This window comes from Chelon labrosus (assembly GCF_963514085.1).
Source record: "Chelon labrosus genome assembly, chromosome: 14".
NCBI classification, from domain to species: domain Eukaryota; kingdom Metazoa; phylum Chordata; class Actinopteri; order Mugiliformes; family Mugilidae; genus Chelon; species Chelon labrosus.
In genome coordinates this window covers 6,630,893-6,702,981 of record NC_140347.1, presented here as the reverse complement: position 1 = coordinate 6,702,981, position 72,089 = coordinate 6,630,893, and the positions used below count along the sequence as shown (strand labels likewise).

Genomic DNA, 72,089 nt, shown 5'->3' with positions numbered 1-72,089 from the left:
CAAGGAGGCAGGAGTAGGGGGAAAAAAAACGGTTTTAATTAACAAAAAAAAGAAACAAACTTACAAAAACCAAGGGCGCTGCTAACAGGGCAGGAAATCCAAAAAAAACACAACGTGGCATGAAACATGAAAATCTATGACATGAACTATGGCATGATACATGGACAACGTGAAACACAATGACGTGGAACCAAGCAGTATGACACAACAGAGACAAAGGGGAAGGCAGGGCTATATATACACATGAGGAACAGGGGTGACGAGACACAGGTGAAGCAAATCAAGGGACAAGGTGAAACCAATCAGCTAATCAAAAGAAAACATGGAAGTGACACAAACAGGAAATCAAGAACATAACAAAATAAAACAGGAAACAGAAAATTGAAAAACTAAACACTAAACCATGACTCTGAAAACCCCAAGAACTTAACAAAACACAATAAACAGAAAACCCAAGAAACTAAACCATGACAAGACTGACTTTGAAAAACCAGGAACTTAACAAAATACAATAAACAGAAACCATGACGGAAACTAAACCATGACTGTGAAAAGACATGACGAAAGACATGACGAAAGACATGACAGAAAACCAAGAACGGAAGACATGACAGAAAACATGACAGAAAACCAAGAACGGAAGACATGACAGAAAACATGACAGAAAATCAAGAACGGAGGACATGACAGAAAGCATGACAAAACATGACAGAAAACCAAGAACGGAAGACATGACAGAAAACATGACAGAACCTAGACTGAAACTTGACAGAACATGACAAAACCATGACACCTTCTTCCTGTCCTATCTCACCCTGAAAACCCTGACAGAATGACATGACCAAGCATGGACCCAGCGGACACTACTCTGTTTGATGAGGCAGAGAAAAGAGGCAAGTTATTTCTTATTATTGGGAGCAAATCATGGACTGTAGACTGTGGCTTAGGTCCAAGTTTCAGCTTTTTTTTTTTTGGGCACACGCTTAGCCATGAGCGCCTCGACAGGGAGGTTAGGCCCTCATGGACGCCATGGAGGCAGGCCTGCAGGCCGGCAGCCTCTGGCACCCCGGTCTGCAGGCCACCACCCACCCAACCTCCAGTGACCTGCTCCTGTTCCTGTCCCGAATCCCAGAATGGCCTTTACCCCTGCTCCTTGTACTCCTGTCCTGGCTCCCAGGTTGGCCTTCGCTTCTGCACCTTGTGCTCTTGTCCTGGCTCCCAGGTTGGCCTCTGCTCTTGCTCCTTGTGCTCCAGTTCTAGCTCCGAGGACTGCCTCGCATCTTGCTCCCGTACTGGCTCCGAGGGTTGCCTCACGTCTTGCTCCCACTCCTGCTCCGAGGGTCGCCTCATGTCCTGTTTCTGTACCGGCCCCGAGGGTCGGCTGTTGTCCTGCTCCTACCCCTGTACCCGGCCCAGAGGGTCGGTTCTTGTCCTGTTCCTACCCCTGTACCGGCCCCGAAGGTTGGCTCATGTCCTGCCTTCTCCCCTCAAAAGGTGTCTTAGTGACAGACATAATCCTACCAGATAGATGTGGAAAGGCTGCAAACACTGAGGATTCCTCATTGTCCCTCATTTGGATCCCTCCTCTTTCCTGCGCGGTGGAGGCTTTCACGTATGCAATATTCACATTAGTGGTGAGAGAACATTCATTCATTCATCTTCTGTAACCGCTTGTTCCTGTGAAGGGTCGCGGGGTCTGCTGGAGCCTATCCCAGCTGTCCTCGGGCAAGAGGCGGGGTACACCTTGGACAGGTCACCAGTCTATCGAAGGGCTAACACAGAGAGACATACAACCATTCACACTCACAATCACACCTACGGCCAATTTAGAATCACCAATTAACCTGACAAGCATGTCTTTGGACGGTGGAAGGAAGTACCCGGAGAGAACCCATGCAGACACAGGGAGAACATGCAAACTCCAGACAGAAAGGCTCAGTCGGCCCATGGATTCGAACCCAGGACCTTCTTGCTGTGAGGCATCAGTGCTAACCACCTCGACACTGTGCCGCCCGGTGAGAGAACAACATTTACAATGGAAACCGGCTATGTAATGACGAGCTAACATCTGACATATCCTGAAACTCTCTAGGACGAGACACTTGATTTGAGAGTTGTGCTGGTTTCAACCTTTTTTTGTCACTCAATGGACAATGATATGCGGTTGCTTCATCCCTTCCATACAACCCCGTCGATTATGTCCCCGGCAATGCTGACTGAGTTTTAGCTTTTGTCGCTCATAAAGTGAACGCACTATTAAAGGTATTGAGGAGAGAGGCAGGTCAGCGCTAAATCTCAAACATGGGACAGCTATCATAGAAGAGGCTTTGGCCTTATTAAACACCTCACCAAGAACCAATAACCAACAGGGACTTTGGGCTGAGTCAGAGAGAACCCAGAGGGTGCTTTCTCTGGAACCTCCACTGCTGGGAAAATTTCTTGAGACACTAAAGTGAGGCCAACTGTCTCTAGACCATTCATTATGGAGGTTATGTTGAACTAGCCATGGATACACCAAAATAACAGGATGCAGTGCAGAGAGGAAACATAACATTTCAGTATGAACACCATCTGTGATTAGCTGAAGAGGCTGAGTAGAATGGGTTGCCTTACAGTACAGTCGAGATGACCATCCAGGGCACTGGTTTCCAGTGGTTCACCAGGCAAGCAGAGTCAAAGAGATCAGTTGATGCACCATCACTCCTGAAGGCAGGGTCGTCGATCTTCAGCAGAGAGCTTTGTATTCCCAGTTGCATAGGTTTCTCTCCAGCAGCAGCAAGCTTAGGGAAGGATATGACTTGGCAAGAGGGGCGTCAGAAGTCAGAGGTGCTCGAGGTCGCCAGGGGCCATTTGGCCTTGTGGTAAAATTGTGATATCTCTTTTTTACTTTCAAACGGGCAAGTATTGATCTCTATAGTCAACTGGTTACTCCAGGTGATCAGAGAACTTGAGGTTTGGACAACTGGTGATTTAGTGGGTCAGAAAGTCCAAAGAGGGAGTGTTACAGCCATTGTTGGCGCAAAGTGTGCGGGACTCAATAGCATAGTCACCGAAATGATGCTGTCTGTGGCACAGCCCTCATGATACGACAGTCGAAAATCCTTTTCAGGGCTTTTGAGAAAGGTCTACAGAGGTTGGACCTCACCAAACCAAAAACAGCCGACAGTTGTTATGAAAAAGTGGACTGATGAGAGCAGCAGATGATCCAGAGTCTTAGAAGTGTGGCTGGAGAAACAACCTCTGCCTTTTTGTCGGGAGACCAGTTGTTGGTATTCTTCAACAACGTGGAAGAACAGGCGCTTGACAATCAATCCAAGAGCTCCTTAATGCAGGGGTGAATAGCCTCTGTTGAGATTAGACAGCTGCAATCACATCATTTAGGTTGGCTTAGTACATAATACTAGCGAGCTTGTATTGTGGTAACCAGCAGAGGTAAGACTCAACAGCACAACACTAACACAGTGGGTAAGATACAAAAGGTAGTCTTTACTAGACAAAATTGGTTTGGTACACTAGTCAGTATTCGATTAACAAATGTGACCATGAATAAACCAAAGGGTACATCCGAAAACTAAAACAAATTAAACAATAACTATAAAATAAAGGTTTGAAGATAGCAAGACTGGCAATGTCAAGTCTGGGGAACTCACAAGGGCTGAAAGTAGGGCACTAAAAACAGGAAATGACAAGGATAGACACAACAAAACATGACTTAGGTATCAGTTCAGTTTAATATCCAGTCAGTCAATGTGGAAAGAATGCATGTGTGTCCATAACACTTAGGTGTGAACAATCTCAAGTGATTGGAGTATTTCGGTGTGAACACTTAGGTGTGAACACTTAGGATGTGAACTGCAATCACTCGAGATTGGGCTGTATCTCACAGATACCTCAAAGTCATTTTCAAAAGAAAAATACTGGACATAATAATGAGTGTATTTTAGCAGGATCCGGCAGTTTTTTTATATGATTTAGCTGCTGATGAAAGGACAAAGTTTCATCTGTGATGAAAACAAAGACGTTCAAAGGTTTTCTCCAGTGTAATGTCAGTTTTCTACTCATGTAAAGTGTGATGAGACGACGTTTAACGGCAGTGGACTCATCTCTCTGGTGAGTTGATGCTGAAGCTTGCTCCGATCAGTGGAGTGTGACCGAAACAGAAGGTTCTTCGATGGTTTCATAAATCGCTGTATCTTCACATTCATCTTCATTTACGTCATTCTGCACCTGTGAAAACCAGCGAAACACATGTTCTGGGTTAACCCTCAGGTCATAGTATGGGACATTGTTATGTTGAACAGTCTGTCAGCTTCATCTCAAATTTGCATCATCTCCATGTGCAGGATTTGCTTTGTATAAACTCACAGTGTTTTCTTCCGTCTGCATCTTATTCCCTGAAATGACAAATGAGACAGTCGAGTTTAGCTCCAGCAGCCAAACTCCAGGTTCATCAAAAGCTTTTTCTGTCTAAAAGTTTCATCTGTGAATGTTCTCACCTTTAGTTTTCATCCACATGTTGACTGTAACAGCAGATATCAAGAGTGCTGCTAAACCCACAGACACAATGATGGATCTCAACAAATGGGAAGAATCTAGAAACAAGAAAAAACATTAATGCTCTTTGTTATGAACAGAAAAATGTGAGTAGTAAATTTTCACTTCAGTTAAAGGATGACTGTATATTAAGATTCTTCTGTCTTTAATGCTCATGAAATAGTATTATCAATATTAACTGATGTACAGTGATGTTGGTGAAGAGACATAACACTGACAAAACTGAGGTTACTAATGAAAGGTTACTGAATCAGAGAAAATCGCCACCCAGAGCCAAGAGTCAGTCTAACATTCAGACTTTAGACTTTAAAAGATGAGAGAGATTCAGTCACTACCTTGATGATTTGGTGGATTGTTGTTGGATGTAGATCAGGGGTGTCAAACTGATCCGTGAAAGGGCCACTGTGGCTGCAGGTTTTCATTCCAACCATGCAGCACCCATGCAGTGGGGGTGGCTGGCAAGTTTTTGTTCCAATCAAGCAAGAGGACACCTGAATTGACTGTGTGAAGGCAGTTCAGTTGATTGATTGATCCAAGTCAGGTGTGCTGCTGCATGGTTGGAATGAAAATCTGCAGCCACAGTGGCCCTTTCACGGATCAGTTTGACATCTGTGATGTAGATGCTGTTTCGTTTGTCCATTCTGATGAGCTTGTTGTCTTTGCTGATCTTTGATTCACTGTCCATTCTGATGAGTTTGTTGCATCAACACCTGAACAATACAACAGAATGGGGAAACATATAATACTCCATGTTAGTTTTACTTTATAGATGATGGAAACTGGTTTGATATTTAAACTTTCATTAGTCTGAGGTGATTTTAAACAGTTCATCATATTCTCACCTGTTTTCTCACTTGAGGACTGAGGACTGAAGGTAAACAGCTGAACTCTTGGTTACTAAAAAGAGTCTCAAACATCTTAATAAGTTCCTGTTTGAGAGAGCTGAAACTGCAACAGGTAATCTGTAATCATGATCCAAGCAAACATCCATCTATTTGTTTGAAAAAACTGGTGGTTGGCGTGAGGTTGTTGAAGGTCAGACAACAAGAGAATAGAGCCTATGATTTGGCTTGAGGACCTTGAAGGTCACATGCTGAGAGATGAGGGCCTTTGACTTCGACTGAGGAAGTCAAAGGCCAGAAGGATGACTAGTGAGAACTTATGATTGACCTGAGGCCGTGTGAAAGGCCAGAGAGAAAAGGACCCAAGCACGAAAAGAAAAAGAAATGCTCAGACAACTGTCGATATTGTCAGCCAGCTTTAATGATCAGAAAGCAAAAATTATTTAAAAAAAAAGACAAAATAGGTGACAGAGAATGTTTAACCAGTAAAACCAAAACAAACGAACATTTTTATCAAGACCTTCATTGTGTCCATGTGAGGACACAGTCTAAAGAGGACAGTATACAGTCTGCCTGACCTCCTTATGAACACTCTCCACCTCTCGAGGGAGTCTCTACTCTCTCAGTGAATTCATGTCTCATTGAACTGATCTGATGATCACTTTACGGAAAGATAAAGATAAATAGGACACGACAAGATGATGAAGAGAAAAGACCAGATGAGACAAGACAAGATCAGAAGTGATAAGACGGGATGAGGCAAGAGGGGTAGGACCAGAAGAGACAAGACACAACGAGACAAGAAGAGATTAGACCAGACAAGACCAGAAGAGATAAGACATGATAAGACAAGATAAGACATAAGACATAAGACCGGACAGGACCATAAAAGATAAGACAAGACATGATCAGATGAGATAAGACAAGACCAGAAGAGACAACACAAGACAAAATATGACAAGACAAGACAAGGCCAGAAGAGATATGACCAGACAAGACAAGATGAGATTATACTAGACAAGACCAGAAGAGATAAGACATGACAAGACGAAATAAGACATAAGACATAAGACCAGACAACACCAGAAGAGACAAGACAAGACAACACCAGAAGATATAAGACATAAGACAAAACAAGACCAGAAGAGATAAGACAAGACATGATCAGATGAGATAAGACAAGACAAGACCAGAAGAGATAAGACATAAGATATAAGAGATAAGACAAGACCAAAACAGATGAGACTAGAGATGAGATAAGACCAGACCAGAAGAAATAAGACAAGACAAGACTGGAAGAGACATGACAAGACGAGATAAGACATAAGACATCAGACCAGACAAGACCAGAAGAGATAAAAAAAGACGAGACAAGACCAGAAGATATAAGACATAAGACATAAGACAAAACAAGACCAGAAGAGATAAAACAAGACATGATCAGATGAGATAAGACAAGACCAGACCAGATAAAACATGACAAGTCCGGAGGAGATAAGACAAGAGATACGACATAAGATATAAGAGATAAGACAAGACCAAAACAGATGAGACGAGAGCAGGCAAGATGAGATAAGACCAGATTAGAAGAATTAAGACAAGACAAGACCAGAAGAGACAAGATAAGACAAGATAAGAAGGGATAAGACCAGAAGAGAAAAGACGAGACGAAACAAGGCAAGATGAGATAAGACCAGACCAGAAGAAATGAGACCAGAAGAGACAGAAGAGGATGAGACAAGACAATATTCATTCCTGCTTTTGTCAAATTTCTAAATCTATGTTCCAAACACTTCCAATCATCTTATAAATGTACCATTTAACAGGTAACCTCTTATCTTTTTGGTTTGTTGACGGTAGCATAGAGGTCTTTGGGGTCAGTGGAAAATCCAGGAGAAGAAGAAGAGCTGAAAGCTTTCACAGTGCTGTAGGTCACAGTGTCACCTTCATCATCCTCATCACCACGACTCTAGAGTGAAACATTAAGACACACACATTTCATACACTTCATCTTAACACAACATAACCTGACATGACTTCTTAAAGTCCTGATTGTTCTGCTAACATCTCCACTATAATCCATTAGAAAGCTTAACTGGCCTTTAGCTCTGCCCTCGGTCTTCTTGGTGTAGCTGATGGAGGCGTGGCAAACACCATCTTCAGGTTCAACCTACACAGTGAACACAACATAATAACTGCTCAGTTTTCATGTGGATCTACACCGATCAGGCATGACACTGACTCATCAATTGTGGTGACTCATCAGAGAATGGACATGGGTCTTCTGAGGGTATCCTGTGGTGACTGGCAACAGAGTGTTGTTAGTGGGGGGCTTTGAGGGAAGGGGCCTCTGTGGATCATCCCACAGATACTTGATCAGTTTGGGATCTAGTGAATTTGGAGGCCAGGGGCCTCATGTACGAAGACTTGCATGGATTTCCTTCTAAAACATGGCGCACTCTCGGATTTAGAAGCATTTAGAAGCACATTTCCTTTGTACATCCCAATCAAGGGTACCCGACCCCTCCCTGTCCAAGCCCCTTTTAAATATGCAACGCCATGTCCACGCCCCTTTTAAATATGCAAATTATATTTAAATTGACCCTGCACCTGAGATTCCCCTCTCTCTGCGCGATCAGAAAACAAAAACATAAGAATGAATAAGACGGGAAAAAAGAACTTCACAGAAAGCGAATTGGAGACACTACTCACTAGAGTGGAGATGCGCAATCACGTATTATCTGTACATTGATCAAATGAAAATGTTTCCTGTTGACATTTACAAGTCGATAACTCCGATTACATTCAGAAAACCGTCTCTTGCTGCAAATTGCGCTTTAATGTTGACCTGTTCAGATGCATTTTATGGGAATTTGATATACCTGGCTGACATGTGGATAATTCCGTCCCACACGGCTGGCATGGCTCTGCTCAGGGTCGACCGGCACAGTCCCGATCGGTCGGAGTAATAGTTTTCACATTTATGACAGTTTCCTGGCATCACCTCTAAGTGTCGCCAAAAGATTGACATCTGTAGAATCCAGCGTACGCCAGCCATGTCATTGGCGTTGGCACGTACAAAGTTCCCGGACATTTCACTCTTGATACATCTGAACTTTTCTGTGAGCGAGTAAGTACGGAACATTTTTCTACGCACGCAACTTTTGTACATGAGGCCCCTGGTCAACACCTTGTGCTATTTTTTTTTTAGTTGTTCCTACAGTGTTTTTGTGTGTGTGCCTGTGTCAGGCTGCATCCTGCTGGGGATGGCTGCTGCCATCAAGGAGTGTCATTGCTATGTGGTGGGGGTGCCTGGTCTGGTCTAGGTGGGTGCTACATGTCTAAATAACATCCACACCAATGAATGCCAGGTCTAAAAGCTTCCCAGTAGAATATGGAATTGTCACAAGATGGTCAATGTGATTCACTTCCACCTGTCAGTGGTCATAATGTTGTGGCTGATCGGTGTATGCTCACTCTCACTGTTTCTTATAAAGTCTAGAATTGCACAATTGTCAGTGAAAAATGACAACGATGACACCAACTTGATAAAATCTATATATTTAAGTGGCGCTGCGTCTGGATTCATCATTCAGTGTTTAAAACTCACAGTGTTGTCTTCCATCTGTGTTTGACGTGCTGCAATGACAAGAGAGTTGAGTTTAGCCCCAACAAAGAAAAATCCATATTTGACAAAATCAAACTTCACTTCAAACTTCTGTGAATGCCCTCACCTTTACGTTTCCTCCATGAAACAATCACAATTATCAATACCGCTGCTAAACCGACAGGAACAAGAACGTACCGCCACACCGACCAATCTGGAGAGAGGAGTTTAAATGATTCAACAGTCTCTGGTTCTGTGACGATGAGCTGGATGTTGTGAAGAACAACAAGGATGAAGACTGAGACTGAATCAGAGAAAATCTCCACCCAGAGCCAAGAGTCAGTCTGACATTCAGACTTTAGACTTTAAAAGATGAGAGAGATTCAGTCACTACCTTGATGATTTGGTTGAGATGTTGTCTGTTCGGATTCTTGTTTCCCTGATGATCCTGCTGTTCTTATTGATATTGGTGTTGCTGTTGATGCTGATGCTGATGTTGATGCTGATGCTGATGTTGATGTTGATGCTGATGCTGATGTTGATGTTGATGTTGATATTGGTGTTGGTGTTTCTGTTGGTGTTGATATTTCTGTCATTCCTGTTGTTGCAACTTCACCTGAACAACAGCAACAGCAACTTGCAACGATCATTACAGGACATACTCCGTGTTGCCTTTACAACACCAAACAACCAAAACGTATATTAAACTTCAAATATTTAGTGTAATTACAAACATCAGTTTGAGGTAACTCATAAGACTATGACTTTGATGTCAAAAAGGCCAAAAAAAACAAAAACCTTGCATGTGATGCCCCCAAATTATGACTGTCCATCCCTGAAGCCCTTTCAAATACTACTGAACGGCAGAACTGTCAATCTAACAATGACTCGCGCCATTGGATCAGAGTGCCATCAATCATAGCTTGATTTCCTATGTGGTGTGAGAGCACAATGTTTTTCCATCTCTGTTCACGGCACATTCATATCATTTTAAATAATTTTAAACATTTCTATATTCAACACAGGTTTGTTTCTCATCGTTGGTTTCCAAAAGTCAACTAAAGTCACCAAGTTCCAACCAAAACATGTCTGTCTCAGTTAAAGGAAGAACACTGAATGAAGTAACATTAGTAATATTAATGCAGTGATGGAACTGAATGTGTGTTCTATGTATCTTTACCTGGAAACTGAAGCATCAGGATCAGGAATAAAGACATTTGAATCCATCTGAACTCAACCATTGTGCTTCTCTGTCTCTATCGTCCTCTTCTCTTGTCCTCACGTTGACAAATGACACAGTCTCTAAATAGGTTTCTTCTTAAAGATGAACTGTGCTTGTGGTTTGTGAGACATCACTTCCTCATGACTTCAGTTTGCTTTTTCACACCTCTGTGTTCTGTTACTTGGAAACTACAACTCAACTTGACAACTCAACTTTGAGAACGAATCAAAAGGGGTGAATCGTTTAAAACATTTATGCTGCCGTTGTTGATCCTTTTGCTTCCACAAACCGGTGCTTTACCTTAAATCACCTTCTATGCCTTGTGTGAGTCTGCTTGTTTTGCTCATGTTGTGGGGACATACGCCTCATTACACTGTGACATTATGGGGACTCTACTTCCTTTGATAACAAAAGACAAGTCTATAAATATATACTGCATTAAAGAGGTCAGAGGTCACAGCAAACCAGAATCTTGTGCAGGTTTTGCATTTTACTAAACAATTAGAATTGTTTCAGAGTGAACAATGCAACTTCATACTAACATAGAACTGTGACCAAGATGAAAAGGGGGATTTTTTTCTACCACTTAAAGGAAGTTGAGGTGTGAACTAAAACTCAGTATTTATACTCCACCCAATGAAAACCACAACTCACTTCTGAAAATAGGTTGTTCCTGTTTAACGATCATGATCTCAACATTAAAGTTCAGTTTTTTTGTTTTGTTTATTTTAATTGTTTGTCATGATCTCATCCTCTACTGCTACTTCGAACATGAGAAACATAGATTTTCTCTCATTCGGTGCTCTGGGCTGTTTTAGCATGTCCTGAACTGCCTTACATAGCCACAGTTCAAGCTGCGCCTGGTTTTCAGGCCACCATCAAACGAGGTTGTCATGCACACACATGAAACACACAAAAAAAGTGCAGATGCACAAAACAGTACCGTCTGCGCATGCGTCCTTACCTCTTATTAACCAGCAAGGGGAGATGGGGTGCTGACTGTGGTTGAAACCGATTCTGACATCCTCCTATTTTAAGCGGCTTCTCAATGCAAACACTTGAAGTCACTGCCTACATGTGTCAGAGCACTCAGTTTATGGGAAAACAGATCAAGTGATGACTTTGGTTCCAAGGTAATTTAGAACAAGCTCGGGTTGCGGTAGCCTTAAGTTGCTCAAATTTCGGCCACTGCAACGTATCTGAAGTACCCCTGAATGCTCTGCACACACTCATTTGCAGCCGTGCCACTCACCAGGAAGCTGCAACAAGCCACTCGCACTGATCAGACAGATTGGGTGCGCTTTTGCACAGTCGCTAGAATAATGCAACAGAGGAAGTATGTCCTTTTTTGTGTATGTTCTGCTATGCAGGAAAGAAAAGCAATCGTAGTTCTTAGAACTCAGTTTTTCTTTCTGTTTTAGCTCTTAGATACTTTCCAGGAAAAAGATTAACCTTGAATCACGTAGCGTGTAAAGTGATCAGCTATCACTCATGCTGAGCCCAGCCAGTCAACATGTCTTCCTGTCACTACCTAAAGCCTATGACCGCAAGTGAAGAGTGGAACATGCACCAATCAACCAATACATTATGACCACACGCCTAACATTGTGTAGGCCCCCATTTTGCCACAAAAACAGGCCTGAACCATGAAGGCATGGATTCCTCTAGACCTCTGAAGCTGTGCTGTGGTATTTGGCACCAAGACGTTAGCAGCAGATCCTTGGCGTATTGCAAGTGCTGCCTCTATGGATTGGTCCAGTTTGTCCAGAACATCCCACAGATGCTTGATTGAAGGAAAATCTGAGGAATTTGGAGGCCAAGTCATCACCTCAAACTCGCTCTGTAACCGCTTGTCCTCTGGAGGGTCGAGGGGGGGGGCTGGAGCCTATCTCAGCTGTGCTTGGGTGAGAGGCGGGGTACACCCTGGACGCCGGTGTACCACAGGGCGAACTCATTGTTGCTTTCCTCAAATCACAAACCAGGAAATACCATTTCAATGAAAGGGTGCAATGGTCTGCAACAATGCTTAGGAAGCCAAAGTAATATCCACATCCACATAAATGGTAAGGCCAAGGGTTCACCAGCATCACACTAACTCCACCGAATTGCCTTCTTCCAATAATGCATCCTGGTGCCATGTGTTCAAAAAGTTAGAAACACATATGCAACCAGTCACCCATGTGATGTAAAAGAAAAAGGAGAACTTTATGCTCAGTCACGTGAACAAGGAAATGAATTGCAGAGCAATCTCATGGTCCGGTTACGGCATAGGGTCGTTGAGGCCGGGGCGACACCGTAGCTATGCCGTCAAATTGATGTGGTATTCATCAGTTGCACATTAGACCCTTTCAGCTGTTGATTTGGGGGTGGCGCTGACTGGTCAATGGCTACACAAAACCATAGAAAACAAACTGTGATGTACTATGTGTCCTGACTCCTTTCTATCAGAACTCCTCTGCAGTTTCAGCAACAGCAGCTCACCTGTTGAACGAACCACACGGAGTAGCCTTTCCCTCAAAATGTGATTTTACAGTCATGAACAAGATGCTGAGATGCTCCAAGTCTTTGCTTGGAGCAGGAACTGAATGCCCAACCCATGGAGAACAATTCAACGTTTTCTGGCAGAGTAACATGGCCTCAGACTGGGAGGTGCTGACACTCTTCCGGGCCACTCCACACTGCAAACAGCATTATAATATGTTGATATTAGGAAAACACCCACTAGCAGTCAGCCTGATTAGTGAAAGGCTTTTAGTCAGATATGAGACAGAAGCAGCTTGGGAGTCCAGCCTCTCCTAAACCCCTGACACCCAGCCACTGTTGATGTCTGTGCCAAAATTTATAGACATATTCTGGAGGAGTTTATTTTAAGATTAGTGCATTCCCAGGCCCTGGATGGCTGGAGGCCAAGCGCACTAGCCGTGGACAAAAAGAACTCCCTCAGTTTCCATCTTTGCCGAATCTGTTTATCTGTGTTTATCTGACTGAAAATACAGCATGCACTTGTTTGCCTTGGAGACGCAATATAAAGTTTTGTTGGCACAAATTTCTGCTTGAACATCAGCTGCTCAGTTTTTCCTTCATGCGTTTCAGAGACGTCTTTATGAGGATAAAAAAAAAAATAATAAAGAAGAATAACAACGCCCACTCAGTATTACCTCAGTGGTATTCATTGTGTTGCCAGTGGTGATCCCAGGCTTCTTGAGTCTGTCCTGACGGGGCACCCCTGAATGTTGCACACGTTCATTCATTCAGGAGCAGTCAAGCAGTGGGTATTCTGAATCAGACCTCCATCCAAATGCAGTGTTTTCAGATGAATACATGTGGTAAATGTTGATAATCAGTGGGTTAAAGGAGCATTTCTTTGGAGAGTGCATCTCACATGGGATTTGTTACTGTGTGGACACAGCCTCCTTCCTGTTGACATTCAGCTCGGTACATTCATTCATCTTCTGTAACCGCTCGTCCTGTGAAGGGTCGTGGGGACGCTGGAGCCTATCCCAGCTGTCATTGGGTGAGAGGCGGGGTACACCCTGGACAGGTCTCCAGTCTATCTCAGGCTAACACAAAGAGACAGACAACCATTCACACTTACACCTATGGCCAATTTAGAATCACCAATGAACCTAACAAGCATGTCTGCGGATGGTGGGAGGAAGCCGGAGTATCCGGAGAGAACCCACCCAGAACAAAATGACGCATGGCCAAAAGAAAAGCTGGCATTTCTCGGTGGAAGGAGGAACTCGACTTAGGGCCCGTCCACACAGAAACGCAAAAACGCCGAAACGCATAAGTTTTTCATCGTTTTGGCCTTTCGTCCACACGTATCCTGTAAACGCATTGCCCTAAAACGCACTTTTCTGAAAACGGGTCCCAGGGTGGAGAAATTCGAAAACGCAGCTCTTGCGTTTTCATGTGGACGGCGAATACGGGGAAAACGATGACGTCATCGCCACACTCCCGAGCAGCCTTCCACCTCCCGTGAGACGTCTCATAACAACATCAACAACAATGGCGGACTACATGCTAGTTTTCCTGCTGGAGAAGATATTGAGCCTATTAGGGTTACTAGGGCAAAATATCATGCTCCTGTGCCACCACGCTGAGCAAAAAAGGCGATTTGTAAACAGCGCTCAAGCTTTATGCGCATGCTCCGCCTCTTCCTCTCCATTTTTGGTGAATTTCTGAAACCGAAACAGCGCCACTTATAGACCTGCAATAGGAAGTAGCGTTTTCGGTCGTGCTGAAACGGACCTGTGTGGACGCGGATATTTCTTGAAACGATGATCGAAAATGGAGAGGGAAAAGATCGTTTTCGTACGTGTGGACGGGCCCTTAGACATCAACTGCTTATCAACGCAAATACAGCAAATACGTTGACCTTTTCAAGAGTGTTTGCTCAAGTCAAACAATCTGCAGCAACAAAACCATCTGAAAGTGTATATAATTGCTTTCATTAGACTTGTGAACATGTCTTTTTCACAATTAGAACACAAATTTTAATATTCTGTGCATGCAAACGTAGTAATTGGTGATGAGGAAATGGCTGGACGGGGAACAGATGGGCATGTGAGTCAGGTAAATGGAACTGTGGGGAAAGTCTCAGGGCTATATCTGGTGATGAATAGCAGACACTCAAAAAAATCCATTGGAGAAAGCAGAGGGAAAATGCTTCATTTTTATGAGGACCAGCAAATTAAAATTCTTTTCTTCTTTGACCTCTTTATAAACTCTGTACTCTTATAATTCATGCCAATTCAAGATGGCAGCCTCCTTGTCTTTGTTGGCACATTACTGTGATTGATTCTTTACTGCCACCTCTGGTCAATCTGCTGTGTTGCATATGTACCTTCATAAGCCTTATAGTGCCACTAGTGTTCAGACTGTGAAGTATTTCTTTTCATAAAGAAGACAACTGCATGCGCAGTGGGGGCATTGCACTTTTGTCTGCCTCACAAAAAGGTCAGTATTTAAATCTTCCTGAATTCTTACGCTGTAGACGGTCTATACGTCGGCTCTTCTGGTGTCTCTGTGCCAAGAATGTACAGAGTGATGTTCCTGGGAGCTGCAGAGCATCACTTAACATTCCCCGTGAAGAGCTGTGCCGTCAGGCCACGTAACCTAACAACCACACGGAGGAAACAAACACAGCTGAAGGGCGACGCTGATTAATGCTGGGCGGTCAACATTGCTACGATCTAGGATTAATCACATTTCCAAAATACAACAACCTGTAACGAGGCACATTTGGAAATGCAGGCCTCCGTGCTCATTACTCACTATTATTAGTCAAGTAAAAGTACAATAAAGAATAAACTGAAAATACAACACACTTTACACCGCGATGGCAACTGATTATTGGACGCAGCCAAACAAAGCTGAAACACGGCAACTGGACTTGTTGGGTTTCCTTCAAGACGTTTCATCCAAGTGCTGTCTTCGGGGGAGTTGTCACTTGGAACATTTTGGTTTTCATTTGGAACATCTGTTACCAGGGTCAGCGACCAGAGACTCACCTGCAGAATGGGAGAATTTACTTGAATGGGTGGTGAAGCATCTTCAAGAAAACCTAGAAAATTTCCCTTATTTTTTATTCATTTATTTATTTGGGGATACTATACCGTGACCTGGGTGACTGAGACCATTCACAGGCATCACAGGACATTCCCTAGGCAGGTTTGCTAATTAATTTGCCCAACTGATGTCTGTGTTTAGCGTATTTGTTTGCTTTTATTGTATATATTGTATATCACTGTGTATAGCCGCTATAGTTTCTTGTTTTATTGCTTCCGAACCCAAGAGCTGCCAAACTGTATTCTGTTCATTAATTCATCTTCTGTAACCGCTTGTCCTGTGAAGGGTCGTGGGGGGGCTGGAGCCTATCCCAGCTGTAATTGGGCGAGGGGGTGGGTACACCCTGGACAGGTGTCAGTCTATCACACACCTACAACCAATTTAGAATCGCCAATGAACCTAACCAGCGTGTCTTTGGACGGTGGGAGGAAGCTGGAGTACCTGGAGAGAACCCATGCAGACACACATGCAACCTCCACACAGAAAAGTCCCAGTCGGCCATGATGGATTAGAACCCAGAACCTTCTTGCTGTGAGGCATCAGAGCTAACCACCTCGGCACTGTGCCGCCCGGTTTGCTAATTAATTTGCCAAATTGATGTCCGTGTTCAGCGGGTTTGTTTGATTTTGTTGTATTTTATTGTGTATAGCTGCTATATTTTATTGTTTTATTGTGTCCGAACCAAAGAGCTGCCAAACTTCTTATATGCCAACTGTACTGCCCCCTAATGGCAAATAAAATATGAACGCATTCAATTAAACAATAAATATAAATATGTAGAAAAATGAATTATGCTGCTGGTTGAGTTGCACTTTAATTACTTTATATATTGTTAAATCTACAACATTTAAAAACTGGTTGCTACAGCTGTTAGATTAGGGTGGGGAAGAATAAGGAAGGTGCAGCTGATGTGAGAGGATTAAAACGGTATTTTCCAAAGAACTACAGCCTGGAGTGACAAACAAATCAAATGGAAACACAGAATTAGCATTTGATTGAGTGCTCCGAGGATGAAAGATATTTTTAACGTTGGCTTTGTGCGCTGGATTCATGGAGCTGCGTGATGTCACCACGAGGGCGGAGTGAAGGCAGCAGAAGAAGCAGAGGCTGGATGTGAGCCTCAGTCTCTGCCACCACCATCCTCATCATCACCACCACCATCACCATCACCAGCAGCAGCAGCAGCAGCATCCTGTGAGGCGTGTCCACTGCTCGCAGACAGAGAGGAGGACGCCGGGGGACTCGCAGAGACCCGACCTTTCTTTCTCTTCGCCCCGAACATGGCGTCAAAATGCCCCAAATGCGACAAGACGGTGTATTTCGGTGAGTGCGCGCCCGCTGCAGAGGCCGGTAGCAGAGGCTCGGATTGCTGGAGGGGGGGAGTGATATCATCCGACTCAGCGTCTCCTGAAAACGAACAGATAACGCGTTGTTATTTAAAATCTCCTTCCTATATTATGGATAACGTTTGTTTTTAGCGTTTAAACCAGATTTGTGCCAAAAAAAGGCTTTGATTTTATTTATACATATGGAATATCTTTATTTCTCTTCTAAGGAGGAGCAGTTCTCATTTTGCAAGAACAGCAAACGGTAGATTTAATATATTAATGCAAGAATATTCATTTTATTTTCATTTTATTTATTTATTTTTTTTGTCTTTGAACAGGCAAAACAGGTAGAGTGTTATGGACAAAAATGATCATTTCCACCACAATCAGAGTGGATTTTATGATTTTTATTTCTATTTTCTTGCTTAAATTAAGTATTTCTTGAAAAAAAAAGGTACATTTAAAGACATAGGGAGACATTTTACTGTTGGCTCAGGTGAATGTGGGCAAACGTCTTTAGAATTTCAGTAGTGCAACTTCTTTTTGAACCTTTGTTGATGTAATAACAGAAAGTCAGTCAGATTTCTCCACTTTAGGGACATTTATAGTCATAGCTACTCTGAAAACTGGGTGCAAATCCTTTAAAATGTACTGAAAAAATAGAAGAACCGCAGGTTATTCTTGAGTTATGGGTGCAACAGCGTCTTCTGCTCGTTTCTTGGATCGGAGTTCACTAACATGGCAACGGTTTGCGAGGCTGGAGCAGATGGTCAAAAGATACACATTTCTGGTTGGAAAGGAGGAACACTCCTAATTCTAAACATTTGAAAAAAAGGACATTAACAGATCTTTGGCTGAACGCAAATATGGCAACGCTGACCTTTTGCAGAAGGTGTTTGAAGAGATGATGCAGTGGGTTGTCACAGCGTCTTGGATCGGGGTTTTAACGTACGCGCACGAAATGATTTGCTCGCCTTCCTCTGAATCAAAAAAAAAAAACAGTGGATGCAGTTTATACAGGGCTGTCTCGGAACAACGTGCCGCACATAAACTCACCGCCGAGTGCCGCGGACAGTCAAAGTGACGGTTCGCCTCGGACGCAGCCCAGATCAGGCAGTAATGGCTTCCCTATCTTTGGATTAGATTACAGGGAGCCATTAACACACATGTCTGCTCATAGTAATCAGCTGGGTTGTCTGGTAGCTTCATGAAATATCCCATATCCTGTATGTCCACCTTTAGATGTTGCTAGAATAAGTTTATACAGGTTGATATTTGGATGCTGGACTCTTCTTTACCCTCCATTGAAGATGTATTGTTTTATATTCTGTTTTACATAAAGAAAAATGATGTACCACCTTGTTCTGGAGTGACTTTAGTGGCCATGTATCGGCGTCCCTGCAGCCACACCAGCATATGGCATGGTGCATAATTTATTGACTGCACATTTGTGGTGTGGATGGATCCTCTTTTCCTTTCGCCTTTGTTTCTCTGGAGAACAGCAGCCCAACCACACCCTGCAGCCTCAGCCGAACACGCTGCTCTCCCTTCTCATAACTCTGCGGTAAATCTGATACCCCTTATTAAAAAAAATTTAAAAAAAAGGATTTTAATAGAAATATGTTTCCCCTGAAAGCCTGCGTGGTTATAATGCAGCTCCACAGGGACTGTGTGCAGTAGAAATGCACATAATTTAGAAATGGCACAGTAATAGTGTGTACTTACCAGCTTTCTTACATAAATGTTTTCAGTATTTTTGAACATTGACGTTACATCCAGTATTTCATTCATGCAAAAATACAGAAAAAGAAAAATCTACTGAAATAAATGACCAAAATAAGCACGTTAAACCTCAATAGAAGTACAAGAAGAAGTAAAATACAGGACCAGCTAATGATCTAATGTGATTTACAGCACTGTACTACTCCACCAGTAACGGTGGAGGGTTGTTCCGTCACATATCACAGTGACAGGCCGGCCAGCCGGTGAGTCTAAACAGGAAGTGTCACGTTGTATCAGGCTCAGTGTATCTGCTGGGATATTTCGGGAGGAGGACAAACAGATAGTGAACTTTCTCTCCCTCCCTCTGTCCATCCGTCTGTCCCCTACACAAAAGTCCCTGCAGCTGAGCTTGAACCGAAGGCTTTTTCCTAGGGAGTGTACACAAAATATTTGGATGAGGACCAGACAAGTCGTTTGGCATCGTGTTGAAGGTGGTAGTAATTTTCTGTGCATGTTTTGGCCCAAATTTCTACCGACAATAAAGTTAGATAGATACATAGATACGTTATTAGTATGTTCACTTTGAGAACCATTCCAACATTGACTGCAGCCTTTGATTTGCGTGGGAGTTTCACATTTTCCATGAAAGGAATATTTTGCTGACATTTTGGGGGAATGTGCTCAACTGAGACGCTAATATAAACCCAAGCTCTCAGTGGCTTTATAAAGTTATTTATAAAGACTTAAGCTAGACTGACCCTGTCTTAAAGTGACTACATCCAACTATCAGCCAGTTAGGCTGGGACAAGTAATGGAGCAGTTGTCAATGGCGACTGTCATTCATCATGATGTCACATCCTGTTTTTATAGTGTCAAATAACTCAAACGAACTCTTGAACGTACATCAGCATTATATTAACTACCTAAAATGACAGAAACTATGTTTTAGTTTGACCCAAGTCCTATCCACTAACATAGAGAGGGGTGGGACTTAGAAGACCTATACCATAGCCAGCCACTAGGGGGAGCTCCACATGCTTTGGCTTCATTTTAAAAGGAGCTGTCATGGCGTCCACTTGTTTTACAGTCTATGGGTGGGACTAGTAACGCTGGCCTCAAATGGTCCATTGTTAATGGCGCCCTCTTGTGGTATTCACAGTCTCATGAGAACCGTAGTGGTTGTCAATGCTAACTGTCAATCTTCTTGTTACCCTGTTTTTTTCACAGCATCAAATAACTAAAAGGAAACTTTCCCAAAAAATGGACACTTGGACACACATCAGCATTATATTACTTACCTAAAATGACAGAAACTATCTTTTAGTTTGGGCCAAGTCTCATCCACTAACATGTAGGGGGCGGGGCCTTTACAACCTATATATACATGACCCTATATGTATGACCTATACTGCAGCCAGCCACCAGGGGGAGCTCCACATGTGTTGGCTTTACTTTAGAGGAGTTGTAATGGCATCCACTTTTTTGTTCAGTGCAGACAGAAAATGTCCACCTGCGTGGACATGGGTGTTTACATGGGTGGTGGACATTTTCTGGAAGGTTCAGGAGTTGTGACATATTTTCTCATGTTTTCAGAAATGGTGGAGGGCAAATTAATATATTGCAATTTAGTCACGTAGAGTTTTCTTCTATACAGCCTCATCTTTTCATTATACATTTCCATTTTCCACATTAAGCCCGTTGTTAGCCTTGGTGACTTGTAAACGTTGACAGTTTTAAGCAGTAGGGCTCACTAGTTCCATTTGAAGGCAGCTGCATAGGGTCTTTCACGGTTGTGTGACAACACAATCAAGAAATACTGCAGTACGTTAAACCCAGTAAGATGACAAATGTTCATTTATTTTAGTATAATCCATATAATTGCTGAGCTTGGGAGGTTGACTTTTGGAGCAGCTGACGTTGTAGTTACAGATTTACTTGACATGAACGAGGCATCAGTCTTCTCATTTTAGTGAAGTAATCCTTTAAGATTTGTTTTCAGAGTTAAGATTTAGATTGAATTCTGTGCAAGCTGTCTTGTTTCTGTGGTAGTTACAGCAACAGTTTCCATCTGTGAAGCTGCGGCGATGGAAGAGCAGACAGAAGCTGCACAAAAAAGGTTGAAATGATATGAAATCATCAGTGAGTCATCGCGCTGGCCTTCAGATCGCTGTGGAAAGAATGTGCTCCGGACTGATACCAGCTCTTAAGAGCCCATTAAGCGTCGCCCGTCACTCAGACAGTCGCCACTGTCGCACACCTACACTGTTGTATTTCAGAACGCGCTGGCTGGTATGACTCATATCCAGGTTTTGAAAAAATCAACAAAAAAAAAAAAAACGAATAGCTGCCAACACTAGATCTCTCCCACGCCAGAAAGAATTTTCTAACAGTGCTTTCATAATGATTGCCGGGCTTATATGTGAAGGTTGATTTTGTGGGTAAACTCACATTTTGCATTTGAGACCGGTTCATATAGAGAAAAACATGATTTCACTTGCACATAAAAAGGGTTGTGTCTGAAGGACAGCGTATTTCAAAAAGTTCTCCTTTTGTGCATATCCAAAAAATCTGAAACAAGGGCAGCTGGTGTATTCTGAAGACATTTCATCCAAATGTTGCTGGGGACTTGTGGTTTGGTAGGACACAAATGCAGAGATACACAGGATTAGGTGAAACAATGTTTAGTTAGGCAAGATAAGGTGCTGCAGAGCGAGGCAGGTTAATCAAACCAAAGCTCAGAAAACAAGGGACAATGTTCAGAGAAACATCTAAAATAAGAAAGGTGAGCAAAGGGAAAGGTAGGACTATGTATACACGCTGAGGCTAATGAGGCACAGGTGAGACTACTGAAGGCAGAGCACACAAGGAGAAACCAATCAAGCAATCAAGGAAGGGAAAACTCAGACAGGATGTAAAGCAAGACAAGAAACACCAAAGAAGAAACCTTCAAGCTAGAAACAGATTCAAAGAGTTTATTGTCACGTGCACAGAAACATGTTTCCCTGTACAAATTTTTCTTTTGCCATCCACCCAATGCCTAACAATATAAAAACTCTTAGAAGTAGAGTATGAAAAGATGCATTTAATACAAAATATAAAACAATTAGTGCAAATATCCATGTACAAATGAGAGTGTAAAGAATGAACTGAAATGTAAACAGAAACTACAGTATATGTCATGAAGTAGTCCATAATTCTAGACTCCCGTCAGATGTTTAGGAATCGGGGAAGAAGGACTTCTTCGGTCTTGAGGTCCTGCATGGAGGGTACCCTTGAGGGTAGGACTGTCCATGTTGGGGGTGGGATGGGCCCATAGTGATGGAGGCAGGTCTACTGTGGACTCTATGTTTATAGATACTCTGCAGAGAGGTTCAGTGGTGATCCTCCCAGCAGTCTTCATCACTCACTGCAGGCATTTGTGGTCCATGGCTGTAATACCGCTGTACCACACGGTGATGCAGGAAATGTAAGGAAAACCAAAGAGGATTATAAAAGAACATCTCAATGTTCTAAAGTCATTAAACAGATACTCCTTTAATTTATTCAACAGTGGGGGATATACATTTGAAGCCAGGTACTGGTCCTAGCCATAGACTGTAAAAAAAAGTGGATGCCATGACAGCTTCTCTACAGTGAAACCAAAGCATGTGGAGCTCCCCCTGGTGGCTGTCGGCTGTATAGATCACATAAGCCCCGCCTCCTCCATGTTAGTGGATGGAACTTGGGTCAAACGAAATATCTTTGGGTGTTGCTCATCAGAAACTCATGATGAGGGTCTGTTAAAGACCAGATACTCACCTGTAATTGGAGGAAAATGCTTTAATCCCCCACCACCAGTCTTTTAAAGCTGAAGACTTTTCGATATATCATGACCTGTGTCCTTCTCTGCATGAAATCTGACTCACAAGAACAAAAAAAAAACGCTTCTAATTGAAGATCATCTTTTAATATTTAACCATAATCATCTGGTTGCCCCGGGACTAGAGTCTAAATGTGAGCATGTAGTTCTTTAATTAATACAGATTAATTGAAATGATGATGATGATGGTTTCCGTCTCTTCCACAGCCGAGAAAGTGACCTCTTTAGGGAAAGACTGGCACAAGTTCTGCCTTAAATGTGAGCGCTGCAGCAAGACGCTGAATCCCGGGGGCCACGCTGAGGTAAGAGGACGTGAAGTAGTTTATATATTTTCTTTCCAAGATGACTGTCTGTTTATTAAGATTTATGAGGTACTTCTGCATATTTGTGCTGTAAATATCAAGTGAGGGATTAATGGTTCATGCTTTTTTCTTATCTCAATCTTCCCAACGTAAACTTGACGGGGGGGTCTGCTCAGTGTCCACTAATAGTGATTAATTGCTCATGTAAATAGTAACTTCTTTAGATCCAGAGGTTTTAAGCAAATTGTGTAAGATACTGAGCCGCGAGAGAACTTTCCGTTTTCACTTTTACTTCCACTTTTAGTCAAAGGCCTCAGCAGGAAGTTGTGGTTTTCCTGTGTGGTCGCACTTGTGCTTCCTTTAAAACCATGCATGAACTTTCACTGCAGTGTCTGTTGACCGCAGAGAAAGCTCGAAAACTTCCTCTTCGCGCTAAACTCCAAATTGAACGTTAAAGATAAAAGCTGTTTCTCTGCCTTAAATTAAGGCTCTTATCACTTCATTTGTCTTTGATCATTTCAAACGTTAGTCCAGTTGTCCCCGAGCACCAGGAACGATTATGAAAAATTAGATTTTAATATGTATTCATGCTATTAAGTCACTAATCTGAACATGCAGTGTTTTGATGTGTATTTTTAATTATGAGTCATTTCCACCTACGGCCCTTGAAGATGAGTTTTATGGAAATGTGCATGAAATGATATTGGACGTGTCCTTTCGAACACTTTCTGAGGAAATAAAACACAACTTGGAGCTTCAATTAAGTGTAACTGCTAAAATAAATGAATGTGGATGTCTGAGAACAAGCTGACTCTCTCCAGACATTTATCGACACACAGCTCGGCGCACGAAGTTTAGTGTTTAGTTGAGTTGTGTTTGCATCATTAACAGAGCGAGACTTCCTCCAGTTGAGTTGTACCGTCAGGCCTCCGGCTCATCCGTGTTGTCACGTTCAGTTCAGCGTTGTTGCTGTTATCGGGTTCTTTCTGTGGCTGACGATGTCTTTAAATAGGATATTAATGAGGAAGTAGCACGCTGTGAATCACTGCTGAACTGACAACGGTGCCTTCAGCCTTCTGAAGAGCTCCGCCGATTCAGTCAGTGGTGATGATGATGGTGATGATGCCGCATTCGGTCAGTTCAATGGGGAAATAAAACAGTTTGATAAACATGGTAGAAACACCTCCTCTAAACCTTCCTGACAAGACGGAGTTAATGACGACGTTAATCATCTTTATTTCTAAATCCTACTTGACAAAGACATAAACATTTGCAGAATTTTTAGGAGCAGGCACATGAAACAGAGATAATTAATCATCCTCTCAGTATATACACCGATCAGCCACAACATTAAAACCACTGACAGGAGCAGTAAATAACACTGACCATCTTGTGACTGTTCAATGTTCTGCTGGGAAACTTCTGGACCTGGCATTCATTGGTGTGGATGACATGTAGCACCCACCTAGACCAGACCAGGCACCCCCACCCCATAACAATGACACTTGATGGCAGCAGACACACACACTAAAACACTTTTGGAACAACTGAAAAACAAAAAAACATGAAGAACAGCACAAGGTGTTGACCTGGCCTCCAAATTCACTAGATCCCAAACTGATCAAGTGTCTGTGGGATGATCCACAGAGGCCCCTCCCCTCAAAGGCCCCCCACTAACAACATTCTGTTGCCAGACACCACAGGACACCCTCAGAAGGCCCATGTCTGTTCTCTGATGAGTCACCACAAGGGAGACCTGCACGATATTAGAAAAGTGGTCTTAATGTTACGCCTGATCGGTCTATGTCAGACACAGACTCACATAGTTGGCAAAAAACTTTACACAGAGAGTAATACGATGAAGTAAACAGAGCAGAGCACTTTAAACTGGTTAGAATTGAGAATGTGACAGAGGACGAGTGTTATAAACGGCTAAAACAAGCCCTGATTCATTTTTTATTATTTGGGATTACAGAAACTCCTAAACAGTGAAGACAGAACTATTTTTAATTGCATTTTTCAAGTTTAGTTTCACTTAGAGACTTAGAAATATACCCTCTGGTAACTGCCTCTCTCTCTCTCTCTTTCTCTTACATCGTGCAGCATGATGGGACTCCTTATTGCCACAAGCCCTGCTACGCCGCCCTCTTTGGACCAAAAGGTGCCGTTTCCTTCTGAACCCAAAACAGAACATTTGTAACAGCTGTTTTTTTTTTTTGGCGATCGTGTTCAGGTTTGCACCCGTTTGCTTTCAGGCGTGAACATCGGCGGCGCCGGCTCCTACGTGTACGACGCTCCGGCCAACGAGGCCCCCGCGTCCGTCTCCTTGGAAACAGACGCCAAACCGGAGGGGGAGGTGAAAAAGGCCTCCGCGCGGGGACCAGTGAAGGGTGAGAAATGAGTGGAGCATAAAAAAATTAACCGTCGACGTCCTCTCTGGAAGGATTCAGGTCTATTTCGGGCTCATTTAAATGCAGCGTTTTAATTCAGCCTCACTTTTCCCCAGCTGCAAGCTTCTCGTCCTTCTCCGGAGGACCCGACGTCTGCCCCAGGTGCAACAAGACCGTATACTTTGGTGAGCACCTGTGCACGGTTTTGCATGTCTTGTGAGTGTTGGACCGTGGCTAAGTCGACCGGTTGCCATGGTGACTGTCTCCATGGTGGTCTCTCTCTCTCTCTCCTCTCTCTCTGTGTGCAGCTGAGAAGGTGTCGTCTCTCGGGAAGAACTGGCACCGGCCTTGTCTCCGCTGCGAGAGATGCAGCAAGACTCTGACGGCGGGAGGTCACGCAGAGGTAAGAGGTGTGCAACACTACGGCAAACGGCTGGAATACCTGGAGTCAAGCGTTAAGGTGCAGAAACGTCCAGTCGTTTCATTTAGAAATGTGCGCTACTCATTGAAAGATGAGATGAGAGGTTGTCCTTGCGTAAACTCATTTGTCGCTCAATTTGATGGACAATAAGTGGTAGGGGCTGTTAGTTCAGTATAAGGTGGTAACAGGCGTTCAATCACCCATGTCTGTGAAAGTTCTCAGTCATCCAGGTCATGGTATAGCCAAAAAGTGTTTAAGAAAAAGTCAACTGGACTTGGGAGAGTCGAGAAGACGCTTCATCCGAGCAGCTTCTTCAGTTCAGAGGAGAAGAGATCGGAGATGAAACGTCTTCTCAAAACTCTTCAAGTCAAGTTGCCGTTCAATCACACACTTTAAAAGTGATCATTTAAAAAGCAGAAATTTGTGAATCACGTGTAAATGATGACTTTATGTTGCATGACGAACTGTTCTCTTTGTGTTGCAGCACGACGGACAACCTTACTGCCACAAACCGTGCTACGCCGTTCTGTTCGGACCCAAAGGTATTGAAGCAATGCATCAAACCACCATTTCTCCAAACAACAGTCGATAAAACATCATTTTAGAGCTATAACAACAGGAACAGAGTCTAGGACACTTATATTAGTTGAGTTAATTGCGGAGCTAAACAGCTTCTATTTTGTGAGCTAGAAAGAAACTATCTGAGGAAGTTGGATCCTCTCCTCAATAGCGTCACACAACGCATTTAGCTTGACGGCTCGTAACACCGAGGTCTTGATGTTTTCTATACACTCTAGTCAAGGGAAGCAGTAATGCCTTTCAGCGCTTTGACGACTGTAGCGAGCAAGAGAGCGAATCTTCATATGGAGTTCAGAGCAAAGATCGATGAACATCACATTATTATCGATCTACAGGTGTCTGCAGTTTTGTTTTCCATCGACTTTAAGTGGTCTTTCTTTATGTTGTCTTTAATTTATTCAACTATTAATCTAAAATGATTTTAGTTGCCGTTTAGTTGTGTATGGGCTTCTCCAGAATTTCGGTCGAAACCTTTGCAAAACTCTCAAAAACCTCATTAGATAAATACGGTGCAGGGATTTTGCACAGAGGTTTTGTTTTTATGTTTTTAAAGGGGGCTAGTTGGCATAACTGTTAGGATATCTTGTCCAATTTAAATGGTTTTCAAGAACTACAACATTTATTTCTACATTTGATTTTTGTAGTTTATAGTTTTGTTATGTTCATTTATCAAATCAGTCTCAGATATGTTTTTGGAACTGTATTTTGTGATAAAATCTTACAATATTGCATTTGCATATAACAATCAGAGTTCTAGCATTTTGGTGATTGGTCCCAATTTTTGTGGGAAATCAGAAAATAATCGAGCTGAAAAACTGAAGCGTTCTGTTGTTCAGTTTGATCGAGCTTCTTGGCTACAGGTAGAAAAAGTTTTAATGTAGGTGCTGAGAAGGCGCGCTGCTGCCGCCAGACAGCTCAGGAGCGGAGGATGCATTCTGGAAACATGCAACGACCTAATCACAAGTTTCTATCTAACCTTAACCCAAACAACATCTGGTGGATATGTAATTATAAGTTTATTAATAGCAGCTGCCCTCAGTTTTCCACCGCCTCCATCTGTGCTCTGAAATTGACCTGTTCTGGCACCAAGCTTTGGTCAGGTTTGCAACAGTGAAGGGTATTCGTATCAGTCTGTGGGTAACATTTGTTCAGAGCATAGACTGTATATAAATATGAACAATGCGATGCCACGTCCTTTCCCGCCATCTTGCGACTTTGAAGTCAGAATCTGATCAGTATGGTCCAAGAGTGGATCCACGATATCGATTCCCCGCCCACACTTCCTCTGGACTCACTTGGTTTTCATTGAATTAATACCACACTCTGCTCTACCTCCACAACTTACAAGGAAATGTTTATAAGGATTATACACTGTACTTATTTATTTATTTAGTTTTTCCAACTCTCACGGTTCTACGGGACCACTTCACGGAGCGGTTGGCATGGCAACTTGTAGTCTTCACAATGTCACATCCTGTTTCTATAACGTCAAATAACTAACTAAAACGAAATTTCTCTGGAAAAATGGACACTTGAACATTCATCAACATTATATTAACTATCTAAAATGACAGAAACCATCCTTGAAAAAAAAAATTGACGTGTATTTTAGTGTTTTAATTTGACCCAAGTCCCATCCACTAACATGGAGGGGGTGGAGCTTATGACCTATACTGCAGCCAGCCACTAGGGGGAGCTCTATTTGCTTTGGCTTCACTTTAGAGGAGCTGTTCAGCATCCATTTTTTTATACAGTCTATGGTTGAAACTATGATGAAACCTTTGCAAAAAGAACCAAAACCTTCTTGATAGCTAAATACCAAGCAAAGTATTTTGTTTTTATGCTTTTAAAGGGTGATAGCTGGCATACATTTATAGGATCTCTTGTCCGATTTAAATGCTTTACAAGAGGCATCATGTGAACTGACCCTTTAAAGTTGACGCTCCTCTCTCTCTCAGGTGTGAACACCGGAGGCGTCGGCAGCTACATCTACGACGACCCCGAGGCTGAGGCGCAGCCTTGAGCCAACACTCGGGACAGAGGACAGGGCCCTCTTTGATTCGCCTTCAGTGCTCATTGTGACTAACGACATGTACTGCGCTCACAGGGATGGATGCTTAGACGTTTCTGTTGTATTTGTATATTGTTTATATATCTATTTTTTTGTACGGAAACGAACCTTTAAAAAAAGTCCTCCCGCGTGAGTTTTCAGACTTGCCTTTAAGTTTCCCGGTTCTCTTTGCCAAATAATTATCAGCATCTAACTGTGGTGGATTGAAGCTCCTGTGTTGTTCTGTTTGTTTCACTCTTGATCAGTAGATTTTTGGACATTAGTGCACTTATAACATGTACTGTATGGAGACAAAAGTACCAGCTCACGGGTTTTTAATTTCAGTGTTACTTTGAACGAGTCCTGGTTCTAAAAGGAAGGATGATATCGTCTGTAGTGTAATAACGCACGGTGCATTTTACTGAATGTTAGGAAGGGGAGTTTAGAGTTCACGTTTTATACAATAAAACTGTGTGATAGCAAACCTGTCTTTGTCTTCTGCATACATACTGTGTTATAAAACAGCAAACAGATGCACATGTTAGAATTAGGCTTAGAGATTAGTTCATACATAAGAGGGAAAAAACATTTGTTTGTTTATAAAATAAAATGTTAAAAACAATTGCAAAAATTCAAAATGACCTAAAGTCGTCTAATTATCGTTTTTACCAAAATGCCCATAAATCTAAGTCATAATTATATAAACTGAAGAAAATCTTTGAGTAAGAGAAGCTGAGACCTGATTATTTTATTATTGTGTATTATATTTTTTTGTGATAAATTGCTTTAAACACATGTGACAGCTGGCACAGTCACTTATTAACTGACTAATCTTTGGAGCCACCGCTAAAAACAAAAACTGTGATTTATTATGTGGCATTAAAAGCAAAATGTATCTGCAACACTCCATAAAAGTCTTTGGGAGGGTTAATAATGATCTAATTATATGATCACACGTGCATAAAGTTGCTTTAAAGAATAATTTGGCGGACTTAAATCATAAAAGATGTAATGTTCTCCACCAGAACATTAAGAAGAACAGTGAGGTTAAAGCGTAAAGGAAATAACATTTGAAATAGTTAAAATAAATGAATAATAAAAGTGATTATGTTGATAATTTTACAGAGCAGGGTTGGCGGTCAGGCAAAGATTTCAGTTTCAGTGCAGAGTTGAAGTTAATGACATGACTCATCTGTTTCTTATCACCTGAAAAAACTCTCTAAAGGACATACAGCTGCGCAGTTCTCCAAAAAATCACCACAGAAACATAACAAGCGATAAACCTGCTCTCTGTCAACATAAACTGTCTTCTCTGGGGCTGCGGAACTGTTGTTATTGTTTTGGTTGTTGTTTTGTGAGTGTGTGTCAGTTACAGTTAAGCCCCGCCTCCAACAGGTGTGCCCAAATAAAAACGCAAGACGCCACAGACCGGACGAAGCAGGCCACGCCCCCTTACTGGAAACAGAAACCTAAGAAGAGCGAAACGTCAAGTTAACGAGATTAACACCGACAGTCTGGGGAGGTTACAAATTAAGCGTGTTGACAATGAAAATAAAAGCATCAATATATTATATATAAATATATATATAAATATACATTTTTAAGTTATAATTTTACATCAGTCCTAAAGTTACGGACCAACAAGTGATTTATATGGGAACGTATTTATGAATATTTAAATAATATCTTGTGTCTCTTATTTTCCTCATAGTGTCAATAAGGCGAATAATACTGTATGTTTTATAAAAAAACATACATATAACAATAAACTGTTGAAATACACAACCATCAGCAGTACAGTCCTGATTATTTTATTTCTGGTAGCTACTTTTTTTCTTTTTTTTGCAGGATTTTAATCGCAAGTATTTTTATCCATCTCCAAGAACAACCAAATAAATAATAAAAAGGTAGGTACGTGGCTTAACATTCAAGATAATCAAATAAATAGAGCATAAACGTGTTAAGAAAGTACTAGAAAGCAAGGAATATTAAATACAAACTTGTAAATAAAGGTAACTTTTAGACGATGTAAATGTAGATAAATGTAGAATAAATATTTTACATTATAAACATACATCTCTAATAGCGGAATATGTGAACGGATTATTTATTTTATTTTATTTTATTTCATTATTTACTGAAGTTGCGCAGTTGTGAATTTAGCCGTCTTATTTTGAAAGCCCGATCACCGGAAGTCACGTGTTTGACTCAGGCTAACTAAACTCTGCTGCTACCTACTTCTGCGTTAACAAGCTAGCCAGCTACCGTCGACGCGCCATCGCGGAAGAAGACGTCCAGCGACATTTGTTTTTAAAGCAGCTGCAATAATTAAAACTCAAAAAGTTCACCCACGGGAGCTTCTGACACGACAATATAACGATATATTCGTCAAGCACCGTTTTCTGCGTGGCGGCAGTTTTAGAAAACGAAAGTGCATCATCCGCCGCTTAGCTAATCGTTAGCTAACTGCTAGCCTGTGACGTCGTTGCGGCGAAAACAACTTAGCAGCGGAGGAAAACATTTTTTTTTTCACACAGCCCGTTTATGTCCCCGCCGACTCAAGGACATGTTGGACGGATCCCCGGCTCACTGCGATGAAGCCAACATCGGCAACGTCGAAAACAACAACCCGGTGTCGCTGTCGATTTCCGGGGTGAACACGGGCAACAGGGCGAAGCAGAAGAAGGGAGGGAGGAAGATCATGAGGACCACGGCGCCGCTGCAGCACCAGAAACCCCCGAGAAACTGCCCCAACATCCGGCTGTCGGACCACAACAACAACACCCTGGCGGCTCAGCCCGGTACCGAGCGCCCTGCCGGTACACAGACCGTACTCAACCTCCATCATCTCAGACAGGGACCTAAGAAAGAGGTAACAGTCCGGTTTAAAGGTGTTATTACCAGCAGGGTTTTAGCTATATTTGACCTCAGAGGTTAACTATCTGTTTAATATCAAGCTATTGTGTCTTTTAAGGTAAATAAAAGGTCATTAAACCTAATATTTGTCTTTAGAAATCAGCTGTAACACTAGAAATGTCTAGTGTCTGTCTTCTAACATCTTAAAAGTAGAGCTCAGATGTATTTCCCTTTTATTGTGTATTTATTTTAAGGTTTAAGAGAATAAATTACATCTTTCTAGGTCCTGGATTGTGTCTTATATGTTGTGTTTATACGTCAAACATCAACTTAACCATACTCCATTAAACAGTTTTATTTAATTAGGATCACACCGTTGTTTTGCCTGAGGAATTTTTAAAGTGACGCAGTCGCCGTCATTGTGTGGACGTCTTCCTCTTTCCAACCGGCTGATTCAGGCAGAGTAAAATGTCCCAGGTTGCGCCATGACCGCAGGCGTGTCTGCTGAAGTCGAAGCGGAAGCGTCGGGTCTTGCAACACCCGAAACCAAAGACGTCACCCTGCACTGACTTTCTTTGTTACCCTGGGAGGGAGAGAAAGAGGGAGAGACAGAGAGACGCCTACTTCCTATTTGCGAGACATGTTCGGATAGTTAATGTGAAAACAACGCAGATTCCGCGTGAGTCAGACGGAAGTTGGATTGGAGTGAGATTGGTGCCTGAGTTTACGAGAGGCTTTCTGTTCTTCAGTTTGGTAATTGATTCGATAAAAGGTGCCGTGCGCTAGTCCGTGACCGTTGTCTCAAATATTTCCAGAGCAGAATGACTGAATATTGACAGGGACAGGTTTGCCAGGTGTTAGTGTAACTTAAAAAGACAATAGTGTTGTTTTCATAACTTGTTTCTGCCGCCCCCATGTGGCCAAGGGAAGACTCTCCAGAAGAACATCTGGTCCGATCTTAAATGTCCTAGAGTTGGTCTCCTGTGTCTTCCTAAAGTCTTTCCTTGTCTTCCTTGTCTTCTCCTAGAGTTGGTCTCCTGTAGCTTCCTAAAGTCTGTCCTTGTCTTCCTTGTCTTCTCCTAGAGTTGGTCTCCTGTTTCTTCCTAAAGTCTGTCCTTGTCTTCCTAAAGTCTGTCCTTGTCTTCCTTGTCTTCTCCTAGAGTTGGTCTCCTGTAGCTTCCTAAAGTCTCTGCTTGTCTTCTCCTAGAGTTGGTCTCCTGTGTCTTCCTAAAGTCTGTCCTTGTCTTCCTTGTCTTCTCCTAGAGTGGACTGGATTCAGTCCAATAAATCTTTCTGTCAAAGTTAATGTAGTGTGGAGAGGGTAGCTGGTACCTTGTGTTCTCTACTCCAGAAATGTTCTGGTCGTCCAACGCTGCCATAAACTCCCTAACCCTCTCTGGAAGATGTTTCTCCTTGATGCTGTCTCCAGGAAACTTTTCTTTTTAAACATAGCGTTCAGTGTTTGGGTGCAGCCTTTGACTGAGTGGACTCCATGGATTCTGTTTAGATGATCATCTACTACCACCTCACCAAACATCCTCTCCGACTGACTTAATTTTTCCAGAGTAAAGTGCTTCCACAGACATATTTAGACACAGGGGTTTAGTTCTTCTTCTTTTGGGATTTTTGGCAGCTTTGACGCCAGGCAGCCGCCATTAAAACGGAAGAAGTTTTGTTTCGCCAAAGGGGCGTGGTTATGACAGACCTAAAATAAATGACTAAAAAAGATAGGGCGTGGCTAAAGCCTGATACAGTTCAGATGCTGTTCTCTATTTGTTCATGTCACTTAAGTCATTTTTATTGCCGCTAAATGAGAATCGAAGCAGAAGGATTGGCCAACCAACATGGTGCTACATGTCTAAGTAACATCCACACCAATGAATGCCAGGTCCAGAAGTTTCCCAGCAGCAGAACATTGAATTGTCACAAGATGGTCAATGTTATTTACTTCTCCTGTCAGTGGTCATAATGTTGTGGCTGATCGGTGTGTATTTCTCATATAGATTAATGTTGTTTCTCTTCCGTAGCTGCCGAAATCCAAAGGGGGCAAATCGGAGCGAGGGCCATCACAGCCCGGGGGCCAGCCGAGCCGCAACCTGCCCCGGCGCGATCAGACCACCCAGAATGTGAACGCCCGGAGCCCCAAGCCCAAGCAGAGCCCGACGCCCGGCGCCCCCCACTCCGCAAAGAGGAGGGACAACATCAGCCCCAACAAGCCCCCCTCCCCCCGCCAGCCCTCGCCCCGAGAGCAGAAGAAACCCCTCCACGCCTCGAACAACGTGTGGATCCCCAACACGCCGCCTGCTGATGCCGAATACCTCAAAGACGGCGAGAAGGTGTACGCCGGAGCCAAGTTCAGCGAGCCGCCCTCGCCCAGCGTCCTGCCCAAACCGCCCAGTCACTGGGTCGGAGAAAACGAGCCTCAACCGAGCGACCAGAGCTGGGAGCAAATGACTGTTCACCTGAAGTCGCTGCTGAAGGTTCAAGACGCGTCGTGACCGCCGCATCCCGGAGGATCAAATCGGAGCCGACCTCTCGGAAACACGCTCAACAATTTGAAAAAAATTTTAATCCGATAAATGGAGTTTGGCCTTTAACACACTGCAATACAACGAAGGACGTTTTTAGTCTCTGTAGTACAATTTCCCATTAGCCAACATGCTGCCTGCATTTTGTGAACATTTCCGACACGTTGTGTTGTCGCTGGAGATCTGGGGTTTATTAAATATTTCCTGACGCGTTTTTATTTTTTTTGTTATGAGTTAAAAAAGAAAGTGTGCAGAAAGAGAGAAGAGAGTTCCAGCAGCAACACAAGTCAAGTGTCTCATGTTTACATTATCAAAGTGACGACGGCACTTTCTTTTCGCGAACACTTTTGGAAAAAGCAGCCGCGCGCTCTGCCTTTTTTTTAAAGAGCTTCTGTAAATGTACATAATATATTGTGTATATTTTCTTGTTGTTTTAACTTGAGATTCTAGTTTTGTTACTGAGGATTTTCCAAAAAGAAAAATGAGAAAAAAAAATAATACTGAGGCACTTTGTAACAGCTCCTTTCAGCGTGAGACACGGTGGATTAGTTAGAAAGACTTTTCTCACTGGTTTGCACTGAAATATAATAATATTAAAAAAAAAAAAAAAAAAAGGGGGAAGGGCAGGAAACCTTGATGTTCCAAAGCTTCACCGGCCACTTTTTGATGAACACACCAGCACTGGAGAGGACTCCCAGGTCCTGGCTGGTCAACCTTTAAAAACAAAAACTGGCTTGGACAGCGGACGGATGATAAAAGAACAAAGCCATGACGTTTTTTCCCTTCCCTGAACACGGGTCCAGCCGGCGGAAAGGAAAGGAAGAGTCAAATCAGGGACTGTGAAGCCGGCGAGGCTGTTGAAGCCTCAGAGGGCTGAAGAGAAGACGACGACGACAATGTGAAAAGTCTCACGAGCAGCTGCTGCAGGAAGCCAGTATCCAGACACAGAACTCTTTCTGTTTTTAAACCTTTACTGCACTGATTTAGAGTACGTCCACATCAAGCTGGCTGTTTTGTCTGTGAAGGTTCTCGGTCATCCAGGTCATGGTATGTCCAAAAAGGCGTTCAAGAAAGGCAACTGGACTTGTAGAGTTTTTTGAGAAGACGTTTCAACACTCATCCGAGTAGCTTCTTCAGTTCTAGGGGACTGGGGGGAAGTTTGAAATTTAAGTAGGAAACTTCTGCTGAAACTTGCTTGTTTGTGTAAACAAACCTCAAACTTCCCACCAGTTCCCTAGAACTGAAGAAGCTACTTGGATGAGTGGTGAAACGTCTTCTCAAAAGCCATCGGTTGCTTTGAACGCCTTTTTTGGACATACCAAGCTGGCTGCTTTTTAGAGGAATTCTTTTTTCTTTCTGTTTCAACCACCAACACACACCTAGCCAACCTCCAGTCATGACATTTAACCTGTCGCTACTCTTGTCCTCATAACTGACTCGGCTGACGGCACCTTCTCAAGAGAAGACGTCAACGATTGGTGCGAGTTTACCAAGTAGTCGATGAACAAGAACTCTTGCGGTGTGTCTTAAATAATTGGAGTATCGGACGAGACGAGACGTTTCATTGCGTAGCTTTGCTTGTGGATTTGTAAATTGTGTACTGAGCGATCGTGTGATATTTTTAAATATACGATCAGTCGATTAATTGATAAATATAATAACAATTATCAGTTAATTCAAGGTTATAAAGGACCTTTGCTGCAGCTCAGCGTCCAGTCCTGATTATGTTCTTGTTCCAGCTTTTGGAATTAAGATAGTGTAAGGGATAAAAGGTTGAGGACAGAACGGAGAAAGTGTTTGTCTTGTTTCTTACAAGGCGTTGCTGCTGAATGAAAAGCGACAGAGCTGTTTCATTATAGACGGAGAGCTGAAGAAGACACCGACCGTGTCGTAGCTGTTTGGAGGCAGCTTCATGTGGACGTAGTTTTATTTGGCGTGTCTCTTTTTTTTTTTTTTAATCTTCTTCACACATTCACATACCTCTTCTTTACCTTCTCATTTCTCCTCTTCAATGTGTACCATGTGTTTTTTTTTTTTTACTTTAATGTGTTTTGTTTTTGTGGGGGGGGGGGGGTGCAGACAGCTGCTGGATTTCTTGACCTCTGTGACGTCACTTTAATGGAAAATTGTATTCATGTAGCAAAGACTGTCCGTTTTATTGCAGTGTTTTAAAAGGTTTTCATTCCACTTATATGAGGATGTGCTCAACATGTGTCCATGTCACAATTTGGAAAAGAGACAGACATGTTTTTTACAAAGTCTTTCATATCTAAATTAAAAATTACAATTAAAATATTGGTTATCCCTACTATATGTTGTTTCTGTGTTTATTATAGACGGGCATAGGTGTAAAACATATTTCTCCTAAAAAATTTTAACAATTGCTTAGTGGGTGGCCCTAAAACACAGGTGTCAAACATACGGCCCGTGGGCCAAAAGCGGCCCACCAGAGGGTCTAATGTGGCCCACAGCATAAATTTTCAAAAATTACAATTTTTAAATGAAAATAACTGCTATTCCTAATCTGTCCACTGTTTTAGAAGGAGAACACAACACTGAGACCCAGGACTGAACAGCAAATGGCAATGTGACCAAATTGCACTTATTTTTCTTAAGAAATTTCATATTTTTTTTCTCATTCTTCATCTTCTGTAACCGCTTGTCCTGTGAAGGTTTGGGTTGGGGGGGAGGGGCAGCTGGAGCCTATCCCAGCTGTCATTAGGCAAGCGGCAGGGTACACCCTGGACAGGTCTCCAGTCTATCACAGGGCTAACACAGAGAGACAGACAACCATTCAGACTCACACCTACAGCCAATTTAGAATCACAGTGGGAGGAAGCTGGAGTACCTGGAGAGAACCCACGCAGTCACAGGGAGAACATGCAAACTCCACACAGAAAGGAACCAGTCGGTCATGATGGAGTAGAACCCAGGCCTTGCTGTGAGGCCTCAGTGCTAACGACCACACCACTGTGCCGCCCACGCAATTTGGTTTTTCTTTGCACTTAAAACAAATGGACAAAAATCTGGAGTTGTCGTTACTTCTAGGTTATTATGCTGTAATGTTACTGGCCTGCTCTGATTGAGATCATGAATAAATTCCAATTCCCATTGCTTGGTCCGCAAACTATGTGGTCTCTAAACTGAATAGAATAGAATATGAAACGTCATATTGGAATCACGATTTTAAATAATGCAAATTACAACCAACAAAAGCTGCAATTTAGCAGTTAATTCTGTCCGTCGTAGTAAAGAATCTTTAATTCATCATTGCTCATCAATGAGAGGATTGCATTAGAGGATGTCATCTCTCAAAAAAGACTTCCCCTTTCAGTCCTCATAAAAACACTTCCGAGGCACAGTGAGGAACCAATAGGTCTCAGACCACTTCTTATCTGTGTGTTGAGTTGTCAGCTGTCGCTCTTTATCAACACAAATCCTCTCTTTGGCAACGAAGACAAAAGCTGCATTAACACAACCATTCATCATAGCTAACCCCTTCTCGCCCCTTGTTTAAGGTCGTCAAAACATCTTATGTGCAGGTTGTATCTGCAGAGACCAAATAAAAAAAAACTCTTCACACGATTGTATGATTTCCTGTGTCACTATATCATCTGCATTAAAGTGGACATTGGTCTTTATTAGTAACATTTTGATCTATTCATATAAAACAAATACAAGTGGTCCCACGATTAATCACTGGATTAAATCAGGAAGCTGAGGAACGTCAATGATGCAGAACCTGAGAGAGAATAAGGTGCAAACTCTGTCCGAACAATTTTAACCATAAGAAGAAACGAGCGGGCGTTGTGAGGAAGTGACATCGTACATGTCACAGGAAGTCAATGCTGTGTCTCTCTACTTGAAGAACTATTTTAGACACTGTGACAGTTGTGAGTTTAAGACACAAGTGGACAGACGTCTGCTCGAAGCACGATGGCTGAATACAGACGGATTAAAATGTTTTCATTAATGATTCTGGTGCTTCAGTTTACAGGTAAGAATACATCTACACTTATAACTGGCTTTACATTCATTGACGTTATTAATACTATTGATGGTTCATTAATTATCACAGTATGTCTTTTGTACTTTATCATCATTGTTACATTAACAAAAATAAATCATCTTGTCATCAGCAACTGGACAATACTCCATCACTGTCAGAGATGGAGATGGAATCACTTTGCCTTGTAGAAATGTAAAAGATCATCAGGAAAACTGTAACAGAACAACCTGGCTCTTCAGTGGTTTTGGAAAGAAAGCAACAGCAACACTGTTTGAAGATGGGAGGATTCACAAAGACACTGGAGCTAAACCAGACAGACTGAGTGTTACTGCAAACTGTTCTCTGGTTATAAAGAAGGTCACAGTTGAGGATGTTGGTCGTTACACCTGCAGACAGTTTAACAGATCAGGACAACAAGGTCCAGATGTTCAGGTTGATCTGTCTGTTCTTACCAGTGAGTATTTCCATCATAATGTTTCCAGGTCAAACTGTCTTGTTAGAACAACATAGTGAAACATTACAATAATTATGATCACAGTGATGAAGTTCATTTTACTCTTGTTGTCTTTCTCTCTCAATATCTCCATCTTCTCCAGTGACTCAACACGAGAACAATGATAAAGTTGTCTTGTTCTGCTCTGTGTCAACATATGGTAGCTGTCCACTCACAGTGAAGTGGCTGCATGAGGATAAAGATATTGATAAAAGTGATGAAGAGTTGAAGACATCACAATCCTCCTGCTCAGCCAATGTGACCTTCAAAACCTCTCATCATATTTACACGTCAAAGAATTATGAGTTATTCAAGTGTCAAGTGACGAATGGTGGGAACGTGACAGAGTTTACCTTCAAGATTCAACCTTCAAGTAAAAAAACAGGTGAGAAGAAAATCCACCCTGTCATGAAAAGTAAAATACATTTCGGTGAAGACAATATATAAAAGATTTTTAAATAATGGGTTTTATTTCCGATATCAAATGAATGTTGTGGTATGGTATGGTATGGTATCAACTTTATTGTCACTATAACAAGTACAGCGAAATTGCGCCACTCGACCCGTACATATACAGACAATACATACAATAAGACAGACATAACAGGATGAGTGTTTGGTAATAGTGGGGGTAGGAAAAGGGAAGAGACAAGAGGAGAGGGGAGGAGAAAAAAAAACAGCTCCCAGACTACACTCCTGAGGAAGTACAGTGTGGGACCGGGAAAAAAAACCTCAGCAACATAAGCACATATGAGCACAGTATACAACATGAAAACTCAAAGACAACTTGCACCGGGGGGAGGGGGAAGGGGGTGTGGAGGTGTTCCAGCGCAGACAGGCAGCCAGCCGTAGCCGCTGCCCTTAGGCGCCACCAGCAGACCCCGCCTGTTGCACTGGAGTGGGCGAAAGCGGCGAAGGCGTGGGATTGGGTTAGGGAGGTGTATTGCATATGTGCATGTGTGTGATTGTCCTTGGGTGCGTGTGTGTACATAAGCCTGGAGAGTTGCTTCGACTAGCCTCCCAAACAGCGCCTCAGTTCGCAGGATGTCAGCACGATAACACAGCATGGTTGCCATGGAAACGTCCTGATTGGGTCCCAGACGGAGTCAACATCAGCAGGTGTCCATGGAGGAAGGGAGTGCAGGGATGGGACAGAGTGTCTCACTGCAGCGATCTACTGGGGGATTTGTTACAGCAGCGGCCTTGGCCAAGGCCGGCTGGCTCCGGAATGCAGATTAGAATATGATTTGTTTGGGTTAGGGCGAGTAGTCGCATTTCAATAGACACGGCTTACTCTGTTTGTCCATTCTGGTCTCCAAATCCATTCATTCGCCTTAGCAAAGCTGAAAACTTATCCTCCAAGATGGTTGCCATGTTGTGGTTGATGACCACAGTCTGAGCCCGAACAGCTCTCTCCAAGGTGTTATCCATGTTGCGATTTATAACCACAGTCAGTGTGCTGTTGGCTCTTTCCAAGGTGTTTTCCATGTTGCGGTTAATGACCACAGTCTGAGCGCTAACAGCTCTGCTCACTCCATCAATAATAATGTCGGGCAGCTTCATGGGGTTTTGGACTGCTGACCCTGACTTCCGAATTTCCCGATACACCAGGGCAATGCCTAATCCGATCAGCAGAAAGCCTGTTATCATGGTTCCGAATATATAAAGATCCTCAATGTCCTCGACGGAAAGAATCGCCAGGCACACGACCCTCCACTTCTCCCAGGAGTCCATCGTGTATCCAGCAGCAAACGTTCCGGCAGGACAGGCAGGTTCCCCCGAACCCAGTCCTCTCGTCGAGAAGATTCTGTCAATTGCATTGAGAGACCAGTTGACCAATTCCATGATTTGAGATTTAAGAGAGCAGTGCGGAGAGAGGCTCTTAAAGTTTGAGACAAGACAGGACGAGACGTGAGAGAAGCAAAGCAGGAAAGATAAGGGATAGGGAGGGAGAGGGAGAGAGAAAAGATGCGTCCGCCTCCGTTGAGAGCTGGTTAAGCTCTGTGTTACATGTTTTCCTTTCTTCATTGTCTTCCAGGTCGGTGGAGGTTCATCATTGTAGCTGTGGGTTTGGCAGCACTCTCAACAACTGTTGTGGCCGTCAACATCTGGACAAGAACTAAAGGTGAGATGATGAATATATGAACTAGAAGTCTGGATGAACCTGGATTATCACTGTGGAACATGAAGTTAACTCCTTCTCTTGTCTTTTTCTAGGGAAACCAACGCAGACGGATGAAAACGCTGTGAGTTTTAAAGACAGAATGAAAAATGTTTTTACTGGTCTTATTAAAAATGATGACTGGAGAGTCTTGTCACTGGTATCTTTCACAGTGTGGAGTTATTAATGTGATGGATATCTAAAGATCAGAGAAGTGAGACTGGATCGTTTTCAGACTGTGTGTGTTTGTGCTGTTTCGTTTTTCCACAGGTTTGTGATGATGAAGATGATGAAGTCTGAGCCTTACATCTCTGATCAACAACTTCAACATCATCTTACCATAAATTTGAATGCTTTTATGAGTAAAAGATTTAATCATTTCAGATCAGCCTCTACCCCCTGCCCACTTTTGCTCACCTTTTGGCTTCACCTCATCTTCCTCACCTCTCTACTCACCTGTATCCACCTCCCTCATTAGTCCCTTCAGTTTATACACAACTGCTCCACTTTCCATTCTCTGCCAGATAGGCATCGCCAAAGATTTCCTTTGTTTCATATATTTGTCCTCTGCCTGTAAATCTTGAGCTTGTTGTTTTTTAACTTTGAACTTTGAACAGAGCTCTGCTGCTGCTGCTACCCCACCCACATGCTCGCCAAAACACTTCCCCTTTAGTTCTCAGAAAAAGTACTTCATAGGTACATTGAGGAACCAACAGCTCTCAGATCACTTCTTATCTGCATGTAGCGTCTCCAACATCAAGGAAGGGTAAGTTCAGTCATCAGCATTATGCTGTCTCACATAGCTGAGAAAAGGCCTGGTTTGCTGCATTAAAGTTGACATTGGTCTTTATTAGTAACATTTTCATCAAAACTATTCATATAAAACAAATACAAATGGTCCCACGATTGATCCCTGGATTAAATCAGGACTTAAGGCCTAAAACACATCACTGTCAATAAATGCACCGTGTGAATGAACACAAAGTGCACTTGTTGTCGTAAAGTGCCTGCTTTGATGTAAAGGCAGAGCAGCGTCACAGTATCAAGCCGACATTTGCATTAGACATACTTTGAAGACTGTGGGACACCCCTGGATAAACTGAGGAAGCTGAGATCTCCTGCCTGCACACACCTCTGTAGTGAAGTGAATGCAAACGATCTGGTGGACAAATTAGTCTCTAAATGTCTTGACCATTTGTGTTTCTCATGGTTATCTGATCATCAACCCCCACAGAGCTCTGCTGCTGCTGCTACCCTACACACATGCTCGCCGGAACACTTCCCCTTTAGTTCTCAGAAAAAAGTACCTCAGAGTTATATTGAGGAACCTACAGCTCTCAGATCACTTCTTATCTGCATGTTGCATCTCCAACATCAAGGAAGGGTAAGTTCAGTCATCAGTTGTCCATCTTTATCAACACCAATTCTGTCTCTGTTGTAATGAACACTAAGGAAAAGGATCATGTCAAATCTTTATTTTTTTTTTTTTTTTTGTAATATCTTTTTATTTCTCAAAAGAAAGTCATTCAAATAACATACAGAAATACTGCTCCTCGGTCATACAGTTTACAATTTTCCTTTGAGCATTATTCCCACCCCCCACCCTTAGAGGGATAACCCAACAAAACACACAAACGTAAAAGTACAAATATTACTGGAAATAAGAACGGAAGAAGGATAAAAAGAAAAAAAATAATCATAATAATAATAATAATAATAAAAAAAAAAAAAAAAAAAAATATATATATATATATATATATATATATATATATATATATAAAAGAAAAAGAAAAAGCAAACGAAAAATAAAAAATTAAAAATATTTGGGGCAGCAGTAATGTCAGCATATCGATATGGTAGCCAAAGTAACAATAAAAGAGCAGCATGTACACAGCCCTTCATATACCAGTTCATGCTTTTGCCATACCCAATAGTATAGGGCACCAAAATTCTTGAAAAAGATGTCCACGATTGTATTTCTCCAGAGTCAGTTTTTCCAAAGGCAAAAATGAAGACAGTTGTTCAAGGAAGATCTTGAAAGAAGGAGGGGTATCATTCTTCCAGAATAAAAGTATGCATTTCTTTGCAAAATAAGTGATCAAAAAGAGTATCCTGCATTTTTTTTGATCTAACTGTAAGTTATTTGTGTCGTTTAATAAAAATAAACTGCTGCTCAGATCAAGTTGTATTTCCATGACAGACCGAGTAAAAGAGTGGATTGAGCTCCAATAACTTATTAAAAGACTGCAATCCCAAAACATATGCATGAATGTCCCCTCCGCCTTATTACATCTCTGACAAGCTGCTGATATATCATTTGATATTTTATGCATTTTTAATGGAGTTAGGTAAGTTTTGTGGATGAACTTGAAATTAGCTTCCTTAATTTTATTGCTTGTAAATGGGAAATGAATTCTATTACAGATATTCAACCATACACTATCTTCAAAAGTTCTCCCCAGGTCCTTCTCCCATATTTTCTTTAACAATTGGAAAGAGGATTGACCTTCTCTTATCAGAATATTGTAAAATACACTAATCTTTCCTTTTATTGTGTCTGAGGATAACAAAGTGTCTTCCATTTCAGATAGCTCAAGCCGAATTTTTTTTTCCTTAATAAGAGTGGTTGTAACACTTCGGATCTGTAAATATTTAAAAAAATGTTTATTGGAAATGTCATATTGTGAACATAAATCCATGAATGGTTTTAACTGCAAATTCTGATTTAACAAATCTTTAAAATGTATTATGCCAGAATTTATCCATTGACCTGTATTGACCAAAGTAATTTGGGTATTAAAGTCTGGATTTTGAAATATTGGAGAATGTATGGAGGTACACAAGATAATGCCCATTTTCTTTCTACAGTCTTTCCAGGTTTGTAGAGTATTGGTTACGGAGAAACATTTATTCATATTTTTTATCTTTTCAAAGTGGTTTATAAATAGGAGGGAGATGAGAGGCAGCGGTTCGAATGGTTTTGATTCCATCTGAACCCACATGGATTCATGTCTCTCCATTGACCATGAGATCAGGTTCCTTATTTGGGCTGCCCAAAAATAATATTGGAGGTTGGGTAAACTCAGACCTCCCAAAATTTCAGGTTTCATTAAAGTCAATAGACTAATCCGAGGTTTTTTATTCCTCCAGATAAATCTCGAGAGACAGCTATTAATTGAATTAAAGAACTCTGTAGATAAAAAGCATGGAAGCATCTGGAAAAGAAAAATAAATCTTGGGAGAACATTCATTTTAATTACATTTATTCTGCCCAAGAGTGATAATGGCAGAGAGGCCCACTTTGATAACTCTAGCTTAACCTTAAGTGAAAGGGGAGTGTAATTTTCTTTAATTAAGTTATCCAAATCTGGAGTAATGAATATACCCAAGTACTTAAAGCCTTTTGGTGTAGCATTAAACCCACTAGAATATAGCAATTCTTCAGTTGGTATCGTGTGTAGGAAAAGGGCATTGGACTTGTTAAAATTTATCTTATATCCTGAATAGTTACCAAATTCTTTAATTGTATTTAGGAGGTGAGAAATAGAATTGTCCAGATCAGTGATATATAAGAGAATGTCGTCAGCATATAAGGACATTTTATGTTCATTAGCGTCAAACTTGAAACCTTGGATATTGGTGTTGTCTCTAACAAATACAGCCAGTGGTTCAATCACCATGGCAAAAAGTAAAGGTGACAAAGGGCACCCCTGCCTGGTCCCTCTAGTTAAAGCAAAGAAGTTTGAGCAATAGCCGTTTGTTATGATTGCAGCTTTAGGGCTGTTATAAATACTCCTAATCCAATCAATAAAGTTACCACCCATTTTAAATTTCTCCAGAATAGAAAAGAGAAAGCTCCACTCAACCCTGTCAAAAGCCTTCTCTGCATCTAAAGATAACAGAAGAGAGGGCTTCTGCTGATTGTTAATACAGTTTATTATATTCAGGGTTCTCCTAATGTTGTCAGTTGCATATCTCCCCTTTATAAAGCCTGACTGGTCTGGGTTAATTAGTTTAGGTAGGATTGACTCCAGCCTTCTAGCTAAAAGTTTGGTGATAATTTTGTAGTCGTGGTCCAGGAGGCTTATAGGCCTGTATGATGAGCATTGCAGGGGATCTTTGCCACCTTTAAGTAAAACACTAATATAAGCCAAGTTCATTGTCTGCGGGAGTATTTTTTCCTTACAGAAGTTGTTCACCATTGCCATAAATATAGGATGGATCTCAGGCCAAAACTCTTTATAAAAATCTACTGAGAAACCATCTGGTCCTGGACTTTTATTTAACGACATTGAATTAATTGTAGCCAGTATTTCAGCTTCTGTAAATGGTAAATTTAAGGAGTGTTGGTCTGAAGCTGAGACTTCAGGTAGCTTGATTTTGCTGAGGTAATCCTCCAATTTTTGTTGAGAGTAACCCCTTTGTGATTTGTAAAGATTATTATAGAAATTAAAAAAGGTTTGGTTGATCTCTCCAGGGTGATAGGTTGTTTTATTATCACTAAAGTGTATAGCTTTTATAGTCTTTTCAGCTTGCTCCTTCTTTATTTGATGGGCTAATAATTTACCTGGTTTATTTCCCATTTCATAATCTTTTTGTTTAATAAAATTCATTTTTTGTATGATCTCCTCTGATATCATAGTGTTTAATTTTGCTTTAGCAATAACTAATTGTTTCCAGTTGTTCTCAGTAGGTGCTTTTTTATGAAGGTTTTCCATTTGTATTACTTCTCTTTCCATTTCTTTTCTTTTACCAAGTTTTTCATGATTTTTAAATGAGACATATGAGATAAGAAGTCCTCTTAATGTAGCTTTTGCTGCCTCCCAAATAATATTAGGCTCTAAGGAGGGATCGTTGTTTTCTTTAATATAATTTGATATCCACACACGTATGATTGATTTAAGTTCATTATCTTTAAAAAGAGAAGGGTTAAATCTCCATCGCCTAGAGATAAACCTTTTCTTAATGCATTGGATCTGTAGGTGGATTCTAGAATGGTCTGAGAGGACTATTGGATTTATACTACACTTGGATATCATGTACATATAGTTAGAGGGGACAAAAAAGTAATCTAATCGCGAATAAGAATTATGAACATTTGAAAAAAAAGTATAATCTCTGACACCGAGGTTTAATTCCCGCCAAACATCAGTTAGACCACAATCAGCACTCAGTTCGAGAAGGACCTTAGCAGATTTAGGGTTGGAGGCCTTGGCTTGATTGGATTTATCTCTTGAACACAAAGTTACATTAAAGTCTCCTCCCATGACACCCAACCCTTTACAATTCTCATTAAACAATAGGACCTGGTCAGAAATAAAGGACGGCTCATCTGAGTTCGGGGCATAAATGTTTAAGAAGGTCATTGAAGTGCCGTTAAGGGTGCCTGAAATCAAAACAAACCTGCCATTTGGATCTGTTACTAATTTACCCAAAATAAAATGTACATCTCGATTCATTAAGATGCATGTTCCTCTACTGTGAGATTTGTATGATGAAAAATAAACTTGACCTACCCAGTCTGTTTTAAGTTTGGTGTGTTCAAAGTCAGATAAATAAGTTTCTTGTAAAAAGACAACATCTGCTTTATCGTCCTTCAGAACTGATAGTATTTTCATCCTTTTAGAAAGGTTACCCAAACCTTTAACATTCCAAGAGATGATATTCAAGTCATTCATATTAGCTGCCATTCGACATGGATATCACTGTTAATACATACTGCTGAGAACAAATAACTGTATTACTGTTTTTATTACTATTAGTTGTTGCCCCAAAAAGATAAACAAATATGATGTGAAAAACAAAGACAACAGGAAAATCCCTAACCCCCACCCCAAAAGAATAAACCAAAAGTACAATATAAGGAACAAAAACATTTATGGGAAAATCCCTAACCCACCCCAGAAATTTTCTATTAGGCCAAAGGAAGTAAAGAACACATAACATAACTGAAAAAAGTTGATTGAAAAAGAAAAGAGACATTATAGGCATCATAGGCATCTCTTCCTAAATCTCTGGCAACTTGGAGCACCCTTCCTCAGTGCTATTCAATGAACAGGGGATCTGTCCATCAATAATTAAGGAATATCACAGGTAGACAATAACCTGAAAGAGGGGAATATATTAAATATGTAATTAAGTAAAAAAGAAAATAAATAACCCCTCATACACTTAAGCCCTTGTATACCTGGTAAATTCCATTTATTTTGATTTTCACCCATTTAGGCATTTGTATGAATACAATAGCCTAGAGCAGAGGGCAGATCGAGAGACAATAATGATCCCCAAAAGACTGAGGCTTTTTTCTGTTTGACGTGACAGTTCGTGATCGGTCTCGTGAGTGGGTAACAAAAAAAGGAATCGTAGGGAGAATCAAATTCTCCCTTAATCAGTCTCTCATGGAACCTTCTCCCACCCCACCAGTGGACTAGTCCGCTGTGACATCATGCTTTGTTTCCGGAAGTAACCCGGTGCAGGCGTGAATATCAGTATTTTAACGCATCGGGGTTCGCTACTGTTTATAGTCCAAAAATAGTCCAAAAATAGACTGTCCATCATTTGTTAGCCTACGCCAGTCTTTAATTGGGGAAAATAGCTTGTCTTACCTCCGCTCGATTGATGATCTTTTAATTATCAGACGGGGAGTCTGTTTCAACATGTCGCTTATTCAACTTGTCGATATGTGCCTTGGCATCTAAAGGGGTATCAAAGAGTTCAATAGTGCCTTTATGTAGAATTCGAAGCCGGTGTGGATAGGCAAAACCTCTAAACATGTCCTTCTCACGGAGATATTCAATCACTCCAGCGAATTCATTACGTTTGCGGCGAACTTCTGCTGACAAATCCTGGCGAAAGATGAGCTCAGCCTTGCCCTCGCGTATCGGAGTTGTCTTCTTTTTCGCTGCCTGGAATACCATATGACTACCTCTAAACCGCAAGAATCGGATCATAATTGGTCTCGATGGATTCTCTGGTTTGCCCGGTTCTAGACGAGGTTGTAGTTGGCCTAAGCGATGTGTGCGTTCGATCTCAAATAGGCCCGCTTGATCCATAGGTAAATGCAGCCATTCCGGTATCTTCTGTTGGATGAATTCGAGTAGGTGTTTGTTTTCAGATTGTTCGGGGAGTCCCAACAACACTAAATTCTTCCTCCTTCCTCTGTTTTCTAAATCATCCGTCTTGGCTTCAAGAGTTGTAACCAACTTTTGGGCTCGATGTAAGTCTCTATTGGTTGTTTGCAAAATGTCCTCAAGATCTGAGATCCTTTGTTCAGCTGCGTCTAAGCGCTGATGTTGTTTATTGAGTGCCTCGTTTGTCTGAGATAACGCGCCCTTCATTGTTGTCACCTCCATAATAACATTTTCCAGACGACTTTCGATACCTTCCAGGCGGCTAACAATATCCCGACGCTGGGTTTTTAATTCCGCCATAATGTCAGCCAAGTCATACTCGCCCTCGGCGTCTTGGTCTTCATCTTGTTTGTTCTTTGCTTTGGTTTTCTTTGCTTCTCTTTTATTTCTCCCTTCGTCTGGCATGATCCTTACAGTTTAAAGTAGCAAGATTGCGAGAATTAGCTGTAATAAACTGCTGGGTGAAAGTATAAAACTTATATTAAGCACTGAGGAAATACGGAGCTCTGAGCTCAAGCGGCCATCTTCCTTCCTCGGCCCTCCGCGAGACCGGCCCTCCGCGAGAAATCTTTATTTTTACTAACTTCACCCTCTTCGTTAGTTTAAGATGTTAAACACGTCAGTGATTCGGTCGCCATTAGATGATGTAATCTCAAAAAATACTTCCGCTTTTACTGTCAAACTCCCACACATGTGAAGTACAACGAAGAACCAAAGGTGTCATACCACTAAAACATCTCATCTGTGTATGAAAAATGTATAGAAATGTAAAAAGATCATCAGGAAAACTATAACAGAACAACATGGATATTCAGCCGTTTTGGAATGAAAGCAACAGCACCACTGTTCGAATATGGGAAGATTCACAAAGACACTGGAGCTAAATCAGAAAGACTGAAAGTTACAACAAACTGTTCTCTGGTTATAAAGAAGGTCACAGTTGAGGATGTTGGTCTTTACATCTGCAGACAGTTCATATCAGGACAACAACAAGGTGCAGATGTTCAGTTTGATCTGTCTGTTGTAACCAGTGAGTATTTCCATCATAATGTTTCCAGATCAAACTGTCTTGTTAGAACAACATAGTGAAACATTGCAATAATTATGATCACAGTGATGAAGTTCATTTTACTCTTGTTGTCTTTCTCTCTCAATACCTCCATCTTCTTCAGTGACTCAACATGAGAACAATGATACAGTCGTCTTGTCCTGCTCTGTGTCAAAGTATGGTAGCTGTCCACTCACAGTGAAATGGCTGTATGAGGATACTGATAAAAATGATGAAGAGTTGAAGACATCACAATCCTCCTGCTCAGCCAATGTGACCTTCAAAACCTCTCATCATATCTACACGTCAAAGAATTATGAGTTATTCAAGTGTCAAGTGACGAATGGTGGGAACGTGACAGAGTTTACATTCAAGATTCAACCTTCAAGTAAAGAAACAGGTGAGAAGAAATGATAACTTTGTGTGACAGTAGTTTTAACACAACACTAGTGTATCTTCTTCACCATGAAATTGTCTCTCTAATCTTAACCCTAACCATAACCCCAACCCAACACCTGAATTATTAAGACTAATAGAAATGTAATACGACTGTGTTTCATAGGACTCATTGTCTCTTCAGTAAGTTTTCTAAAACTGCCTCTGTTTTCATTCAAGCCAGTGTAGTAACTGTGATAAAAGCACAAAGAGGAAGTGAGATTGAAGTTGTTCGAGAGCAACAAAGTACAACCACATGCAGGGGTTTTGACATTAGAACTCAGCTCAGTTCTTATTTCCTACAGAGATACAGGTCAGTGTTGATTTATTTTAATCAAGACCACAGCTGAACCTTAACCAGTTTTAACATAGAAAACAAGATCTTTCATTAACCAAGTAGTTTTTGCACCTTAAAATTACTAAGCAATAACATGAGCACATTTCCACAGAGTAACACTTTTGAATGTTGTTGTTCATGGGGTTGTGCAGTAGGGGTTGTACTGACTAGTCAACTGACTTCAGTGCTGTGCCATGACGCTTTAAGTCTCTGATCACGTGACAATAACAACATGGACACCTCCAAGAAGTCAGGTGAGGAGTCCAGTGGGTCGTTGCAGAAAACTAGCAGAAGTTCATCAAGTGTCTGGGAATACTTCACTAAAGATGAAGCCCATTCTACCATGACATGTCAGTCCTGAAAGACAAGTAAAGTACTCCTGCTGTGCATTTGAAAAGGCTAACACTAAAGCAGGGCTCTCAAGTTTTGAAGACAGGCAAGAGTGACATCCACCAACCCCCCCCCCCCCCCCCCACCCCACCCGTCCGTCCGTCCGTCATCGCACACACTCATTGTTTGTGTCAAACAAGTTGTGAATTTGTTGTAACATTACAACAGGAGTTGACTTACTCTGTGCTCAAAGTGATGCTTAGGCTGCGTTCAGACTGCAGACGAATCTGATTCAAATCCGATTCCTTCTCATATCCATTTTTAGGGCTGACTGTTCACACTGCCTTTAGCAAGTGTCCAAATCGGATATGGTTCTGTTCAGACTGGGCCACATTCTTCACCGATCTGATAGGTTGCTGTAGCAACGAGCGGAAGCGTCATTCGCGTAAGTCAGTGTTTTTCAACCTTTTTTGAGCCAAGGTACATTTTTTCATTGAAAAAATCACAAGGCACACCACCAACCGAAAACGTTAAAAAAATGAAGCTCTGTAGCCTAAAGTAACAATATAAAGTCATTCTTGTCAAACTGTCTTGAATATGTACGGAGCCCCTAAAGGGACATGGGTAAAAAAAAAAAAAATGAAACGTTTCTCGTGCTCACGAGAAAGCATCTCAACGAGCGGAAGCGTCATTCGAAAGTATCTCGTGAGCACGCGAAAGTATCTCGTGCGCACGAGAAAGTATGTCGTGAGCACGAGAAAGTAGGTTTGTCAATGAGGTAGGTTTGTCAATGACATACTTTCTCGTGCGCACGAGAAAGTATCTCGTGAGCACGAGAACGTATCTCGTGAGCACGCGAAAGTATCTCGTGCTCACGAGAAAGTATCTCGTGAGCACGAGAAACCTTAAGTTAAGCACTTCCTGTGCGTATGCCTCTAGGCTCATTAACAAGGGCGGACTGGCGTACGGGGACACCGGGGATTTCCCCGGTGGGCTGGTGGGCCTGTGGGCCGGACCATGAGAAACATAAAAATAAAGGGGGGAAAAAGTCTATCGCAACTTTCAGTGTGTCTGTATGTTATGTATATTAACAGACTAACTGCAGTGGTTTTGGCATTTTTAGTAAGTTTTCTGTTAGCCGTGTGTGCTACTGTGGAAGAGTAGGCTAACAGATTTAGCCCGTTGTCTGCTAACTGGTTACAAAGACGTAGTAACGCTGCTAACTGGTAGAGCTACTACGTCTTTGTGTCAGAATCTCCGTTAACACAGAGCGCCGCGCTGCTGTACCGATACGCGGAGCGGTTGCCAAGGCAACCAAGAGACTCTGACAAGTTTGTCAATAAAGTTGGGAGGAGGAGCTAATTGACGTACCTGCCTGATGCACGCAAAACACCTGCGGGTCAGTTCTGATAGATAGAAAATATTATCTCGCCTGATACAGTTATGGGAAAAATAATTGCCCACCCTGGTATAGACAGTCAGTGTCGATAGACTTTCCCCCCCCTTTATTTATGTTTCTCATGGCCCGGCCCACAGGCCCACCGGCCCACCGGGGAAATCCCCGGTGTCCCCGTACGCCAGTCCGCCCTTGTTAATGAGCCTAGGCATACGCACAGGAAGTGCTTAACTTAAGGTTTCTCGTGCTCACGAGATACTTTCTCGTGAGCACGAGATACTTTCGCGTGCTCACGAGATACGTTCTCGTGCTCACGACATACTTTCTCGTGCTCACGAGATACTTTCTCGTGCGCACGAGAAACGTTTCATTTTTTTTTTTTACCCATGTCCCTTTAGGGGCTCCGTAAATATGAATCAAATAAACACAAAGAAAAAAGTCTTATACCGTATTTCCTCTAATACAGGGCCGGGCCTTTATTTTACTCAAGCCCATAGCGGTCCAGGCCTTTATTGGAAGGAGGCCAGAATTAGAGGCAGGCCTTAATTTCTATTTGAGCAAAACGAACTACGAGTAGAATGAATAAAAACAAGATTTTGTGTCTATTTGAACCTTTAAAATACTAGGTTCATTTATTAAAAACGTACAGTTACCATAACATGGTATGCATACAGAACATTAACAACAAATGAGCGGCGCGACGCGGTCGGAGCGCACTGAGGACAGTGAGTCCGCTGCAGGTCGGCAGTCGCGCCGGGAGCGAGTGGGACCCGTCCCTCCCCGCAGGGAGAGAGGGCGCAGTGAGCACTGATTCCACGACCCCAGGGAAGCGGTGAAGTGAGATGCGGGGGGTCTCTGTAAAGCTCGCGGCCGGAGCCGTCGAGCCACCTTCGCCCCGAGCACTTACAGGCCGCGCACCGCCACGGAGGAAATGCGCCCGGCGATGGCCGGCCGACGCCGGGGAGAGGTCCCGCTGAGGGGATCCTCCCACACCGTGCCGCTGAAATCCTGACCCGCCGAGATGGTTCTAATAATAGCCCAGGCCGCTATTAGAGACCGGCCTTTATTTACCTCCGCTGACAGCGAGACCCGGCCGCTAATGGAATACAGGCCAATATTTTTAGATCAATTAGGTGAAACTGGATAATTTGCCACGGCACACCTGACGATCTCTCACTGCACACACTTTCTGCCGGTTCCATAGTGAGAGAGGCGCGACCAGAGAAATTTTGGGCGCTGCGGCATATTAAATATATTATAAATATTTTTTCTGCGTGAGAAATTCAATGTGTGGCGGGAGTGCGTGACAAAAGACCGAAATGAGTGACTGTCACGCTCAATGCGTGACACTTGAGAGCCCTGCTAAAGCTAGCAGAGGAACGGTCCAAATCCTCTGGACAACAGTCAGTTAACAACTTCACCAAACGTCCTGTGGTGACAGAGAGAAGGAGGTCGAACATCAACTATTTGATAAAGTTATTAGACCTTTAGCTGCAGTACATGGAAAATGCTAAGGAGATATACTGCGTTTTTTGTTTTTATCCCGGCTACATTATCTTACATGCTGTGAAGTACTATTAAATGCTATTGATGCTGATTTATATAGTCTAAACATACCTGCAGCACACAGTATTGATAAGCTCATGGGTTTATGTTCAGTTCTGTTGTGTTCTATTAGTTGACATTGTTGCTGTGGTTGTAGAGCGTGTTTTTTGTCCTTGATGTCAGCAGTCTGAATGTTGTTCATGGTTTCTCTCTCTGCAGGATGGTGGGTGTTTGTCAAAGTGGCCACAGGTTTAGCAGCGCTTATAATGATGGTTCTTGCAGCTGTCGCATGGAAGAAAGGTGAGAGCATTCAAGGGTGAAACGTTTATGAGCAGGACGATTTACTGTTGAAGCTAAAGTTAGATTTCTCTTTTACAGGACGAAAGAAGAGGAATGAAAACACTGTGAGTTTACAACTCATCCATCACATATGCTTTTAACTTGTGTTCATCCAACTCTTTTCTTGCAGTTACCCCTGATTTTTTTTCTCTGAATCAGAAATGATGTTTAATTTAACTTCAAATAATCTATTTTTGACTGTGTGTTTGTTTCAGGGACTCATCTTAAACCCAGCCGAGACTCAGTCTGCCCCAGAGACCAGTCAGGACTCTGTAAGATCACAAAGTTTCTCAGTATTATTTGTTCTCTGAAATGTAGAACCAGCATTTCACATGTTACTGAGCTGTCATTCTGTTCTCTCCACTGTGTAGCCAGCTACTGAAGACGCTGTGACCTACGCCTCCATCAACTACTCCAAGAAGACCAACAGTAAAGCCCAGGTACTGATTGGTCAAACTCAATGCAAACTTCCATTTGCTACTCTTTGTAACTGACTGTGTTGTTTGTTGATTTCCAGGCTCTGGGTAATGATGATGATGAAGATGATGCAGTAACCTACAGCACTGTGAAAGTTTCTTCCTCTTCTGCAGGAGCCTCTGATAATCCCAGCAACCTCTACGCCACCATTAACGAACAGAACAAATAAGAGACTGTGTTGCTATCAGTTACAGCTCAGATCATTCCACTTATTTTACTCTGATTGGTTGTGTTTTTTTAACTACTATAATAACTACTGTATCTACCATTTTATTGGATAGGAGAGACAGGGCATGGTGAGAAGGTAATCATTAGGATAGAAATTTTCCCAGTTGTGTGATTTTATAATTTTTTATTTCCTTAAGCCATGTTTCTAGAGGTAGGTCCATATGTCACACTTGCCAATGGGAGGTTGTGTGGAAGGAAGGATGGGCCAGCATGCAGGTGTTGTACTTTGCAGAAAACAAGTATTTATTTAAATGCTACAAGAATGAGAACAATACATCCAACACTTCAGAAAGATCTCATTTAGAAGGATCTTCTCAAACTTTAACCTTCCTCCATTTCCCGTGAGAATGAAAAGCAGACCAACCCATTTGGTATCTTCTATTACCCTTTACACACTTTCACCTGATTCCTGTGGCCAATCAGGGAGGTTCTCTGGAATTAGCACCACTTGGAACCAGGTGACATCAATCACAAGACAACTGGCTATTGGACACTGGCACATTTTGGATTAGTTCAGCTCTTTGACTCAAAAGGCTGTCATGGACGGGCGTGAGATGATTTCATCATCACTTAAGCAAGTAAACTGTCTGGAGATTAACATGTTGCTGCGAACCCGTGTGTTCAACTGAGCTTTGGTTGAAAGAAAAAACCCTTCACAACATCCAGCTAAGTGAAGAACACTCTACAGAAGGTAAGGCATCATCATCATTATCCAAAACTATAAACAGAAGCTTTCATGAGAGCAAATATTCTGGGTTCACCAGAAGATGCAAAACATTCTCAAATCTCAAGAGTAGAAAGACCAACATCTAAAAAAAGACAGAGCAGTCATGGAGCAGCATCCATTGAACATGTGAAACCAGAGTGTTGTTTGGAAAAAGACAAAAAGTATAAAAAAAAGATGTCAGTTGGAACGGGTCACGATCAAAAGCAAACCACATTATCAGTAAACCTAGTTGAAGGGCAGGCATGACTTCTAATTACAACTGAGCCTCTGAACATTGGTGACTGTGTGTAAAATATGGTTGTAATTCCTACTCCGTTCCTCCAATTTGGATGTGAATATGGCCAAAGTAAATCTGAGACTCAGCCCAGTTTTTCCTGAAATTTAAATATGTATACACTGATCAGTCATAATATTATGACCACCTTCCTAATATTGTGTAGGTCTCCCTTGTGTGAAGACATGGGCTTTCTGAGGGTGTCTTGTGGTGTCTGGCAACAGAATGTTGTTAGTGAGAGGGCCTTTGAGGGGAGGGGCCTCTGTGGATCATCCCATAGATACTTGATCAGTTTGGGATCTAGTGAATTTGGAGGCCAGGTCAACACCTTGTGCTGTTCTTCATGTTTGTTTTTTAGTTGTTCCTAAAGTGTTTTTGTTTGTGTGCCTGTGTCAGGCTGCATCCTGCTGGGAATGGCTGCTGCCATCAAGGAGTGTCATTGCTATGGGGTGGGGGTGTCTGGTCTAGGTGGGTGCTACATGTCTAAGTAACATCCACATGAATGAATGCCAAGTCTAAAAGATTCCCAGCAGAACACTGAACTGTCACAAGATCGTCAATGTCATTTACTTCACCTGTCAGTGGTTTTAATGTTGTGGCTGATTGATGTATATACTGTATATACACCAAAAAGCACATGGATTTGTTTGCTGGGGCCCCACAGGGGCCTCTGTGGATCATCCCACAGATACTTGATCAGTTTGGGATCTAGTGAATTTGGAGGCCAGGTCAACACCTTGTGCTGTTCTTCATGTTTTTTTTTGAGTTGTTCCTAAAGCATTTTTGTGGCTGCATCCTGCTGGGGATGGCTGCTGCCATCAAGGAGTGTCATTGCTATGGGGTGGGGGTGCCTGGTCTGGTCTAGGTGGGTGCTACATGTCTAAGTAACATCCACATGAATGAATGCCAGGTCCAAAAGTTTCCCAGCAGAACAATGGATTGTCTCAAGATGGTTTAAATGTTATTTACTTCTCCTGTCATAATGTTGTGGCTGATCGGTGTATGTGATTTATTCATTTGATGCCAACTTTTCACATCTGTCCTGTTTCCCATCTTTTTCCATCACCTCATCTTCCTTCCTCACCATCATCTATTCTCCACCAGATTGTCTTTGTTCCCTTCACCAGATGTTTCCATCATTTCATATTCGGTTTGTCCTCTCCTGATATCTGACCTCTGCCTGTTAATCTCTAACGTGATTGTTTCTGCCTCATCTGTCTGCCTTATAAGTGAATTTAAATAAAGTAGAAGTGGCTTTTACCTGGCTGGAACAGTAAATTCCAGCTCATTTCATTCTCATGCAGTAACAGAGTCACTGCATTCAGAATGGAAGGTGGATATTTTTTTTATGAATAACGATAAACATCCCTCATTTTGATCACGATGAGCTCGAAAATGTCTCTAAATACAGAAATGTACTCAAACTGAACTGATAGAAATAACTAATATATAAAGTTCAGGGGGTAGTCAAATGATCTACTGCACAAATGAATTTCTAAATATGTTAACTGTTTGAGTTTGTTGTGTTTATCTGGTTGTCATTAGAAATAAAAACATCCAGAATTATTATATAAATTAAATTTGGAAAACAAGTCGAGTTTTATCACCATAAGCATTCATCAATTAACAGTCTTCACACATTTGTGCTCATCTTCCCTTTGAGACATCAAACACTTCACTGCCTCAAATGAGCTAAAGAGTCTGGTTTGGTTTAGACACAGAGAAGAATATCACAGTATCATCTGTGTAAAGGTGGAATTTTATATCAGAAATGCTTTAGTTGAATCTATTGGTATGTAAAATGAATAGGAGTGGTCCCAGGATTGATCCCTGGGGTACACTCCTGGATACAATAAGGAAAATAGAAGTCTTGACACATTTAAGTCTGCCTGATTTCTGTTTAGTAAGTTAGTGTTGTCATCTTTTGACCATCCTCCACAGTCATTTTACTGGGTCTTTATCATCATTTTGTGACTTCTGACCCCTTTAATATTGGCTGATTCTAGTATCCATGAAGAAATTAATGTAAAGAGTGTGCAAAGTGACAGAAAAGACAGACTGTTGTGCTCTGCCTACGCAGTTATAACTACATAAGAGACGAGCAGTCATTATAAGGAAGTGGCATCATACTTGTCACAGGAAGCCTACGTTGAATCTCTCAACAAGAAGTGCTATAGTACCCTCTCCGCCCTCTGCAGGGTCATTAGCTTCTTCCTCAAAATGTTCCGAAGCTCTGCAACTAGTGGTTTGTGTTCATCCTCTGCAACCTTGTACTGCTTTGTAAGGGCCCAGATCTCTTGGTGCAGCTGGCAGATCTTTGCAGCTCTAACTAACCTACTAAAATGTATAAAGTGTCTAAGTACAGAAAAAGTATATATCCACATATGACATGCATAATGTTCAAGGAGAATGCAAAAAATATCTACAGTGCAAATGAGTAGAAAATGTGTTAGATAAACCTTTTGTTCATCTAACGTTTCTATGGTCATTATTAGAAGCTGCAACATCATGTTACTGTCACTGCTGTACTGTACTCACATTCTGCACAAAACACTTCCCCTTTCTTCTCAGAGAAACCCTTCAGACTTACAAGAAGGAACCAAAAGTATCATGTCACTAACTTTTCACCTCATCAACATGAACATGAGTCTATAAATAAGATCTAAAAGAAGAAGAGCACCAGCATGTATCTTAACTAACAATCTTCAAGCATTTGCCCTCTTCTTCTTTTTAACACGTCACTCCCACTAATGCACGCCGAGAAAGGACACAATGTTCCCTTCTTCTTACCATGGTTTTCTTACATTTCCTCACATAGCTGCCAAAGACCCTGGTTTGGTTTAAACATAGAGCAGTATATCTCAGTATCATCTGCATACAAATGGAATTTTAGCTTAGAAATATTTCATTTGAGACTCTTGGTATATCAAATGAATAAAAGTGATCCCAGGGTTGATCCTTGCGGTACACCCTTGGATGCAATGATGAAGATAGAAGAAATATCTTCTGCCAGCACACACTGAACTCTGTAATAAGTTACTATCTTGCAGTAAACTGACCATCTTGTACGTTTATTTTACTGGGTCTTTATCAGCCTGCTGTGACTTCTGACCTCTTTAATATTCATTGGTTGAAATATCGTTGATCAAGAAATTAATGTGGAGATTGAACAATGTGACAGAAAAGTTGTGACTGCTGTGCTCTGCCTAAATAATTATAATCAACATCAGCATTTCCTAGCTCTTCTGCTGCTGAGCTGCTGAGCTTCTTTTCAGGACTTATACACAGTGTACAGTATATATATATATATCCATCATCTCACACCTTCTAGTTGCAATACGTGGTAATTTAACTCCTATTGGAGTTTGTTGTTGTTTTTATTTATGATATTGATGAATGTATGTGTGTGTATATATATATATTTATTTAACCCCCTCCTTAACTCCTCAATCCAAATTGGTTGTTTCAACTCAGACCAGACACTGTGAATCTCTTTGATGCAATATGTAAATATTTTTTGTACATAACATATTTGTTGGCCGTATTCTATTTTTATTCTATTCTATTTTTTTGTATCTTCTGCATCTCGCATTGTTGTTTCCTGCCGCTGTAACGCCCTAATTTCCCCACGGGGATGAATAAAGTCTTATCTTGTCTTGTCTTATCTTATCTTATCTTATAACCAAACAAGAAACAAGCAGTCGTCACAAGGGAGTGGCGTCACACTTATCACAGGAAGTTAATGCTGTGTCTTTCTACAAGAAGTGTAACGTTAGACTCCAGGGCAGTTATAAGAAACACAGAGGACGGTGAACAAGCATGATGGATGAATACAGGGAGATTAAACTGCTGTTATCGATGATTCTGACACTTCAGTTTACAGGTAAGGAAACATATACGTTTGTTTTAACCTTCACTGAAAAACAAGTGTTTTGTTAATGATTTTTTTCATTATTCACTGCCACTGTCCTTCATAGAACACTGTCTCAACAGTACATTTCCCAAAGAATCTTCTTTTAAAATGATCAGTTCTGCATACATCGGTTCAGTGTGAACTTGGATCAAGTCAGACATAAAAAGGAACATTACAAGCTAGCATGAAAATAAGAATTACAGCTGACCCGAAGGAGACATGAAAGTCATAATGAGGAAGTTAGAACTCAGTTCTTACAGGAAGAAGATACAGTTTGTGTTTAGAGACTCACACAAGAAGTAAAAAGAAAATGGAGACAGAGAGAAATGATATTACCTATCATTTAGGTAAATCCAGGTGGATTAAAATGTCTGTATTTCTGATGCTGATGCTTCAGTTTACAAGTAAGGATCAAAATGACATGTATAATAGAAACATTTGTTTAACCAATGCTTAAAAATGTTATGTGTTGTCTCTGAGGTTAGTTGAGTCTTGACAGTCAGGGATGAGGAACATACGAATACAATCGTTGTGTTGTATCTGAAATGATCGTCACTCTGACATTAATAGAAACATGTTTGTTTCTCTGTCATATTCTCAGGAGCACTAAGCAGACAGCTTCTCCTCTACTACACTGTCAGAGATGGAGATGAGGTCACTTTGTCTTGTGAGAATGTGCTTGATGATGGCCAAAGTAACTGTGACAGTACTACCTGGATCAACAGTTCAAGAACATCATCAGATGAGCTGGTTAATCTTGGACAGATCAGATCTAAACCAGACAGAATGAGTGTTACAACAAACTGTTCTCTGGTTATAAAGAAGGTCACAGATGAGGATGTTGGTCGTTACACCTGCAGACAGTTCAGATCAGGACAACAACAAGGTCAAGATGCTCAGGTTTATCTGTCTGTTGTAACCAGTGAGTATTTCTATCATAATGTTTTCATCTCAAAGTGTCTCATTAGAACAACACACTGAAACATGACAATAATTCTGATTAGAATAATGAAGTTAATCTTACTAACTTTGTCTTTCTCTTTCAATCCATCTTCACCAGTGACTGAACACAATAGCACTGATCAGGTGACTTTAACCTGCTCTGTGAGGACATATGAACAATGTGGACATTCAGTGAAGTGGCTGTACAGAAATCAAGATGTGAACAAAGATAACAAGGAAGTAATAACATCACAGTCTTCCTGCTCTGCTTCTGTCAAGTTTCTGACTTCTCATTACATTTACACATCAAGGTATAAACTCTTTAAGTGTCAAGTAACTACAGAGACTAATGAAGTTCAGCTTTTTACCTTCAGCCGTCGTCCATCAGGTGAGAAACAAACTGAGATTTATCTGAGATGTTAAATTATTAAAGCTCCATTTATACAACAGTTCTTAATGAGTAGTTTGAGTTGTTTTCATTTGCTCAGGTAAAGACACAAAACCAGCAACATCCAAAGGCAAAACAACAGCACAGTCTTCAGCCATGGACCCCTCAACAACAGTACAAGGTAACGTCTCAATCTGTGACGAGGGGAGATTATTATGAGCTGTTGAAAACTAATTCTTTTTTTAATGGAACAAAACTTTAATGGACAGGTTGTATGGTTCTTTTGTTCAGGTGAGAAAACAACATCACCAACATTAGCTCCAACGGAATCAGAACATTCAACTGAGAAAAACAGAAGAGTCGATGTAACAACAACAGAGGACACCTCACCACATATATGTGATGACACAATATTTTTACCATTTACATTTCTTTCTTTCTTTCTGAATCACATTTGATTTTCTAATCCTTTAATTATTCTATCTCCGTTCCAGATGTGTTCATCATTGTGGCTGTGGTTTTTGTCGCCCTCTTAATAATTGTTGTGAAAGTCATCAGATGGAAGAGAAGTAAAGGTGAGAGAATTTACACATGAAACTTAAATATATTACATAACTTAACAAAGACTATATAACCTCCTACTTATTTTATCTTTTCAGGGAACAACACACCAGCAAATGAAGATGTTGTGAGTTTAACAACTATTTTATGACAAATTCTTCTTATTGTATAGCTGAGATAAGATACATTAAGATAAATAATACTGACTGTGTTGTAGTGTTGACATGACTGTTGTGTTCTAATGCCCTAACCTGTACAGATGTGTTGCTTCTACTGTTTCTAAGCATCATCTGGATGAACTGAACTGTGAACTGTAAATGTTCTTTGACTCTTCTTGTTCAGGGCCTGACATCAAACCCTGCAGAGACTGAGTCTGCACCAGGAACCAGTCAGGACATGGTGAGATCTCACACTACACCCAGTGCAGAGTTACAAACCTCCTGCTTCATGCACACAACATGAGACACACTTCACAATGTGAGAAACACAAGTTAAACCAAGGAAATAAGTCAGAACAAAACAGGCTTGACCTGATGTTCAGAAGTAGTGACTCTCTATAGATCCACATGTTCCTGAACAGTGTGTTTTCACTGTGTAGGCTGATCCTGAAGATGGTGTTTCCTACGCCTCCATCAGCTACACCAAGAACACCAACAGTAGAGACAAAGTAAGACGTCTGATTGGGTATTCTAGTTACGTGTTGGTACGAGTATGAGGTCACATCCTGTTGTGTTGTTTGTTTCCAGGTTGGACGTAAAATTGACGATGATGATGAAGGTGATGCAGTGACCTACAGCACTGTGAAAGCTTCCTCAGTTGATCCCCTCTACGCAACCATCAATTTCCCAAACAATTAAGAGATAACATAAAGTGTAATTATCAGTTTTCTTATTGGATGGGATACAGTTTATCTGTTTACCAAATTATTTCAAAGTTTCATTTATATAATGTGTATATTATATAATACCAAAGTGCTGATACTCAACTTTAATTTGAAGTAATTCACATCCAAATCGGAAGAAATGTTCCTGAATCACAACTCTTGAATATTTAGCTATTTCTGTGTGGAGTTTGCATGTTCTCCCTGTGTCTGCATGGGTTTCTTCAGGGTACTCCAGCTTCCTCCCACCGTCCAAAGACATGCTGGTTAGGTTAATTGGTGATTCTAAATTGGCCGGAGGTGTGCGTGTGCATGTGAATGGTTGTCTGTCTCTCTGTGTTGGCCCTGCGATAGACTGGCAACCTGTCCGGGGTGTGCCCCCACCTCTCACCCGATGGCAGCTGGGATGGGCCCCAGTGGACCCCTGCGACCCTTAACAGGAATAAGTGGGTACAGAAGATTAATGAATGAATGAATGAATGTTTAAAGTACCAAAAGTAACCTGAATCCAAAGAGTTAGGGTTAGGTCAATCCTACAGCACTGGGGTTAACACTAACTCTATTTTTGGTGTTTCCTCTATATTGATTCCTCTTTCAGAGCTGCTGTGTAACATACTGTATAAATATGTAGTTTTATTGCAGCATCTGGACCTTAACTATGCTTTAGTATTTGCTTATACTATACATACTATATAGGCTACAGCAATCCCTGCAAGGACTGTCCGCTGTTATCCTATCAACAAGCCCTGGATCACCAGCCAGCTGAAGGATCTGCTGAACAAGAAGAAGCAGGCCTTCAGATCTGGAGATAGGGACGAGTTGAAGAGGATACAGTGGCAACTCAAGGTCAAGCTGAGGAAGTGTAAGGATGCCTACAGGAAGAAGCTGGAGGCCAAGCTCCAGCAGAACAACACCCGAGACGTGTGGAGAGGCATGAAGCTGATAACCGGCTTCAACATCAAAGCCAAGCAGCAGGACGACGTCCCAGACAGAGCCAACAAGCTGAATGTCTTTTTCAATAGATTTAGCACTGGACCCCCTGCTCCCATCAACCTGAGTCTGAAGCTGGAGAGGATACTGGTGCTATGGAAAACATCCTGCAAAGTGCCGGTTGCACTGACGCCACACACCATGAAGGTCCTGGAAAGACTCGTCCTGCCTTTGCTGAGACCCCTGGTGGCCCCTGTCTTGGACCCTCTTCAGTTTGTGTATCAGCCTCATGTTGGTGGATGATGCTGTCATTTACCTGCTGCAACATCCTCACTTTCACCTGGATGGTGGGAAGGGCTCTGTGAGGATCATGTTCTTTGATTTCTCTGGTGCTTTCAACACTATTCAGCTCTTTCCGATGAGTAAGAAGCTGCTCAGGATGGGTGTCAGCTCCTCCACTGTCTCCTGGATTACTGATTATTTGTCTGACAGGCCCCAGTTTGTGCGGTTGGCGGCCTCCCTGTCTGATACTGTTGTCAGTAATGTGTTGGCACCACAGGGGACCGTCCTGTCTCCATTTCTATTCACCCTTGACACTTCTGATTTCCAGTCCAGCTCTGCAGAAGTTCTCTGATGACTCTGCAGTGGTTGGGTGTATTAAAGATGGACAGGAGGTGGAGTATAGGACACTGATCAGAGACTTTGTGGAGTGGTCCCAGCCAAACCACCTACTCCTGAATGTGAACAATACCAAGGCACTGGTCACTGACTTCAGCAGGAAGAGTGGAGCCCATCACCATCCAGGGCCTGGAGGTGGAAGTCGTGGACCACTATAAGTACCTGGGAGTCCATATGAACAACAGACTGGACTGGAGGGACAACAGTGATGCTGTGGACAAGAAGAGCCTGAGTGGACTCTACTTCCTGAGGAAGCTCAGGCCTTTTAATGTATGCTGCAAGTTGCTGGAGACTTTCTACCTTTTGCTGTTGTTTGTTGGGGGAGTAGCAGCAGCAATAAGGACATAAGTAGGATCAACAAATTGATCCGAAAGGCTGGTTATGTTATTGGCAGAGAGTTGGAGACAATGTTGTGCTATTTTATTTTATTTAACTCATATTTTATTTTTATTTTTATTTTATTTTATCTTTCTTTTTACTCATGATTTCATGTGCAACTAAGCAACTGTGACCAAGCAGTTTCCCTTGTGGATGATTAAAGTCTGTCTAAGTCTATACTTTAGTATTTACTTATACTGCAGTGTTGCTGTACACTTGTGTTCTCTGTTGGACTCATGTAAGTACTGAACGTCATTGCAGTGTGTCTGCTCAGTTAAATTAAATTAAATAAATAATAAAATAAATAAAGTGTTCATTCATCTTTTTCCATTTTCTTCATAATGTTTTATTTGTATTTTTGAATAAACATCTTACTGTTTGAATCCACATGTGGAGAAGAGCTGTCTGTCTGGTGTAAACTCAGAGTGAAGTGTTCTGTAGTAAATTCAGGTCGGTTTCAAATGTAATTAAAACAAAGTTAGGACAAGTATCATTAACCTGAACTGGCTCAGACGTCAGACAAACACTAGAAAAGAGACCTTAAACCAGTTTTAAATGTGTCCACATTTGTTTTTTTCTGGTCATTATTAGAGACGACAGCATCCAGACTCTTTTACTGTTGGACACACGTTCTGAACAAAACACTTCCCCGTCAGCTTTAATAATAACATTTTAGACATACAATGAGGAACCAAAGGTGTCATGTCACTAAAATATCATCTTATAAGTGTGTTGCACCTTAAACATCAAGGGTCAGTAGTGGAGGACGACGAATCTGAATCAACATCAACATCGTCAGCACAATCTTGTCTTTAAATCTATCAACAGAGTGACATTAGAGGAAGTCAACGATGTATAGCTCTAAGAGAAGAGTTGCATCTTTGCACGTAGGTATCTGCACAAACAATCTTCACACGTTTGTCTTCTTCTTCTTTTTAAGGCGTCACTGCCACCAATGCACCGTGGGAATGGACACTTGTGCACACTTGTTCTGTGGTTTTCTTGTCACACCATAGTGTTGACTCATGTAGCTGCTAAAGAGCCTGCTTTAGTTTAGACGGAGAGTTGCACATCACAGTCTCATCGATATGAAAGTGAACATTTTAGTGTTTTTATATATAAAATGAATATGAGTAGTCCCAGAATCAAACCCTGCAGTACTCCCTTGGATAAAATGATAATCTTAGAGGTAATACCTTCCGTCTGCACACACTAGGAAGAGACTAGCAGTCAGAAACAAGGAAGTGACATCACAGAGCGTCAACGCTGTGTCTCTCTACAAGGACAACTATTTTAGACAGTGAGACAGTTATAAGAAGGAGGAAGACGGAGAAAGACGAACAAGCATGATGGATGAATTCAGATGGATTAAACTACTGCCACTGATGATACTGATGCTTCAGTTTACAGGTAAGGATTCATATACATTTGATTTTTAACCAACCTTCAATGAAAACCACACAATTACTACTTTTCTTAGTTTAAAAGACTGAGACTTTCCATGATAGAAATCTGTCTCTGCAGAACGTTTCTGAAAACCACTTCTGTTTGTGTTGAAATGACAAAGTCGGACATGAAGAGGAACATCAGCATGAACCTGAAATACAAAAATGGCAGCTGAGAGAAAAGAGAGATGAAAGTCATAATGAGGAAGTTATAGCTCAGTTGTTACAGGAAGAAGAAGTTTGTGTTTAAGAAGCTCAAGACTTAGAGACTTACAACATAATCAGAGAGAAAAGAGACAGAGAGGTTGAATCCGGGTTGATTAAAATGTCTGTATTTTTGAGAGACTGTCCTCCTCGAAAAACCAATGTTACGTTTCAAAGTTAAGCGACCTCTAGCGGTCGAGTAAATATCAACACTCCGGTCACAGTTGTCGTTTTACATGCACCCAAATTACAACTCAGTGTTACATTTGAGGGTGACTAGCTGCGCTAGTGCCCTCTAGCGGCATCGTAATAAGCAGGCTAAAAGCTGTTTTAATTCCCGCTCTAGAGCTGTTAATACGTCACTTAATTAAGTTTTAATATTTTTTCATACGACAAAGTAACCGTGTAGATCCCAAATATGTAATCAGTTTATATAACGCCTGTTTGGAAGTTTGCTCGGACGTTTTCGGAGAAGTGAAGCGCCACCTGTGGAACCAGCCGACTGGGAGCAGCGGGTCATCTCAGAGGCGAGCAGCCGGCCTCCTGAGGTGATCGGCCGGTCAACCTCCGTCGTCATCCCGGGGTAGAAAACGAGCTGATTCGTGTGAAAATACTACCCACATCCTCAAAGTGAATGCTACTAATGCCGTGTTACTCAATGCATTCGTTAAACCTGGTACATTTTAAACTGTATTATTAAAAGAAGGCTTATGAGATCGACAGAAAGCCTAGTGACGTAGTTGGACTCATTCGATTCCTGTCTATAGCTGTCCGCCGTGGATCGGCTGCGTTCGATTTCTGCCGCTCAACCAAGCTACAGCAAAGCTACATAATATTTTCACATAAACGAACCTGTGTGAAAACTAACATCACAACAGCTATTTGTCAAGGGACTTTGAGTAAATCAGTTACACAGACCGTTGTTATGATGTCCAATAGGTAATTTCTGACGTCTCTGTGTTTCAATGAAAAAACAGCATTTCAACAAAACACTAATGTGGATATGCGACAGGGGCATTCCTTGATTTCAGAATATTGTAACTTCTATCCTCACCTATAGTGGAACTACTGGTTCACGGCTTATGCCTTTAACAATAAATGTTAATCAAAACTAAATCAACTCTGAGTGATTAACAAGCAATATAAGCAAAAAAATTCAGCTGATGGGTAAGAATGTACTTCTCGATGACATGGTCTTGTCTTTTATGCTGGCTAAGCTACTGTAATGGGTGTGATTGGATGAAGTTGTCTGTTAACCCCTCACCCTTTTTTAATGAAAACAAACCTATTCAGGCTGCTAATTTATAAACTGTAAACAATCATGAAACTGAATTGAATGGAAATGAACACAGACAGAGACAGGTGGCAAGTATTTTATTTTAAAACATTACCAGACATTAACATTTATCATTCATGTAGCCTGCCTCCTCAAAGATCAAGCAAAACAGATCATAAAGCAGTTATATCAAAGAATATATAATAACTGATTTTCACTCTTGTCATCAATTAAATACCAGTCTGAATCAAACAATAAAAATTAATTATTAAAAAAGAAACAAGTCCATAATTGAACACAACGTACATACTATGTAGTCAGGCACCTGCAAGGTACAAACATATCATGTTTTCAATTTGCAGTATAACATTACACATAATGCTTCTAACATCAGAAATATAATGTACTGCAGAAACTTATAATTTTAGAATTTGGTTTCCCAACACAAATCATAGTAGTTGTTCCTTAGTGAAATTGAGGGTCTAAGGACAGAGGATGTCACATACTGTATAGATTGTAAACCCCCTGGGACAAATTGAATTGATCTGATTTCGGGCTATATAAATAAAATTAAATTTGACTTTAAGTCCTTTTGATGCTGGATGACATCAGCAAAACTGTCTAATCAAGGAGCTACCTGTCTGTTTAACTTCATGTTTACCCCTTATTTTCCAGTCAGTATCTTACTATTATATGCATGTTATGTTCCTTTGTAGAAATCATGGCCAATCAAACAGTGATGCAGGCTATGGGTTAAGAGAAGGCTAGAATGAGACTGTTCTCACTGAAACAGTTTGACAGGTATTCATATAGTGATAATAAAATTACTGATGACACACTTTTAAATGATCCAATGATCACTCTGACCTGTCAAGAGGGCCTCAGGTTCTCAGGGACCATGCCTGATTTCAGACATAGGGCAGTTATAAATTAATATATTACTTAACTACTTCAATACACGCTTTCTCTTCAGAACAATAGATACTGTGATTGGTAAGTTAAGTATGTAAAGTATGATAATAGCATTTGAAAATCGGCTTACAGACACCAATGGACACCTGTCTTATCTGTCTGTCCTTTTCCATTCCAGGCTTTCACCTGTGCATGTCCTGACGTCTTCTGGAAGTCATATTTACATAGCTGTTATAATGCTAGCTAGCGTTTAGCAAGCGTTGTTTTAATGTAACATTAGCTCCTATAACGTTAATTTTATCCCCCGTAGTAATTCTAGATAGTATACTAGACGGCGAAACAACATTAAAACGAGCTGACAACATGTTATATTGTTCTCAAATGTTAATTAAACACATTTGCTGTACTTACCTTAATTCATCCAACTATGACATACCGATGTAGTGGATTAATCCCTGCCATCCGCAATACTCTCCTGTTACCGGTAGGAGCGCTATTACAAGAAACGCTCCCATGGGTCGTATTCGAGAGCATGTACACACGATCTATATGGTCGTATACGTTGGAGGGCTTGTTGATTTTTGATGCTCATGCCTCAGTTTACAAGTAAAGATGACATATGTTTAACAGATGTTACAGTGTTATGTGTTGTCTCTGAGGTTAGTTGAGTCTTGACAGTCAGGGATGAGGAACATACGAATACAATCGTTGTGTTGTATCTGAAATGATCGTCACTCTGACATTAATAGAAACATGTTTGTTTCTCTGTCATATTCTCAGGAGCACTAAGCAGACAGCTTCACCTCTACTACACTGTCAGAGATGGAGATGACGTCACTTTGTCTTGTGAGAATGTGGTTGATGATCATCGTAACTGTGACAGTACTACCTGGTTGTTCAGGAATAACAGCAGCAGTAGAGCTGGTTAATCTTGGACAGATCAGATCTAAATCAGACAGACTGAGTGTTACAACAAACTGTTCTCTGGTTATAAAGAAGGTCACAGTTGAGGATGCTGGTCGTTACACCTGCAGACAGTTCAACAAATCAGGACAACAACAAGGTCCAGATGCTGTGGTTGATCTGTCTGTTGTAACCAGTGAGTATTTCTATCATAATGTTTTCATCTGAAAGTGTCTCATTAGAACAACACACTGAAACATGACAATAATTCTGATTAGAATAATGAAGTTAATCTGACTAACTTTGTCTTTCTCTTCCAATCCATCTTCACCAGTGACTGAACACAATGAACCTGAGCAAGTGACTTTATACTGCTCTGTGTGGACAAATGAACCATGTAGACATTCTGTGAAGTGGCTGTACAGAAATCAAGATGTGGACAAAGATAACAAGGATGTAATAACATCACAGTCTTCCTGCTCTGCTTCTGTCAAGTTTCTGACTTCTCATTACAGTTACACATCAAGGTATGAACTTTTTAAGTGTCAAGTAACGACAGAGACTAATGAAGTTCAGCTTTTTACCTTCAGCCGTCGTCCATCAGGTGAGAAACAAACTGAGATTTATATGAGATGTTAAATTATTAAAGCTCCATTTATACAACAGTTCTTAATGAGTAGTTTGAGTTGTTTTCTTTTGTTCAGTTGAGGAAACAACAACACCAGCATTTGTACGCACAACAGCAAAAGAGTCTGCAACCAAGGAACCCTCAACAAAATCCCAGTGTAAAGTGTCACCATGTTTCTGTTTCTCTTTCCTCAATACACACATGTATTTCTCTCCTTCCACAGTCGTCTCTTTCACAGAGAACAGAAAGCTGCAGCTGAAACATGTTTTCCTGTCTTCATTGTCTTCCAGGCTGGTGGAGGTTCATCATTGTGGCTGTGGGTTTAGCAGCACTCTCAACAGCTGTTGTGGCCGTCAACATCTGGACAAGAACTGAAGGTGAGATGATGAATATATGAACAAGAAGTCTGGATGAACCTGGATTAAAAATATTTACCAAATGACTCTAGTTTAATGTCACTGGTATCTTTACATTGTGGAGTTATTAGAGTGTTGGATGCTTAAAGATCAGTTCCACTTTTGTTTTTTCCAGGTGTGTGATGATGAAGATGATGAAGTTTGAGCCTTCCTCCTCTGATCAACAACTTCAACATCATCTTACCATATATTCCTCACCAGCCTCTCTCCTCCATTCTTTCTCACCTATTTCCATCACCTCATCTTCCTCATCTCTCTACTCACCTGTATCCACCTCCCTCATTATGTAATGATCTGAGTCATGTGTTTGATTTGTGTTTCCTGTTTTATTTTGGTAATCTCTTTGCTCCTCCCTCATTGGTTCCACCAGTGCCTTGTATCTCCATTAGTTATCTGTGTATATACTGTATAGTCCTGTTACTCCCTCGTTCCTTCCTTCATTCATTCTCCTCAAGTGTCCTTACCCTTGTACTTTTGACTTTCAGATTTTGGATTTTATTTGACTGTATTAGATTTTTGGACTCAATTCTCGATAACGTGTTGTGCTCTCATTGTTGTTTGGCTTTTTGCTGGACTTCAGATGTAACCTGCTTTTCTCTGCAGGGCTTTTTGTCCAACGAGAAAAGTTTATTAAATTGACTTTTACTACTTCCAACTATGTCTCCTGCATTTGGGTCCATCCCATTTCTTGCAAAATGATCACATCTTAGTCAGCTCAGTGTTTATACAACTGCTCCATCATTCATATCTTTGTGCACTTTACCAGATGTTTCCATCATTTCATTGTCTGTTGGTCCTCTCCTGATTTTTGACTTGTTCTTGTAAATTTGGATCTTGATTTTTTTGTATTGTTTTATCCTTTCTGCTTTGTCTGTCTGCTTTATAAGTCAATATTAATAAAGCACAAGCAACCTTTACCAGTCTGTAACAGTGTTGTGTGTTCATTTTCTAAACCTGACAACATTAAATTCTGTTGTGTGTTTTGGGATTTATTAACAGTGTCATGGCTTTCACTGATGAAGGTGTCACAATGTGTAGCGAGGAGGTAGGACCCAAACACAGGACACACACTCAAGAAAACCAAGGACTAGGAAAAGAAAATTAGTTTAATGGGGACTTAGTGTTAAGGAAACAAATTTGCTGGGTATTATAGTAGCACAAGTCCAACAGAGGGTGAAATCTAATAAACCAAAATCTCAGAATACAAAGGTAGATATAAGGATACATGAATGGGTAGATCTAGGAAACGTAAAGCCATGGAAGACACAGCTTTCAAAATAACCAGGGTTACACAAAATATTCAAAAGACAATACCATAACAGCACCTCTCCCTTAAAACCTAAAAACTTGCCAAAAGAGTCCCAAACAACAAAAGTCCAAATTGAACACGGTGAGCAGAAGTGGCTTGGAATGGAGGGGTCAAACCAGAAAGAAAAAGGGAACAGATAAGTAAATGGGAAAACTCAGATGATGGTCCAGATACAGAAAACAATCAAGAGACTCAGATATATCCAAACAAGTTTCGAAAAAAGCAACTGGACTGTAGAGTTTTTTGAGAAGACGTTCAAAAAAGCTACTTCAGTTGAAGAAGCTACTCGGATGAGTGGTGAAACATCTTCTCAAAAAAGTCTACAGTCCAGTTGCTTTTTTTGAAACTTTTTTGGATATACCATGACCTGGATGACTGAGAACCTTCACAGAAGAGACTCAGAGTTCAGGAGGTAGGCCCGGAGGCAAATGATAAGGAGGCTGGCCCGGAGTTTGAACAGACAGGAGAATCAGACTACGACATTGACATAGACCCTCTGAAGGTCCAGTAGGAGGTCAGTGGGAAAAGCAGAATCTAGGAGGTTAGGGTGGAGGCCGGTAGTGAAGATAAAGCAACTCAGGAACTGGAGCAATGACTATGGACTAGGAGCAGTCTCAAACAAAAGGGGAAAAGTCTCTGATGCCAGAGCTCAGAAGACTTCAGCAAATCTTGGCACTGGTAGAGTGGTCTCTAACACTGGATCAAAGGAAGAGTCAGCAAGCAGGAACTGTGGTACTGGTGTGGGCATGGGAGGCAAAAGTCTGTGAGGGTGGTTGTGGTGTAGGTGAGTCAATAAAAAGAGTCAGGCTCACAGTTAAGAACTTTTACTGAACTCTCAGTGGCGGGGTACATCCATCCATCAGTATCCTTGCTAACATCGCATTGCACACTTCTTCTTGCTTCTCTACTCAGTCTCAACATACACTCTCATGCACACAGTGCCACCCACTGGCCATAACTCGCAGTGTTCTAGCATCACTGTATTTCATGTGTCTGAAAACACAACATCTCCCCTGTTACTTATAGAAGTACTACCTCTCTGTATAAACAATTTCTAGCCGAAGTGGTATTAACATTTCTCTTCTGTAAGGTAACACGACCACATAACTTAATGTTCTCTTCAGTCTGTTATTGTAACATTGCAACTGTAACAGTATTAATGTAAACTGAAATTTCTATATAGATCACTTAGAAAAGGGGCTGTATTGTACGTCAGGTATTGCCAAACTTAAACAAATATTGTATACATATAAAGTATTACCTTTAGCAATGAAATATTATCAGACCACATAAAGTTTCTGTAACCACATAAATTCTTCAGGCATTTCAAACAACCTTCCTTTAAAAGAATAACTGAAAATGTGACCTATGTACTTTAAATTCAAAATGTAGCAACTGAAATTCACATCACTGTCACTTAATCAACTCCACATTTGGTTCGCTTTATGCTTGGAACTATTTCATTATATAGTCTTTTGTCCAAGCTGGTTTCTGTCTCTCTCTCTGAGTCGTTTGTCTTGTTATGGTCTCAGCTGAACTGGTGGTCTGTTGTGTACCATCTCT

The 72,089-nt window shown here is 41.4% G+C and overlaps 3 protein-coding genes and 2 long non-coding RNA genes across 6 annotated transcripts; all 5 read left to right on the top strand.

The window, feature by feature from the left end:
- The first annotated feature begins 17,024 nt into the window (after window positions 1–17,024).
- On the top strand, window positions 17,025–29,017 carry LOC311499570 (cysteine-rich protein 2-like). 2 transcript variants are annotated; one of them, XM_084560596.1, is made up of 8 exons: window positions 17,025–17,122; window positions 22,916–23,010; window positions 25,114–25,171; window positions 25,266–25,400; window positions 25,517–25,585; window positions 25,709–25,803; window positions 26,306–26,363; window positions 28,359–29,017. In XM_084560596.1, the coding sequence occupies exons 1-8, from the start codon at window positions 17,080–17,082 to the stop codon at window positions 28,421–28,423; spliced, it is 618 nt and encodes a 205-aa protein (XP_084416722.1). In that variant the 5' UTR covers window positions 17,025–17,079; the 3' UTR covers window positions 28,424–29,017. The 2 variants fall into 2 exon arrangements, with proteins under 2 accessions (XP_084416722.1, XP_084416721.1); XM_084560595.1 differs by lacking the exons at window positions 26,306–26,363; window positions 28,359–29,017 and having other exon boundaries at window positions 25,709–26,073.
- Window positions 29,018–30,680: 1,663 nt separating this feature from the next.
- LOC311499278 (uncharacterized protein) lies at window positions 30,681–35,898 on the top strand. Its single transcript, XM_084560205.1, has 2 exons — window positions 30,681–31,322; window positions 33,334–35,898. Exons 1-2 carry the CDS (start codon window positions 31,017–31,019, stop codon window positions 33,802–33,804), a joined length of 777 nt encoding a protein of 258 aa, XP_084416331.1. The 5' UTR covers window positions 30,681–31,016; the 3' UTR covers window positions 33,805–35,898.
- A 7,792-nt stretch (window positions 35,899–43,690) lies between these two features.
- LOC311499407 (uncharacterized protein) lies at window positions 43,691–53,551 on the top strand (the record flags this gene model as incomplete). Its single annotated transcript, XM_084560358.1, has 6 exons — window positions 43,691–48,657; window positions 48,800–49,075; window positions 52,938–53,018; window positions 53,097–53,122; window positions 53,273–53,329; window positions 53,429–53,551. Exons 1-6 carry the CDS (start codon window positions 48,453–48,455, stop codon window positions 53,549–53,551), a joined length of 768 nt encoding a protein of 255 aa, XP_084416484.1. The 5' UTR covers window positions 43,691–48,452.
- A 6,297-nt stretch (window positions 53,552–59,848) lies between these two features.
- LOC311499786 lies at window positions 59,849–60,576 on the top strand. Its single transcript, XR_014699468.1, has 3 exons — window positions 59,849–60,187; window positions 60,298–60,405; window positions 60,501–60,576. It is a non-coding gene; the product is annotated as an uncharacterized lncRNA (long non-coding RNA).
- An 87-nt stretch (window positions 60,577–60,663) lies between these two features.
- LOC311499559 lies at window positions 60,664–61,241 on the top strand. The gene is made up of 3 exons (XR_014699451.1): window positions 60,664–60,694; window positions 60,910–60,966; window positions 61,166–61,241. It is a non-coding gene; the product is annotated as an uncharacterized lncRNA (long non-coding RNA).
- Window positions 61,242–72,089: the final 10,848 nt, after the last annotated feature.

What these genes read in the sequence shown, in the direction of transcription:
- LOC311499570 (XM_084560595.1), top strand. Translation starts at nt 17,080, where the DNA reads ATGGCGTCAAAATGCCCCAAATGCGACAAGACGGTGTATTTCG. An exon ending in CGACAAGACGGTGTATTTCG is followed by an intron (nt 17,123 to 22,915) that starts GTGAGTGCGCGC and finishes TCTCTTCCACAG; the next exon opens with CCGAGAAAGTGACCTCTTTA. An exon ending in CGCGCGGGGACCAGTGAAGG is followed by an intron (nt 25,401 to 25,516) that starts GTGAGAAATGAG and finishes ACTTTTCCCCAG; the next exon opens with CTGCAAGCTTCTCGTCCTTC.
- LOC311499278 (XM_084560205.1), top strand. Translation starts at nt 31,017, where the DNA reads ATGTTGGACGGATCCCCGGCTCACTGCGATGAAGCCAACATCGGCAAC. An exon ending in GACAGGGACCTAAGAAAGAG is followed by an intron (nt 31,323 to 33,333) that starts GTAACAGTCCGG and finishes TCTCTTCCGTAG; the next exon opens with CTGCCGAAATCCAAAGGGGG.